Source organism: Pholcus phalangioides, unplaced genomic scaffold (genome assembly GCF_987345545.1).
Source record: "Pholcus phalangioides strain wild (caught in Gottingen) unplaced genomic scaffold, Ppha-v1.0 ptg000172l_1, whole genome shotgun sequence".
Classification (NCBI taxonomy): domain Eukaryota; kingdom Metazoa; phylum Arthropoda; class Arachnida; order Araneae; family Pholcidae; genus Pholcus; species Pholcus phalangioides.
The window spans coordinates 3235832-3307920 of NW_028301637.1; the positions used below are offsets into that span (position 1 = coordinate 3235832).

At 37.7% G+C, this 72089-nt stretch overlaps 2 protein-coding genes across 3 annotated transcripts; both read left to right on the plus strand.

The window, feature by feature from the left end:
• Positions 1–1113: 1113 nt before the first annotated feature.
• LOC149063389 (uncharacterized) lies at positions 1114–22822 on the plus strand. The gene is made up of 5 exons (XM_089255774.1): positions 1114–1318; positions 8670–8775; positions 11176–12444; positions 15424–15513; positions 17204–22822. The coding sequence occupies exons 3-5, from the start codon at positions 11179–11181 to the stop codon at positions 17546–17548; spliced, it is 1701 nt and encodes a 566-aa protein (XP_089111900.1). The 5' UTR covers positions 1114–1318; positions 8670–8775; positions 11176–11178; the 3' UTR covers positions 17549–22822.
• Positions 22823–24623: 1801 nt separating this feature from the next.
• LOC149063390 (uncharacterized) lies at positions 24624–60117 on the plus strand. 2 transcript variants are annotated; one of them, XM_089255862.1, is made up of 8 exons: positions 24624–24917; positions 27782–27887; positions 40152–40220; positions 43646–43710; positions 54562–54664; positions 55266–55393; positions 58078–58170; positions 59627–60117. In XM_089255862.1, the coding sequence occupies exons 3-8, from the start codon at positions 40166–40168 to the stop codon at positions 60050–60052; spliced, it is 870 nt and encodes a 289-aa protein (XP_089111988.1). In that variant the 5' UTR covers positions 24624–24917; positions 27782–27887; positions 40152–40165; the 3' UTR covers positions 60053–60117. The 2 variants fall into 2 exon arrangements, with proteins under 2 accessions (XP_089111988.1, XP_089111987.1); XM_089255861.1 differs by having other exon boundaries at positions 24636–25067.
• The last annotated feature ends 11972 nt before the right edge of the window (positions 60118–72089 follow it).

The window sequence follows — 72089 nt, forward strand, 5'->3', positions numbered from 1 at the left end:
TATTTCAGGGACCCGGGTTCGACTCCCGGTAGAGGCAGAGATGAGTTTTTTTCCTTCCTTAAAAAATTAACATCTGAAATAATAAATATCTTCACAACATCCAGTCTTCTGTATATCTTGTATTAACAAGTGGAGAGCGACATTCATGTCATAATTATCGTATTAAGTACGGTATTTCAAGAATACCATTGTTAGCCAGAATATTATTGAAAAACAGTAGTTCGGGAGGGTATTTTGGAAATGCCATTGTTAGTCAGGATATTATTAAAAACTATGGTTCTTGAAATACCATTGTTAGCCTAGACATTATTGAAAAACTATGGTTCTTGAAATACCATTGTTAGCCTAGACATTATTGAAAAACAATGGTTCTTGAAATATTATTATTAGCCAGGACAATTTTTGAAAAACAGTGTTCCTAGAAATACCACTGTCAGCCAGGAGGACCATTTTTGAAAAACAGTGGTTCTAGAAATACCATTCTCAGCCAGGATATTGTTGAAAAATAATGGTTCGGGAAAGTTTTCGTGAAATCACCATCGTTAGAATATATATATTTTTTTATCTTTTTCGACAAGGCATTCAGTAAATCCACTGTTACCTGAACAAATTCAGAACACCATTATCGAAAAAATCAATCACCAAAATCATTGTCAGGTGCAATCATTGTTGTTAAGAGAATTCAAAAAAAAAAAAAAAAACATTGTCGAAATCCCATTATTAAAAATGAAATCCAAGGGATAGGGCCGTAACTAGGCTGGGGCAATCGGAGCACTGCCCCAGGACCCCGAACCGAGTGGGGGGGGGGGGGGTCCCAGAAAAATTGCATATTTCACATAATAATAACCCTTTCGAGAAGGGCCTCCGAAAAGGCACACTACGGTCCTGATTCGAGGGGGGGTCTCCCTGAAAAAACAAATAAAATTACAAATTTAAATTTTTTATTATTACAACAAGACGGATCCGTCACACGTTGTTGCCATGCTGTCTTCCCAGCTCACAATAGGGGGGAAGGAAGCGAGTCACGACGATGGAGGAGAGAGAGAGAGAGAGAGAGAGACCCGCTCTCCCTCCAAACGCTTTTTAAAAGGCCGACCGCTCACAGGCTTGCTCGCCTCTCATTGGCTGGCCGAGCGTCGATTCGCTTGTTGTCAGGGCTCCGCGGCTTCCAAAGAAAAATAAAATCCCCAAAAAACAGCTGTGAGTCGCGCGTAACGTTTGAAACTGGTTGTAATGTTAACTCGCTTGTGTGTGAGTGGAACTGACAAGAAATCTCTCGTATACGAGGATTATTTTATTCCATTCAGCAAAAATAATTGTGAGTTATAATTATTCTATTATTATTATCGTTATCCGACGTTAAAGTCATGTTCTCTTTCCCCCTGCACCCGGATAATAATAATTCCATAATTTCCCCCCCATAGTAATTATTGGAATAATAGGGTTTTAAAATCCCATTCATCATTTTTATATTGGTTTTTTTTTTAATCAGTGGGTGCTGGAATTGAGATCTCTTTTGAAGATTGTTATTGTGTGTAATTATTATTTTTAATGTGTTAGACTTAAATTATGAGGGAGTCCCTTTAATAGAGGTGAAATTATAATTATGGGGAGGGAAAATTGGTTTTATAGGGAGGTAGGGTTTGTTAGAGGTTTTTTGAAGTCATTTTTAAAAGAATTATATTTATTATTTCTTCCTTTTATAGGATATTTGTTTTATTTAAATAGGGGTTTTTAATGGGTTTTTCAGTGTTAAAATGGGTAATTGAATGATTTTCCGTGCTCTGTGTGTTTTGAAAATTGTGTTTGTTATGTGTTTGAAATTATTTGTGTGTTGTTGAAAGAATGATGAGTATTTCATGATTATTTATTGATATGTGATCAGTGTTCATTTCTTCACTGTGGGTATCAGCAGGGCCGCAACTGGATGCTTGGTCACCCGGGGCAAGCGCGCATTTTGACTCCCCTTGTAACGTTGAAGGAGAGGTTTCAGCATAGGCGGGGATAAACTTGGAAGTCTGGGGGGCACGATGATATCAATTCATATATACATTAGATCAGTCGACTCTACCTTTGACGCTATGGGGGGGTGCAGCAGTGCCGTCTTAACGCATGGGCCCACCCGGGCACCTCACAAAAATGAGAACCAACTGAAATTTCCGAGAATTTTCCAGGTAGGGGCTCGGGAAAACCAATTGGCCCGGGGGCGCATGATGCTCTTAAGACGGCCCTGGGGGGGTAATGCCCCCCATACGCTTCGTATATCCGCCCATGGGTTTCAGAATGAAATTTGTGCCCCCTCGGGTCTAGCGCCCGGGCACGAGACCCGCCTGCTCCCCGTTAGTTGCGGCCCTGCATATCAGAACTAAATTTAGTATTATTATTGATCGTGCTGAATTTATTATGATATGATGTCTGTGTTACAACATGTGATAATACATATTTTATTATACAGAGTGGGGCACAAAAAAATTACATATTTAGAAATATGGGGAAAAAATGATAAATGAATTACGAATGTTTAAGATACAAATAGTAGGAAAATTATTTTTTGTGAGTTTGCTTTTGGTTTTTGGGATTTTTTAAAATAAATTTGCCCACCATTGGTATGGTTGGAGCAGGACCCTAGGCTGGGATCTTTTGTTGGCCCTCTCCCAGACAAGATTTTCACTGGCCCCTTTGTGATTAATTTATAGCATAAGAAAACAAAATGATGAGAATCATCCCGGGCCCTAGGGCTGCAGTCATGTTAGCCCCACCCTTGTGGGTGGTCAGCATTTGAGGGGTGATCCCTACTCTTGTGACCAAAGTACAATTTTGACTTGGAAAGACCATGGGTGAAAAAGCATTGGGGTGCATAACCCTCCCTCCCCCATAAGGGTTGGCCAACAGGGCCCAGACTGATTCCCGATTTTCGTCTCTTTTTGTTTTTCCACTCTATAAATTTATCATGGGGTGGGGGGGGGGGCATCTCCAGGATGTGGGGGGCATGTTAGAGGGTATCCCTACTTATTTTGCCAGAGCAAAACTTTTATTTCTTGTAGGGGCCAACAGCATGTGCCAGGAGACTAACTTTTCTTGACCACAAAATTGACCGCTTTTTGTATTTTAGGAATAGTGCCACATGCTGTCGTGCCTCTGCTTCACATAAGGGGGCTGGCTGGAGTTGGTTTTTTGGTTCACATTCGTAGTTAGGAACCACAATCTCCCCATTAAAAAGTTTTGCCACAGAGAGCAATGGGCCTACAACATTACAAACATCCAATCATCACACTTCACTCACAATTTGAAATATAGATGGCAGCATTGGAAAATCAGACACAACACTATATATATATGCACTCAGATTGTTAGGTGCACACACTTACACTTCCGGCACAACTCAGTCAGCAGTAAATTGCCCATGGTGATAGACCAGAGTTGTGCTTGGTTTGAAAGAAACAACAGAAAGCCTCAAAGAAGAGACTGTATATAAGGGGCATCTAAAATTTGTATTTGCTCATTGCCCAAACTCATGTGGAACATGACTTGCCTGTGAGTGAAAGAAGCATTAGAGGGAATCCCCATTCATATGAGCAAAGCACAATTTTGATGCAAAGGGGAACTGTTAATGAAAGAACGTTAGAGGGGATGCTGCCTACCCACTTGATTAAAGCACAACCTTGACTTAAGAGACCAAGGATAAAAAAGAAGCATAGGCGGAGATAAACTTGAAAGTCAGAGGGGCACAATGATTGCTGGGGGAGGGGCGGCATGGTGATGTCAGTTCATATATATGCACATACATTATATCAGGCAGCTCCACCTTTTTTTGATGCTGGGAATTATTGCCTTCTGCCATCGTCCCCCCACCCGTATCTCCATCCATGTAGAGAAAGCATAATAGGAGATCGTTACCCACTCTTGGCAAATCATAACTTTGACTCGAAGGGGCCTGTGCATGAAAGAGACATTGCAGAGAGAATCCCCGCTCACTTGACAAAGGCACAGCTTTGACTCAAGGAGATCTGTGGGTGAAAGAAACAAAGTGGATTCCTTCTTACTTGGCCAAAGCACAGCCTCTAGTTGAAGAGACCATGGGTGAAGAAAATATTATAGGGTACCCTTATCCGCTTGACCAAAGTACAGCTGGCTCAAATGGGTTGTGGATGAATGAAACAAAGAAAATCCTTACTCGAGCAAAGCACAACTATTTTTGGTAGGCTCCTAGGTCACTTGTGAAGTGAATTTATACTGTAAAAAAAATACAAAAATCGTCCTGTGCCAGTCGGACTTAAACTCTGTCAACCCACCCTTGTAGGGGTCCCATACATTTGACCAAAGCACAAATTTGACTCAAGAGGCAATGGGTGAACGAAGCATTAGAGGGAATCCTCATCCACTACTAGGGCTCTAAGACCAAAGATGTATGATTAGTTTGTGGATATATTCATTGAAATTTTGGGCTGAATTACAGAGTCCTGCAGGAGCATACATCTACCTTCAGTAGGGCCATCTTAAGAGCATCATGGGGCCCCAGGCCAAAAAAGTCTTTTGAAGTTCTACCTAGCAATAAATGCTTGCCTATAAATTTCCGTGCTTACTCTTGAACCTGATGGGGATAACCTGATCAATACTTGCCACAACTGCATCTCGTGCTTTATAACTCGAAAAGGTTGAAAAGAAATACACATCACAAAAACTGATAATTCATTGAGGACAGTGATGATTTCATTCTTTTTTTTATGCCACAAGCATGAAGTTAACAAGTACCTGGATGACAAGGCAAACTGGCTTGACGGGCAGTTCCATTGGAGGCAAGAGTGCTGTGGGTGCACAAGCACTCACTGTATTTGCTGCATGGGCTAAACAACCCCAGGATTAATTTGAAAATCAAAATTCCTACACAAAGCTTAAGCCGAGGAATCTCAAGTACGAAACATTTGACTTCCCTTGTTGACAGACTTGACTTCTAGTAACAGATTGATGTGGATGTGAGCCCATCTCCCTGTTAAAGTCTTGTCACAGAGATCAACAGATTTACAGTGGTGCAACTATTAAATTGTAACGTTTCACTCATAGTTTGAAAAATACATGGCAGCACTGAAATTCAGGCACTGTGGTGCATCGCTGAACCCCGACACCACAGTGGTGATTAGCTGAAGTTTGTTTTCTGCGACTCCCAACTTCAAGGCGCAAATGCGAGCCAATCTCTCTGTTAAAAAGTCTCTCCACAAAGAGCATCAGGCCCATAATGAACAAAATTCAATCATTACAATCTACTAGTGTAAATCAACAATACAATCACATAGTGTAAAAAATAGATGGCAGCACTATAACAAGCATCATGCATAAACAAACTTCACATTAGGTTCACAACACATGCCCATACATTCCAGCGTGTACCAGATTATTAGAAGTTCCGCTGAGGAATATGGACAAAGTTCATGTGTTAGCACTAGATACTCATTTAGACTGTTAGGTACACATGCACAACTTGTTTGGTAGTAAATTACTGACGGCAAATAGACCAGAGTTGTACTCAATCTGAAAGGAAGATCTCCAATACTTGGGAACATCTTGACAGCATCATGAGTCCTTGGGCCAAGCAATATACTGGGGTCCCTTTACAATTGATGTTAATTGCTTACCAAGATCATGAGAACCCTCTCCCATACACTCCTAGGCCATGGAAGCTCATGTGTTAAGACAACCCTGTCAGTGCTTATAGCCCGTGAATTGGGAGCTACATATAATGAATAGTTTTTAGGAAATTACTTGCTATAAATTTAATGAAGCTGGAACATTTAATCTCAAAACAGAGTGCCAATATTGATATGATCCAGGGTGTTGTCCAAGAACTGGATTTACACATTGATGTCTAACTTGAGGTTTGATTATTTTGATATTATTCAGGGCTCCCACTCATCCTACTTTTCCTACTTTTCGGTAAAATGTCCTCCTTTTGTCCTACTTTCTCGGTTTTGTCCTACTCTCTAGTTTTTGTCCTGCTTTTACTACTTTGTGACCAAATCCTATCGACAAAATTTGTGTAATTGATTTTAATTGAGCAGAAAATCATTGATATGTTGCCAAATATTACAAATGTTGAAGAATGCAATTAATAATTCTGCCAAAGCAGAAATTCTATCATTTTTAAGGTTATTTGGGGGGTGGGGGTGTATGTGGGCCATTTGGTTGATTAATTTGTCTTTTGCTTAGTTTGAGGGTTCAACAAATATAGTAGTCATTAAAAACTTCTGTCTGGATGGAAAAATAATTTTGTATTTATTACTTCAAGGTCTTGGACAGTAACTAACATTCATCATTCAAAATTACGGTGTAAATAGGTGAAACAACAGTTTGCATTTCAAAGCAGTTGGATACATAGGCCTATTCTAGGTTTGGTGATTCTGATGCTACCCAATAGCATTAAGTTGTCTTCTGTATTTTTAAGGCATGAAGAGGCATAAACAATATTTACAAAGCTCAGCAAAGAGCTAGAAATGGAAGTGCAATTTGCATTTGTCAAAAATGTTTACACTGGCATTGAACAGTAAAATGTGAACAAATCCCTTTAAGAAAGGATGGAGAATGCAGTAAAACTATCTGGTTCACCTTGCCTTATTTACGTCAGATCTTGTAATTTACACATTTTGCATTGTGCTTTTGAAAGTGCGCGCGAAGGAGCATCATTCTTAAAAAACGTATGTCTTCAAAATATGCTGTGCCTTGTCAATGAGAGTTGACAAGCTCTGCACGTTAGAAGACTCCAAAAAAAGAATGTAATATATATGGGGAGAGACAGAAAAAAATTATGTGTGGTTGCTAGTACACTGTTTTGGCCAAAAATTGGTTTTGTAACCAAGTCATTTGTTATTTTGCTTTGGCTTGAGTCAATCTTATAGGAAACTGAAATAGTGCTATGAAAAAAAAAAGTTAATTCAGGATTAATTTTTTTTGCAAAAAAAAAAAAAAAATTTAGGTATTTTTTTCCATTATGCTATGATTATGTTGTCTAAGGGGGTTACCCTCCCCATCCTACTTTTTAGTCCTGCGTTTTCCTACTTTTTTTCATTTCTTGAGTGGGAGCCCTATATTATTTGAACATTCATAATTTGTTTTTAAAAATTTCATGACATGTTCTTCAAATTTATGCAAGTTATTTTTATGGTATGAAGTATAAAATGTTCAGTGTCCATTATATAAACTATAGGCTATATACACCAGGGCCTTCTTAAGAGCATCATGGGCCCCCAGGCCATGCCCGGGTGGGCCCATGCGTTAAGATGGCACTGATATACGCTCATGTGCAAAATTGAGAGAAATAGCATATGTCAAATTTCTGAAAAACTAAAGGACAAATTTTAACGAAATTTAGCACAAATACATAGTTTTAAGAGAAATAGATGTGTAAAAAAAGAAAGTCATAGTATGCGCACATGATTGTCAGTAAAGCTCATCATTGGAATGTCCAAAATCCACATTGCGAGATCAAATGCAAAATGAGTCTAATATGGAGTACAGTCCCCTCTTACAGTCAGACAGGTTGCACAGTGTGACATTGAACATTGGAAGGCCGGACACATCCCGCTTAACACATCAGAGATATCAAAGCATTCCCAGCGGATGGCTTAGTGTGACAGCATGCTGGACTGTCCTCGGTAGTATAGTGGTGAATATCCCCGCCTGTCACGCGGGGGACCAGGGTTCGATTCCCCGCCAGGGAGTAATTTTTTCCAGCAATGCCCGAGTGGCATGGTGGTAAGATGCTCGTCTACCATCGTGAAGGTTGTTGTCAGAGTCCCGGGTTCGAACCCAGGGGAGGATATAGATAAGATATTTTCCCTAACGAACTCGAGGCGACCACCGATAGACAGCGCCTTCACTTCCAACCCATCTCACTACTCACTAATGGCAGTAAATTGCAATATAGCGATATGGCCAGAGTTGGTGTTTGGTGAAGTAGTAGCATGCTGGACTCAAGGCAGTTGAGGAATCCCTGAGGCAATCAATCCCACTCCTGCAGCAATGCAGTTTTCAGCTCTGGGATGGTTCTCAGAGTTGGTGGGGGGGGGGGGGTGATGAGATGCAATTGCCCTCCCAAGAGCATCCCAGACATGTTCTATAGGCTTTAGGTCAGGAGATCTGGCTGGCCAATCCATACGCCAAATATTCTTACTTTCCAGATAATCGTTGACCAGGTGAGCCCGATGTGGACAAGCATTGTCATCCATGAACAGGAACCGAGGGCCAACTGCACCCCTGAAAAGTTGAATATAGACAAGGCCGTAGCAAGGAGAAACTTAGGGGTCTGCTCGCCCCAAAAAAGGGAAAAAGATTGTCAAATCTATTGTTCCATTACTTTGGTTCCTCCTCCCTTAATGAAAGTGGTCCCCTCCGAACAAAATTTCTATCTATGGGCCTGAACATAGGACTCTAAGGTCTTCTCTCTATACCTCCTAGCAGTCAGGGACTCTATAAAACACATGACATGGAGGGATGTGCTGCCATCCAACATGATGCCTCAAATAGAAACAATGAGCAAATTCTTTTAATTTTGCACATGCGTGTAGGTTGATCAATATCGTTCTATTATCTGGTGACTGGTAACTAAATAAAAATTGTGTTTTGCTTACTGAATCATTACTTATAACTTTTACTGATATCTCAATTTATTTTTTTCTCAGTATCTGAACATGATTGATGTGGTGGCTGAAATAATTAGGAAGTTTTCATCAGGCCGATGATAAGTTGAACACTAGCGCCTTTGATTTTTAGAAATTTGTGTGAGCTGTAAGTATTTTGTTTTATACATTTGATAATGAATATCAATTCAATCAGATGCTCAAATAACATGGTCCTGGTCAGGAATACCATACTTTTATTTACATTTATGCATATAAGTAGAGCCCGGAAATTTAGGCACTAAAAAAAGTATTTATAATTTATGGAAAAAATAAAAAACTAAAACTAAGGTATTAAGGACCCAAAAACTAGCTGAAAATATTGGTTGTATTTAATCTCTCTACCGCTTTAATTATGGTTTATAGTAGGCACTAAAATAACTGCATTATAATGCAAGTTAAACTAATTTCAAGCCCAAAATAAAATGTGAGACGACCCTCATTATTAGGTTAATTCCAGGGTCACAATTACCATACGTGGAGCCAGTAGAGAAAATAACCTGTGGGTCCTTCAAGTTACGAATAATTCTCGCTCATTTATTGTGTTATTTGGAATGACCATTTTCATTTATATAGTTGAAACATATCTACCTTGTCCTAATGTAGTGAAAAATTAACTTTTTTTTACATTAGTGTCTGGCTGTCACACACCCCTGAGGGCGACTGGTAAATTTAATTGAATACATAACATAATTTATTTGTCCCCAGTCAATTACGACAATACTATACAAATTAGAGTTTACAATTAAATTACATGTTTTATAATATTTGAAAGAAAATGCAAAGAGCAAGAAAAAAAAAGGTTGAATAGACACGGTAGAACAGTTAATTCGTAATGTGATGAAGAAAGCTGGGACAGGGAAGAGAGGAGTAGCTAAAAGCTAGTGCTAGCTAATACTAAATATGTATGTGTGAAATAAATAGCAGTGATTGAATCAGCAGAACAACATGGGCCCCAGAGCTCTGTCTGCTCCTACACCACCATGAGGTCAATTGATGACCTCTTGGGACAGTCATCAGTCTGCTATACATATACAATGCAGTCCAATGCCTGAGCGAGACATGTTTGTGTGAAGCATGTGGAGAAAACCATTTCTAATTTTCCTCTGTTTTTCTAACATGGGCTGCATTCATCTGAAACTTTTTTGGTAACAAAATCATTCATGTCTAATACCATCCGGTCAAAGTAAATTTAATGCATGGCAACACAGATGTCTCAAATCACTTATTCATGTTTGAATGGGGCTGGAAGGGATGGGGTTGGGGCTTTCTGATGATAATGTTGGAAGGAGAGTTGGAAAATCTGAAAACAGCAATTATTTAGTCTTTTCCAATGCTCAAAATATTCAAGTTTTATAGATTATGGCCTCTGAAATTCACTAATAAACTGAAAAATATGTTAAAATAGGCATTTATGGCAGGAAAACTTCAAACAGACATTTTTACCAAAAAGTTTGACAATAGGCAAAAAAAGACATTTATGGCATTTTGCCTGAACTTCCAGGTTCTACATATAAGTGTGATTATAAAAAAAATCAAGCTTAAAATATCAATATCATAAGTCATTTAAAAAAAAATTTGACACTTTAACACACACAAATAAACATTTTTCCTCGCACAGCCTGTATCTTTCTTTTCTCAGGTACACCTCCAGGTACACTTTTCTCAGGTTTTCTCCTTTTTTTCAATATGAACCATCAGCTTGGCCAAATGGTTTTGTGTAGTCAATTCCCTCCTTGGGAGTACAAGAATTTTTCTTTTAAGTTGTATATATCCTTTTATTACCTGGTCATGAAAAATATATTTTAATTGCTTCATTAAATTTTTTTTTACTTTGTTTTGTTACATAATTATGCATTTATAGCATTTCACATAAATTTCTACTACATTGATGTTTTTTATTCATTGATTTAAATTAATAAGAATATATTTGTAAATTTTTTATTGAATACAAATGACTGTATACCAAGTAAAGATGAGTTTTAAAGAAAAAATTCACATTTCTCTGTGGGGGAATTGAACCACAAACCTCTTAAAGTCTTGGCCAGTAGGCCTACTCTAGCATTAAACCTTTGACTCCCATGAAATACACAGTTACATCCTCTCATTTAGATATTTAGCAACCAGACATCCTTTCTTTCCTAAAGGGTTGGCCAATCTTTTTCAAAGCCGTGCCACAATCAAGATTATTTTTTGATACTGAGCCTTCACTTAAGCATGTCACAACACAGTGCATGAATAAGGAAGGAATAGTCATTTTTCCTAAGGTGTATATGGATAGCATACTTATCCTGTTTGCAAGAGGACCTGGGTTTGATTCTCAGCCACAACCCATAGACTTTCCTTTGAGTTTACCATGGCATAATATCCAGAAAAATGTCATTCCTTCGTATACTGAGCTGAGAAAAAAATCACCTCATTTTTACCTAGTTTATCTTCCATTTTGTATAGCTTCATAAAATGACATGTTTTGTGTACAAATTTTAATTTTCCATACATTTTATTGCAGACTATGTGCAAGCACAAGTCTGGAGGTATGAACAAGCCTTCTGAAACACCAAAAGACCAGCCTGCTATTCATAGGAGCGCTGAAATCTCGTGCTCTAGTCATCCAGAAGCATATGCAACTGTGCCATCGGGACCATGTTCTGTGGTTCCAAGGCAGAAATTCTCATCATACAGAGACCAGGAAGCTCATGAGCTCGCACTGACTCCTTCAACCCTTCAGAACCTGGATGCTTGCAGTGGGACATTGAGCTCCTGGCCGGGACCTATTCAGAATGATAGTGCCAAAACATCAGAGAGGCTGCCTCGAGAGAATTATTACACCAGATATACAGAGAATGGGGTCAGAGAAGACGATGAAGATGATGATGACGATGATGAGATAACTGAGATGTCACCATTCCTTTTCAACAAGCCATTTGCAATATGTTATTCCTGGCAGAATTATTCTAATTCGCATAATGTGAGGAAATACGAAAGGACTCAAAATGTGCCGAATGATGGATGTAATAGCCCAAGGTTCCAAAGAAATCTCATTAGTGATTCTGATTCTGTTGCAGAGAAATATTTTGGGTGCAATGCTTCAAATAGTTTTTTTCGAGTTAGAACTGATAGGACTTACAAAACAGATTTATTCAAAGAACAAAATAGAACTAGTTCTAATTTTTCCTTAGAATGTGGTGCTAGTGCGATGAGTTCTCATCATTACACTTCTCAAGCAGATGATGAATGCGATGATGCACCATCTGTTGAGAGCAATAGCAGTGACAACAGTTGTTTCACTGCCACTTTCTCGTCAAGCACAATGAACACTGATCCGGTGCCAGGTCCATCTGGTGTGATACCTCGAAGAAATAGTATTCACGTCGAAGTGGATGTCGGTGATAGTGATAAAGAGGATGATGAGTTCAGGGGTCGGAGCTACAGTTTAACACCAACGGTCAATTTTGCTGTTTTTGAATCGGAATCTGCAAGTGAAACAGAAGACAACGACGTATTCCTGCCTCCTCCATATCCAGAGGAAGATACAAAGCCAAAAGAGGAAACCAGTGTGAAGGGTGCTGATGATCAAATACAAATTCCAGTCTCATCTTTCAACAAAATTTTCCACATATCGCCATCTGCAGCACAGTTGAGCATAGCGAGTAGCTATGGTGATGGTAGTGCTTCAATTTGTAAGATTTGCCACATGACTGCCAAAGAGAACGATCCACTGATTTCTCCATGTCGTTGTTCTGGTACCATGCAGTACATTCATTGTGGTTGTTTGATGGTAAAAATCTCTTCATAATTTATATTTAATATCCAATTCATATTGTTTTTAAATGTTTCTAGGGTTTTTAAAAACCATAACATCCCTTATCTTAAAAAACCTTTCCACAGACAGCAAGTTGCCCCACAAACACAAATTATTTCAAGCATTATATTTGATATGCCTGTTACTTTTACTTCCAATTCATAAAATAGATGGCAGTGGTTCAAAAACATAACACACACCTCAGACACTCATAAATACATTAAGGCAAAGTTTAACTGCTGGGGGGAGGGGGAAAGTAGGCGGGTCTGCTGCCCTGGGAGTCAGACCAGAAGAGAGGCAAATTTCATCCTTTAACCTCTCATTCAACATTACAGGGGGGGGGGGGCAAAATGTGTGCTTGCCCTGGCTGACCAAATATCTAGTTGCAGCCCTGCATTAAGAGTTTCCAAAGTGTGTATTGTGGTGAGCTGACGGATAATATGCATGTGTGCTTGTTCAGTTCTTTGAAGTGTTTTTCTTCTAGACTATTACAAGCCATACACAAACAATGACTAGGGCAAGAAAGCCCCAATCAAAAAAACAATATTTAGAGACTTTTTTTTCTTCCTGAAATATACTTATTATTAACGTGATCAGCACATATTCTCGAGATTGTTACGATCTGTCCAGGGAATTTGCTAGTGTTGGTAGACATCCATGCCCAACCCGGGATTCGAACCCAGATCTGCACAGTCAGAAGCTAGCTCCCTAATCCTTATAAATAGGATTTTCTGTGGATGTTATGCCAAAATGAATCTTTTGAAAAGAAAAGTAATTTGTCTCTTCCGGGAAGCGAACCTGCATCCTCTCGCATACCAAGCAATTGCACTAACCTGAGGTAGTCATTGCTTTAGGTAAGAGAGGCACTACTACTTCTACTAAACCACAAATGACCTCATTCACATTCCTCTAGAATTTCTAATGAATTGGTACGTGCTGGAATGTGTATTTACATGTTGTGAACTAGCGTGAAATTTGTTACTGTGTAATGCTGCCATCAATTTTTTAGCCTGTACGTGAAGTGTAATGATGACTGAAAATTTGTGCCATTGTAAGCCTGTTGCTCTCTATTATGAGACTTTTTAAAGGGCAGATCGGCTCATATTCGCATCTCAAAGTTGCAAAGCAGTTAATGGAGGCTGCAGTGTCTCCACTGAGTACTTCACGCTAATCTAATAATAGGTGCTATAAGGAAATGAAAAGTGTATATCGGTTAGCGCACTTGCCCGATGTACAGGAGGATGTGGGTTCGATTCCCTGTGAAGACAAGTCACTTTTCTTTCCAAAAGATTTGTTTTAGCATAACGTCTAAAAAAATACCATTTCTCAGCAAAAAAATTAGAACCATTGCGTTAGGACACTTATATGCGTGCAGCACTCTCTAGTATGCACCAATTCTTCAGAGGAATGCTTGCAAGGTGCACCTGCAGCCTAATAGTATTTTTAAATGAAATTGATAAGTGTAATAGTTTAGTAGATACTTTCACTTATAAAAAAGCCAATTCATAACATGAATAAGCATACAAATTAATATCTGCAGCTTGCTGCAACGCCCCTGACAAAAGTTGACAATTCCCTTAGAAGTCGCGCTTTATACTTTGAGGAAGCACTGGCCTACCAAGATCAGTTTTAGTGTTATATAAATTATTCTCTTACCCGAGGGACAAGTATGCATTTTGATGCTACCACCAGTAATTTTTCCAGAAAGGTCAGATAAAGGTAAAGTTCGGTTTCTCCCTCAGAAGCACATTTGCCAGGGAAGGGGACTCTCCCCAGCATGACTCAACCCACACGGGTAAAAGGCTCACATCCCAGAAGGGACAGAGCATCGGTCGTGTCTGGTCTGACAGGGAAGGGGGCTAAATGGGCTATGACCCAAGTCGTCATGTTCTGAGGTGCAGCCAATTTGAGAATGTTTGCTTTTGAAGCTCAAATTCAGTCGCAGTGCTATAGAAGCAACTCCAAAAATCTATTTAGGGTAGTTGGAAGTGCAGCTAATTGCAATACAGCAATCACGTGATCAAGATGTTTCACTTCAGTTACGAGAACTTCAATGATCAACTACTGTCACATAAGCTCAAAACTTAATTCTGAGAGCTGGAGGCATACATTAGGCCTGCATATCTGACATGCAACACTGAGATTATCAAGCAAGCTCCACATCTCTGTTTAATATGGTTCACCAACATTTGTGACTCGGAAAAACCTAATAGTGTAAAACAGGGTACACAGACTTTTCAGTCCACTGGCCAGATATGTGGTACTTCTATTATTCATGGGCCAGAAATATACATAAAGAGGAACCATACGACCTATACCTTCTGAGATATTCCTGTAATTTTGGCCATCCCGACTTTTTTTTATAAAATGTTCTATTTTTCCATTATTTTCAACAAGACTTAGTTAAATTTTTAAAATTAAGTGTTAAGATAACTTCCATAACTTCTAAAATTATATTATGATAATTATGACTATCATAGTGATAGTTGTATAAATGTAAAATAATTGTCAAACATACATGTTTTTGATGATATGTGCATTTTGACTAGCAGTACTTTTCATTTCTTGCGATTGGCGATTTTATTTGCCTTTGACAATTTTTTTGGTTGCAATTGGCAACTTCACTAGCTTTTGGCAATATTTTGGTAATATCACATATTTTTATGAAAGAAATATAGTCAGCTTTTATATATATATATATATATATATATATAAAAATATGTGATAATTCTCTATCAAAACAATTTTCGCAGACTGGATGTAACCCCTTTGAAGGTGGTGTGTGCCCCTGGTCTAAAATATTACAAAATTCTGTTCCTAATAAAACTAGATGAAATTCAGTCAGAGAGAGTAGTGGTCACTTTTAAAATTCATCACCATTTTTAATCGTATTAAAATGAATTTGAGTTTTTCTATGTTTTTAAATTCAACTAAAATTTTTTGTTTGATTTTTAGAGGTGGCTCGAGATCTCAAGTAAGCGTTCAAGGAAGCCAGCAAGCTGTGAGCTCTGTCAGTATCAATACCATTGGCACAAAAAGTTCAAAGTGAGCATAAAGCATTTAATTTTCCATGTGAATTCTATAATGATGGATTGATATTCTTCATATTGAGATCTCAAAACCTTTTCACATTCGGGGATACATTGAGAATCAGATTAGAATTTAAAATATCTTGTGGTACTCTTCTCTGATTTTAAAGCATTAATGACACCCTAATACACTACTTTACCGCACACCAATTCCAGTCATGTATCACCATACGGCAATTTCCAACTAGTGGAGATGGGGGGGAAATGAAGGTGACACACACACACACATCTATTATGGGCATCTTTTTCTCAGCCACATCGTTGGGCATTTTGCCATCGTTGTATTTGTATTAGAGGCCACCCCAGGTTCAGTAGGTAAAGAATTTGTTTCTGATGCTCTTAGGCTGGAATCAAACTGTGGACCTTCAGAGTGGAAGTAAAGTGGTAACCTTCAGAGTGGAAGATGAGCATCTTACCACTGTGCCACTCATATGCTATCCTAATACACCGCAACACAAGGGTTGGAACTCTGCTAGTACTACCACATTCAAAAGTTCTGAAACTTATTTTATTACCGAAGAATGAATACAGATAAAACCTGTTTATTTGGTGTTTCTGTCAAAATAACTATCCTGTGCAATTATGCCTTTTTGGCCATCGTTCATACACAGATGTAAATGTTGATTGCTAGCTTTTTTGTCACATCCTCCAGTGCCTTCATTGTTGTTTGCTGCACTTTTCTGACCAGAACCTGAGGCTCATTGCCCCATGAGCTAATTCTTTTCCAAGGGAAAAAGTCACATGGGACGAGAGCAGGGAAATAAGCTGGTTGTGAAAGTATTGGAATGTGATGTTTTGAACGGTAATCTAAAACCAGGAGGGAATGATTAGTTCTTAAATATCTGCATGATTTGGTGAGATGCGAGCAACCAGATCTTTGGAAGGCTAAATTATGGGTGCTCCATCATGATAATTAGCCAGCTCACAGGTCCCTCCTGGCCTCAGATTGTTTCACTCATTCTTATGAGAAGTATTGAAATCATTGATACTTCTACAATCAGCTTATATCCCTAATCATGCCCCAACGTTAGTAGGCTTCACTGTAATGTTACTGTTATGTGTTGAAAAAAATTTTACCTGTGGTAACATCTCTCAATTAGAGTATTGTTTTAGTTCAGGGATTCCAGGCATTGCACATCACATTTACTTGTTCTGAATGGAATTCTCTCCATTGTTCAAGAACATCACACTGAGATATGGCTGTAGTTTCTGCTGCTTTTCATGGGTAGTGTAGTATATTCATTTTATCTTTTTTAAATCAGAATTTTTCTGCGAGCCTTACATTATTAGAAATAACTTCTATGCAACATAATTTTCACCATTTACGTCTTAATTTTTAAAATTTAATCCCAAAATCTTGTGAGGTTCATGTTATCTGAGGTTTTGGTTACCCAAGGTATGTCTTGTAAGCATTACAGGTCTGCTCGGATAATCAAGGTCCTATTGCGACTACTTACAACATACCTTGCACTCGTAGTAGTTCACGATTCTGATTTTTTTTTTTCGTTATGAAAATAGTGTTATGAGCCAATATTGTGTTGGATGTGTAAGTGACAATTTTATGTTCACTTTCACTTCTCTCGAATCTCTTTTTTAAGAAACCTCTGACAAGCTTCATTCACATCTTTAATTTTATTTCTTTGCAGGTTGGTCATTGGCAATTCCCTCACTGCTCAAGGCGTGATAAGATTCTTCATTTCCTATTTTTTCTGTCCATGTTCGTGATGGTTGCCTGTGCCACGATAACCATCCTGTGTTTCAAGCATGACAAAGGGACCAAATCCAATCTTGATCGCACGGAGCTGACACAGTCTGAAATTGTAACGCTCGTCTGTGGTGTAACGTTCTTCCTTGCATTTTTCGTGGCCATGTATGTTGAAGTGAAGTCTCATAGTACTATATACAAACTGCTAGTCAAGTTCATATACTTGAATCAACAATGGTATATCGATGAGTACGAGAAAAAGGAATCTGCTCCTGTGCCTGTGTGACGAAAAATAAGCTTTTAATATCATTTTTTTTTATCACATTAATAGTGATAGTGCTCTCATTTCCGGATAATGGTCATCACAGAGGCAATTTTTCAATTGGAACTTTCTTTTTTTTCTCCCTATTTAGGCAATTATGAACTTTAGACATTTTCAAATTTTTCTCTATTGTGTCATGTATGTACTTGTTCGTCTTTGTATTGTGTATGTACGTCATCACTGTTGAAAATTGTGTCGTTTTCACTCATGAACTTTTTCTCACCATCGATCTTTCCACATTTTTTTCAAACCATCCACATACGCTAAATGGGGGAAAGCACTTGAAAGTATTAGTCATCTTCATATTAGAACAAGATTCGATTGGCAAAGATTACTGACAGAAGAAGATTCCAATATATTGAGTAGGGTTTTAGTATAGCTAGCTTTTTCCTGATGAAAGCCATTTTTGACTGAATGTGTGTTGTGTAAATTATCGGGTTCAAAATGTGTGGAATGAGCAAACAAATCCTACTTCAAATCTATTCTGACCAAATGAATTCGGTCGCAGATTTTCAAAGATATTATTTTTAGTTATATCACATTGCGTTCCAATGATCTCAGAATAATCTTTTCATGAATTTCTCTTTCAAAATGATTCCATTGAATGTGCCTCACTCAATACATAATTTTATTAAGTTTGAGCCATTGCCAATTTAAAAACAAAATTGTATTCTATGTAGGCTGTTTTGCGAGTCTATGTTCAGGCATGGATTTTTATACGTAACTTAGATATGATCAACTTAGGCTCGGCGAACACTGGTTAGACAAGATTAGCTATTGTTGTTCATGTTGATTTGTATAGCGCAATTCACACCCGTTAGCCATAGGAATTGAAATGCTGCACCATACAAATTAATATGAACAATGGTGACTAAGCTTGTCTAAAGCTGTCTTGTTTAACCAGTGTGCACCCAGCCTTAGATTATATTTAGCCTTTATTACATAAATACAGAACAATTCCAATACAGTCCATTTCTTCAGGCATCACCCTTACCAGACACAGGACCCAGTGCTTAAATAATTAGATTCGTTCTCAGTATGAATAATTTTTGTTAATTCCTTACATTATGTAGATTTGCATATTTGAAGTCCTACCACATTATTTGATTATCGCGCAGGGGATAAAACTTAATTTGGGAACAAAATTTTCAGTTTATATTCCCATGAATGTTGGACCCCAGTGCGGATACATGAGTTACACATCTTTATAATAGAGGCTCTGCACCTCTCTCTTCCCATGAACTCCACAAGGGTGGGACACAATGGTGTCAGCGCCAGTGACACAGCCCAGAGGCTTTTTTTTTCACACTATAAATTCACTATAGAAGGGGCCCATGAAAAATCTGGCTTGGAGTCCTCAAAAGATTCCAGCCTAGGGGCTCTGATGAAGGATGTGGGGGGGGGGGCATGCCTTTTTCCAGGTTAAATGGTTGTGGATTTTAGGTAAACATCTGTGGTGAATACAATCTGTTTTCTCTGTAATGGTCAGGATAAGTGCTCTTACTACTATCTCTATGTGCCTCAATAACAGCTATGCAAGATACTGGTGCTGAAGGAGAACCCTTGTCTCTAACATGAAGCTGAGATAGTGAAGATACTCGATTTTTATTCTCGCAAAAAAAAAGTTTGAAAGAGTTGGTAGCAATATGCTGTCAGTTTTCTGAAAGTGGCATGTTGTAAATTTTTCATGATTGCATTATGCTGAGATGATTTGACATGGGATCCGGAAATTTCGTGCCCGACATTTCACCCATGACACATTTCATCCCTGGAAATTTTGTCCCTTACTATATGAGTAAGTGAGTGTGAATGATTTTATGGTTGAATGTAGGGCGTGGCAAATCATAAAAAAATCTAGGAACCAGAAAAAATTTTTAGGAGTTAAAATTTTTTTCCCAAAGAGCAAGTTCAAAATAATATTTATTTAAACTTTTCCAGAACATAGCAGCCCCGCTTCCATGTTTACTGTATAGATACACTAATATAAATTTCAAAATTTTTGTGTTGTCCCGACTCTGATTTAGTAACCACATACAGAAAATTTTAGCCACCAATTCCAATTTTTTAGTTGCCATGTCAACCTGAGAATTTTACTTCCTGGTTGAGTGAATGGCATATGAATGATCGAGTGACTGACCATATAACTGCTCGAGGTCACTCACCCACTTGGTCAGTCTTATTGTCATTCACTCATATGGTCATTCATATGATCACTTGCCTACTCACTTCGTCACTAACACGGTCAGGGCAGACAAATTATTTGGCGAAATGTACTGGAGACAAAACGTTGAGGGTTGATAAACGTTCAAGTTGGTTTATTTGTAAAAAATATGCTTTACACTTCTCAATTCACTCGTACTTTCTGTGTGCTAAGGCACTCTACCCCTTTCTTTTATATAAGCCTCTAACAAATTTTAGTCCCTCACACACCTTCCAATCAGAAATCACTGTCTTTGCTCCCTCTGTAGCAAATGCTGATAGTGAAGTAGTCATGTTTTCATTGAATAAGAGCACGATGAATGGTGCTATCAAAGCCAAATTGTGATTGCATTATTACAGTGGTATTGACACTATGCATGCATGTGTGCATCTAGGAAAAACTGTAATAGTTAGTATACAGTGGATCCCATTTATAACGTTTCTCAAAAAACCATTATAAAAAACATGAATGAGAAAATGCTTTAAATGGGAAAAATCTATCAGTAAGAGCTGGGGCCACCAAAATAAATTGTACCTAGCGGGGAAACATAAGCAGGATCCACTATATGTGTTATAACAAAAGGGTGGATATAATTTTGACTTCATTATATGCATAAAAGTTGGTAAGTAATCAGCGCCCTAGTTTTTATTTTCATTCATCTGTGATCTTTAAGCTTGAGATTCTGAAAGTTATTTTTCTTTTTTTCAATTTATAAATTGGCATTTTTTTAGTATTCACATTCCTATGGAAAAAAATATATCTACTCGTCTATTGAATTTTTTCTATAAATTTACAGGACATTACCAGTATTCTATATGTAGTATATCTTGTATGTATAATTTGTTTAATTTTATGGAACCAATCAAGGTCCTGCAATTCTCCTATCAATATAAGGTCCCTCCATATTGATTACACAGGGTGATTCTAAGTGCATGGGACAAATTTTAAGAGGATATAAGACTAAGACACCTAAGCAAACATTTTTGATTACAGAATGTGCTGTTGAATTGCAAAAGGTAGTAGTGGGTGTTTTTAGAGTGTGTGTGTGCTCAAAGCACTTCACCAAAAATATATTTTTCTGATGAATTTGCTGTGATATCCGCTATCAACCATTTGGGGGGAGGGTGCATATGTTCCTTTGGATTGAATTCGAGTTTGAATTTTTTTGGTGCAAGGAGCATCAAGGTTATGCTGCATCAAACAATGGTCAAGCGGTATAATGGTTTGTGGTAAGACTTGTGTTATCCGGGTCACACCATGAAATAGATGGCCTACCACATTATAATACCATGCTTCCTCCAATGGTTGATTGCACTTATTGCAGCAAATCCATTGGAAATATGTATTTACTTTTGGTGAAGTGATGTTGTGCACCCTCTGAAAATGCTTTCTACCACCTTTGCTGTTGTGATTCGACTGCACATTCTCTGACTAAAAATGCTTATGTCACCTTATATGAGTCTTATATCGCCTCTTAAAGTTTGTTCCATGAATTTGGAATCACCCTCTAAAGTAAATTTATGGTGTGAAAATTTAATAAGGTGCTACCCAGAGCCTCTACCGGCAGGGTCTTGCCCGCCTTTACTTCATGGCCATTGAAACATTTGATAATTGTTAGCAGTGTTGAACAGCAAGGTTTCCCAGAGTCAAGTTTAAACAAAGTAAATTTACCTCATAATTTATTTCAATGATTTAGTTCAAAAAGGCAGCAACTCAGAAAATTACATTTTTGAGTTACACAAGCCATGAGAATGATGGAAAATGCCACTATGTATTCGCTGACATGACAACTCCCAACTCTGCTTATACACTCCCTACTGCAATTAAATTAATTTACTCCCATTTAGTTCCTTACAAAGTGAACCTTTAAAATGCAGATGTCTCAAAATGGGGAATTTTAAGTTGCCTTTTTAAACTGGACCATTGATTTGATTGTTGGAACTTGATCATGATAACACTTGGATAGTGTTCCACCCATAGCCGACACTGGGGGGGGGGGGGGGGTTATAGTCCTGAGGCTTGGGACAATTTTAATTTTTTGTTTTTTCACGCTATAAATTAACTAGAAAGGCCCGTGAAAAATCCCAGTTTAGGAGAACCTGATCTAGGATGTGGGGGGGGGGGGGGGGTGGACCATGGCTTAGAGCACATCTGTACAATTTATTTTACAGATATGCATACATCTATGTATTCACATCTCAGGTGTATGCATCTTTAGTTAGAATGACTGAGTTCTTGAGGATGAGGAAATGGTGTAATTATTATGATGAAGTGTCAAATCGTGAACCAATCTCAGTTCTGTTCATGGTCAGATCATTTCTTTGTAGGAACTTTAGTACTTTTTCAACAAAAGCTTTTCTTGCATTTAGTTTTAATTAAAAATTATGTATAACATGTAAGAATGTAGATTTGTATGTGTATATGAAATTATAAAGATTTATCAGTCTGGTGTCATAATCAAAGCTGTAATCTTGTGCGGATGTATTATGAAAATTTGCAAAGAAAGATTTATTGTGTGAACCATTATTGTGTCTTGATACAAACTGCATTAAGATACTAGTCTCAAAATGTTTTAAAAATGCTTATATTAGCAGAAATGAAATTATGCACCTTTGCAATACATATCTGACTCCTAAAAAACTCGTGGCCTTATGAGCAACAAGTTTCCTAGTTCATAGGAAATCTCTCTTATTGCCTATATTAAATGCAAAGTAAGAAAGGTTAAACGGGTCAGTTATATGTCCAGCTATTCTAATACCTGAGATGCCATGTCAAGTGATTTCAATTAAACTATTTTTTAATACATTGATTACGACATATATTGTTTCTTACTAGTTACACATAATTTCCGATGATACTGTGTCCTGAAAGTATTTGATGTGTGGGTGGTATTAAAAATGAAATGATTTTTTTTTAAATTGTAGCACATGAACTATTCAAAAAGTACTAGATAGTATTTTCTCTTTGTTTCTTATTTTCTATATTGTACGTGTCATTTATACATATGTATTTATACAAAATGTTGCATTAAATGTTGGAAAACAAAGTATGTCTCTGCTTTTGTAATTTTTTGCTCAATGGTAACTTGGTGTTTGAGAAATTTTCCTGAAACGAATTCTTTGAATAACCAGCCACTTTAGAGCTGTAGGCCCTGTACACAGGCTGTTTAAATGTATATATAGTGAGAGGTGACTCGGATGTTAGATGTAACCTTTTTAAATTAAATCTTACTGGAATTTTCAATTTGGAAATGTGCACTACTAATACATTAAGTGGAACCAATCTCTTGATGATACTGTGGTGTCCTTATAAGAAATGACTAAAAGAACTAAACGGATAAGAACATACAACGCCACCTAGTGTTGTGTAAGGGGAACTAGTGAGTTCCACCTCAGACATCAAGTAGATAAGATGTCTAAATGTTCTGCTCTTTCCGCTTTATAAATTCTTCCTATATATATATGAATGTAATCTATCTAAGTCTACAGTAATAATAAATACTCGTGTTATCCACTCGGCTAACAAAGTGTTAAAGAAAACACAACAGATACACACCCTTGGGACCAAATATTTTATCCGTTCACAGGGAGTGTTCGCTAAAAGCTACTAAAATACAGGGCTCCCATCAATTCATGAATAGTTTAGAAATTTATGAAAATTGGAGGATGTATAGTATGAGTGCAGTTTGCGAAGAAGTTATATAACGAAAAGGGGATATTTTTTTGGTATAGGAAAGTACTTTTGATTGTGAATTTTGTAGGGCGCTTCACGGTAACAAACCGTAGGAGTGATAGGACCTAAGCCTCCATTTTTTTGGAGTTTCTTCTGAGTCTGAAACGTTCGTAAAGCTTCAGCTGGTGATTTCTGGCTGAGGTAAAACATCACGATTCACCAGTGTCAATATGCAACGAAAACGTTGTTTGTGCCAGCAACAGGAAAATTAAGATATGAGCCGTAGATCGTACATCCTGAATTTTATAGAACACGGTACTGATTTGCATACCAACAAATTACTTGTTTTCTTGTCTTCTATCGACAAAAATTTGAACTAATTTTCTTTCGGTGCAAAAAAAAAAACCAAATTTATGTAATCTTAACTTTTTCGCAAACCGCATAGTATATTGATTCCTCAATTTTTATGAATTGGTAAAATACGAGTTTATGGGAACACTCTGTACATTCTAACCCGTGATGGGAGCTTTTTTTCCGAATTCAAATTTTTATCTGTGATTTGCAGTTGTTTCATTTCCATTCATTTGAGTATTTTCCAGTGATTTCAGCAATAAATGGCAGTTTTGCTCCACTTCAACATAATTTTGGCAGAAATTGGCAATCTCTTCTACCTTCTCGGATCTCACTTTTTAGAGCAGCGGTTCTCAACCTTTTTTTGACTCGCGGAGTCCTTTCTAGTAAAAAAATTGTATGGCGAGCCCCGTGGATGCCCATTTCTGAATTATTCATCAAAGTTACTGATTTATTTTTACTATTTGAAAATATAATTAATATTTTCTTAATTTTAATGTTTTTTTATTTTCCTCAAGCGGCCGCGGAGCCCCTGGAGAGTGCACAAGGAGTTCAAGGACTCCGCCAGTTGAGAACCGCTGTTTTAGTCATGGAGGAAAGAATAAATTTTTTTTAAAAATGTATTCTTTCCTCCATTATTAAAATTTTTCCATGCATTAAAAATACATGGTTATTCTTTCCTCCATTTGTTTTAGAGATTCCAATTTTTTTAGACAAAATATGGTCAGTCTAATCATAAAGCTCTCTTTATTGCGTCGCCTAGCAGAAATTTTATGCACTTTCGTCGTATTCACTTTTCCCCTATAATCTTATGCTCCTTTATTACATAACTGAGCTTCGTGTTCACCGGTTCAAACAACCGTTTTGGGTTCAAATAATAGTTTTCGATGGTTTGAAATTTAAAATTGAATTTTATGCGTCTCTTAAACGAGTTTTAAAATAAAATATTTCAAAAAATTAAATTCGATAAGATTTTCGTAAACAAATAAATCCAAAGTTATTTTCCATAAAAATTAAATTTGAAATGACTTCTGGCAGTTCAATGTTGAGCAACTGCAGACGACAGACAAGGAGAAAATGTGAACTCAGAGAGAAGAATCCACCGTTGACGTAATTGCTCTATGCATGTGCTTTCTATTTATTTATTATTGCCTTTTAATTTGATTTTTTACGTGAAATCATTTTGTATTAGTTCGAGCCATGAGTAAAGACAACGATGATTTGGATTATTTGATTAAAGAGTTTTATTCCCGGGAAATTGTAAGTTTTATGTTGTATATATTCTCATCATGGGGATCCCCTTAACGGGTGGGGGACTGAGGGCCCTTTAAAGTCAGTGGGTGCCGATCTTTATTGCTTCGATTGCCCCCTCCCCCTAAAAATCGTAAGAAGCTTGGGTACCCTTAGAAATGCTTAAAAAGCTGTGCTGGAGATGTATAGAAGAAATGCATACTTAGGGCCCAAAATCGACATGAATGGGTCCTTCCCCCAGCGACTAGGGTTAGCGATGTTCAATTGGTTATAATATGAAATTTTGATAGCCCTTGCTTGTAATCCGGAAAATTAGCCTCCAACATTTCGTCCCCAGCATGATATGCCCTAACACATTTCGCTTTGAAAATTTAGCCCTGCACAGAGTCAAGTGAGTGGGTATGTGAACCTGTCAGTGACTAAATGAGTGTGTGAATGAGCAAGTCTTTTATACGAGCCCTCAGTCAAGAACTCACTTACTCCCTTGGTAGTCAGTTGGTTACTCACACACACAGCCATTCGTACTCTCACTTACCCACTCACTACTTGGTGACTGATTCGCTCACTCTCTAAGTAACTCGTTTATTTATTCATTACTCACACACACAGCCATTCATACTCTCACTTACCCACTCACTACTTGGTCACTGATTCGCTCACTCTCTAAGTAATTTGTTTATTTATCCATTTACTGGTTCATAATATGGTCACCGATCTACTCGCATTCCCCGTCCAGAGCAAAATGTACTGCAGCCAAAATGTCTGGAGCTAAATTTCCATGAAGTCCCTACAACTAGGGTCACTGATGTTTGGTTAGTTGTAATTTAAAATTGTGGGTCTATCCAGAAAATTTGTCTGACATTTTTTCCCAGGATGTTTTCCCCAATGTTGTTTTGTCGTGAACATTTAGCCCTGGATGGGAGCCAAGTGAGTGGAAAGAGTGACCGTATCAGCAACTAAATGACTAAATGAGTGTTTGAGTTAGCAAGTGAGTCGTTTAAACTAAGCACTCACTCAGTCTATAACTTGCCTACTCACTTGGTGAGTCAATTGTTTACTCATTCAGTCATTCATACTGCTTTACCGCACACCAACTCTGGTCATATATCACGATACACGCAATTTCCGACAAGTGGAACTGGCTGGGAAATGAAGGCTCCTTCCATCGGTGGTTGCCCCAGGCTCAGTAGGTAAAGAACTTGCTTCTGATGTTCTATGCCTGAATTTAAACCTGTGGACCTTGACAGTAACCTTTATAGTAGAAGACGAGCATCTTACCACTGTGCCACTCAGGCGCAGTCATTAATACTGTCACTTATCCACTCGGTCACTGATTCGTGCAATTGCTCATTCATTTACTGGTTCACTCATATGATCCCTTGACCCTATCCAGAGCAAAATGTACTAGGGATGAAACATTGTATACAAACACAGTTCGAATGACACAGGTTTATGGAGTTAAAAAACAGCGCATTAAGCATAACACTGCATCCAATTCATTTTTTTAACATTTAAAGAAAAAAAAAGACAAAGGTTAATTAAAATGACCTTTTGTGTACATGCAGTTTCCATCATTTACAGGTTTATTTATTTGAAATCAAAATTTAGTGAAGTTCCTATGATCTGAGATAGCATTTCTCAACCTATGGTCTGCGACTATGGCGTAGGTGGTCTGCATGCAAGACTTGATAATTCAATTTTAACTGGATGGAAAATTATTCAATTGTTGTAATTTATAATATAATAATATCTATATGGATTCGCAAGTAAAAATTTCACTTCATACTTGGGTTCATTATGTTTCTTCAAGGAAATTGCGATCTTAAATATGGTATATCTCTAATTTTCAGCCCAAAAATGCAATTTACAACAAATTTGCTAATTACTGCAAAAAGGGATGAAGGGTGGAGAAATTAAAGGCAGCTACAAATCAAAGTAAAAAAAAATTTGCTGGGGAAAAAACATTCAAGTGACCCAATTACTGTAAAATACGGGACGTCTGCAATTGTCTTTAAAACCGTTGCAATAAGTCAGCAAAATCCCCAATTATAGTTAAAAATGCTGAAAAATTGTGGGAAAAAAGTTAGCTTGACAATGTTGGATGAATATTTGTATTTATACCCAAAATTATCATACGTTATAAATACTCTCTTTATTAACGATTTAGTGAATTTTATAAATTTAAAAAAAAATCATTAAAAAAATGGGACAAATGTATATAAAAGAAATTTAGAACCATGAAAAATACAGAAATGTCTCATAATGCAGGACGCAATTGGGCCGTCAAATTATTTCAGACATTTTTTTACTGGTCCTTGGGTTCAGAAAGGTTGAGAAACACTGATTGAGATATTGCTTGGTTCACATCAGCTTAGATACTCAGGGTTATTACCTGAAACTGTTGGGGTGCGTCTCTGAACACAGTCTATACAAATACAACGCCACAACAGGCAAATTGCCCAACGAGGTGGCTGATTTAAGAACATCATGGATCCCCGAGCCATTTTTTGGAGGCCCTACCTACTACTACTACACCACACATGCACCCCGCCCACAGGCCCCCCCCCCAATGGGCCTGGTTTTTTTTATAAATTGCCATTAATCAGTCGGTCCCAGTTTTATAATTGTACTTGATGATATATAATGACACTCAAAATGGGACACGTGTTCGTGTATAAAATTCTGAAGTCAAAAACTTTTTGAAATTTTGATATTCTTGGTAGATTTCAAAGAAGAAAGATGAAGACATAGAAAATCTCAAGAAGGAAGTCGAAAGGCTCTTACTACAAAGAAATGATTTAGAAAGAGTGGCTGGAGGTTTACAAAATGGTAAATTATTCAAATATGTTCAGATGGTTACATATATACTTTTTATTTGGGCCTAATGATAATTATTTTGTGTGTTAGCAAAACTTACAATTTGTTGCTCGCTTAGGTAAGCCTGCTACGACATTGCAGTATAATGCCCTTTTGATCCTTATTGTCTTATTATTTCTCTGTTCTGACGCCACCACTAACCCCTATTCCATGAGATTTTTAAAATTAAAAATAGTAAATTTATTGAACTCTGTTGTGATTTTTATGTGTCTAGAAGTAAATATTTAATATTCACAAATATACTGTGTTTCGCTAGTGGAAAGCAACTGCAGATTTTCGTTAGTGCCGATCTTTGTTTTCACTTTCTTGTAGACTTTGTTGATATATTGAAGTAGCCGGGCCAGCTCCCTCCATATTGTTAATTCTATTGCCGTTCTAAAGAGTCAATAGTTGATAGTGATAGGGGGTTTAATCATTGGCGAATCTATGGTTAGGGAATTAGGGAACAGAGTGTGTAGGGATTTTCTAGGTTTTGATTGCTGTTGTCTTCTTGGTGGGGAATTAGCAATGTTCGAGACATTTTTCATAGTCAAAAGTTTCCTGGGCGGTTAATCCTGTGGGTAGAAACAAATCAGGTAGGAGCGAATATTAGTGAGTCTCTGTCAGAGCACCAGGACTTACTATTATCTGCTCTGGGGGAAGAGGGTGTTCTTCAGATGTGGTAGTGATTCCAGTACTGCCAAGAGATAGTAGGGGTATAGGAATAGGATTCACAAATTCAATTTAGACCTAAAGGACATTTGCTTCTCACTTGGGGTTAGTTCTTGGAGCTCCCAGCATTTACTGATAGGTGGCTTTGTTGGGATGGGTTTCATCTGAATAGGAGGGGGTTTTGGGAGGTTTACGACTGGCTTAGGCCAGCTTTTTCACTCTCAGACCATGTAGATGGGAATGCGGGTTAGTTATTGTTAATAACAACAGTATAGATGGGGCATTACCCACTTCTGACTTGGATGGCTTCTTGATTGACACTAAATCACAAGGCAAATTAAAATGTGCCTTCTTTTTCTAATAAATGCCAGGAGCTTGGGTTATAAGGGGCTGTTCAAGTATTATGTAAGCAATTTTTTTGCCATTTTTGACCCCCCCCCCCTTGTCAACAAAAGTCTGCAAAACTCTGACCCCTACCCCCTTGTCAGCAAAATTTTGTCATCACTGCCCCCAACCTCCTAACGCATATTGGTGGGATCAGAAGCGTATGAGGGAGGGGGGGGGCATAGGGGCTCGTGTGCCTCCCCCAGACGGGAATTTTTTTTTTAATTCAAAAAATATTTCAAAAAAATTTTTAATTAAAATTTTAAAAGAAAATACCTTCATATGTTATTATAATCAATTTCTGTTAATTTCAATGCTATTTGAAGGATAAGAACTCAAAATTTCTCTTTAAAAAATTCATTGTGACCCACCCTTTAAGCCATATATGGTAAACCCTTGACCCGCAGACCAAATGTGGCCCTGAAGGTTATCTGATGTGGCTTGCCCTCCTCAAACCTAATTTTGTAAAAATGAACTAAGCAGCACATTTACAAATCGCTTAAATGACCCGTGGCACAATTCCATAGCATTTAGGTGGCCTGTGGCACATTTTTAGATCACTGATGTAGGCCTCAACAATCACTTTCACATTCAAAGATCACATAAGTAACCTGCAACACAGTTACAGAACACTTAAACAACCCCTGACACATTTAGAGATCCCTTGAGTGACATGTGGCATAGTTTTATAGAACTTAAGCGTCCCCCAGTGTGGTTCTACATTTCTCAAATTACCCGTGAAACATTCCCAGATTACTTAAGTGATCCGTGGTATAATTATTGATCACTTGAGTGATCAATAATTATACCACGGGCACAGCTCCAGAGCACTTCAGCAGCCCGGACACATTTCCAGAGCACTTAAGTGGCCCGGACACATTTCCAGAGCACTTAAGTGGCCCGGACACATTTCCAGAGCACTTGAAGGAACCGTGAAACATTTAAAGATCATTAAAGTGGCTCTGTATGGGACTTATCAATAGGTAGAATGTTAGTTCAGGTGCAACTATCAAAAGGTTTTTCTGGTTTTGGTGCACCGAATAAGATGTCATTAAGAATATTTCATATCTTCATAAAGGTTTGTTGATGACGTAAGCATCATCCAAACCCCCCCCCCCCCCCTTGTCATCAAAAGTCAGCAAATCGGAAACCCCATCAATGCTGACGTAATACTTGAATGACCCCTAAGAAAGTTTTTACAGAAACTATGATAGCTGTGGAGGGCTTGTATCTTATAGCCATTACAGAATCTTGGGCTTAACAATGGGGGATGAATCTTTCTTACACATCTCAGGATACGATACTTTTTTAAGAAATAGATTGGATAGAAAAGGGGGCGGAGTCTTGATATATGTGAAATCATGTTTGAAGGGTAACGTGCAAAGAAGTGATATTGGAACTATATGGGTTGAGCTTGAAAACAAAAGCCGTCATAAACTTATTGTTGGGGTTTGTTACAATCCTCTGAATAGGGATCTAAATTACATCGCCAAACTTCATAATGAAATTTCCTGCCAGTGTATCGATTGGGAGAAACTTTCAGCTAGAGATCAATATGAAAGAGACTTTCTTAAGTTGTGCTTGATAGTTTTTTGTATCTGCATTTATCAGAAGCCACTAGGGGTACTGCTATTTTAGATTTAGTTCTCATTAGTTCCAATGATCTTGCTTAACATGTTTTGGGGGGGACGAGTTTTCTTCCAGTGATCTAACTTTGATGTTTTGAGAGAACGGTCAACGGAAGTTTTCAAAGACTGGTTGGAATCAGTCGGGGTACTAAGTCAATGGGAAGACTCTAGTATAAAGATGTCCTCTGTTTTGCATGACGTCATACCCTTTGTTCGAAAAAAGCATGTTTGTACATCACGCGCCCTATGTTTCACAGATAGCGAGTGTAACCTTTATCTTGAAAAGAAAAGAGTATTCAGAGACGCATTCTCTCCTAAAGTGGACGAGATGGCCTGTCATTGTTTACTGACAAAAGAAGGATGTTGAAGAAAGCGATAAGAGATAGTAAAAAAGAAGTTCAATCTAGGTTGCCGGATAACATTGGCTCTAACCCAGAATCATTTTTTAGATATGCCAATAATGGATGTAAGGGGACTTTTTCGCATCAGTGTTTAATTGAAAAAAAATGATATTCAATGTATGGGTAGTGCATGAAATAAAATCCTCGACGATATTCAAGTGGAAGATTTGGAGGTCCTAAATCTTCTAAAAAATGTATGTGCTAGCAAAACACTAGGACCAGATGATATCTATCCTTTCTTCTATGATCACATGACTAAGGCTTTGGGTGAGGGCAAAAATTTAGATGATGTTTACCTTGATTTCCAGAAGGCGTTCGATCATGTCCAACATGGTAAACTCTTGAATCGTTTACGTGAGATTGGGGGCAATTTGCTGAATTGCGTAGAATAGTGGTTAAGAGATAGGTCACAATGGGTTATGGTGAATTCTCTGATTGGACAGGCATCACAAGTGGAGTTCCTCAAGGAAGTGTCCTTGACCTCATGCTTTTTTCACTTTTTATAGATAAACTCAATCAGGGTATCGATGGGATTGCTAGCAGATTTGCAGATGATGTGAAGCTGATGGAGGTAGTCAGAAAAATTAAGACCACTGCGGACAAGATTTACCATGAAAAAAGATGGATAAACATTATATTTACATCACATTGTACATTCCTCCATTTTGATGATGTATACATTTTTATATATATATCACGGTCTTCTTTATTCACCGTATTTAGTTGTTACCACATGCTATGGATAACGTATACTATTATGCTTCAGTAAATCTGAACTATCAAGGAAAAGCTATGGCACTATTAAAATTTCATACTACAAATTAACTTATGAAGAATATGCAACTTTAAAAAAATGCATCTTTGTCTTTCTTTTTCATCAGTATTATCTGATTCAGACTAGTCACTTCTGGAGTGTCCAGTGGTGTAATGATCAAGATGACAGCCACAAATACTGAGCCTAGTAAATAGTTGATAAGGTTTTCGCGGCCATCATTTGATAAAAATTGTTTTTTCGGGTTCGAAGACCGTCGTCCGTTTGAGTTTGTTCTCAACGTTTCCCCAACACTAGTGGTTGGCATCATCAGGAGAATTGATAAACTGGATCAAAGTCAAGTTTTCCGGAGTCTCAGGTTGTATTTATGCACATAAGTGGCTTGAACTACACTATTGTTTTGCGATTGGTCAGTTGATTCTACGGCTGGCAGCGTATTGTAAACAGTTGTTATGCTGGTAGAACCTGATTGGCCGAGAGATGTGGAGTTATCTGATTGGCTGTTGTCATCATTCTGTTGCTGGACCTTGAAGGGGAAGGTTCTTGTTCTTCTGAGGGCTGGTGTCCAGGATCTGCTCAATTTCAAAGTTTCTTCTCTTCTATTATAGCTGTTTTTGTGCTTGTATATTTCAATAGCCTCTCTGTAGATTCGTGGGAAGAAGTGGTCAACATTAGCTATTACCTGTGTTTTGCTGAACTGTACACTGTGGTTGTCGTAAAGCGCATGCTCTGCCACCGCCGACTTTTCTGTTTGGCCCATTCTGCAGCATCGTTCGTGCTCTTTTATTCTCGTGGCCACAGATCTTTTTGTGGTTCCAATATATACCTGACCACAGGTGCACGGTATTCGGTAGATCCCCGGTGTTGATAGAGGGTCACGGTAGTCTTTTGCTGATCGCAGCATTTCACATATTTTTCTGGTTGGTTTGAAAATGGTCTTTATACGATGTTTTTTCATGACCTTGCTGATTCTTGCCGTCACTCCGGGGATAAAAGGCAGCACAGCTTTTCCAATTGATTGTGACTGCTCATTTTTCGTTGGTGATTCCTTGATGGAGCGTAAGGCTTTCTTGATGTCGTCTTTCGTGTACCCATTAGAGCGGAAAACTGATTTCAAGTGCTCAATCTCTTTACTCAGATCTTTTCCTTCACATAGTCTTCTTGCCCTCTCGATCAAGGTTTTCAGTACGCCTCGAATACTGAGGGCCTGATACTTGAGGCTCAGTAGGCCTCAATACTGAGCCTAGTGTTTGCACTCGAGTGGTGCAGTGGTAAGATGCTCATCTTCCACTATGAAGGTTACCATCAAGATCCATGGGTTCGAATTTGGGCATAAAACATCAGAAGCAAGTTCTTTACGTACCGAGTCTGGGGCAACCACTGTTGGATGGAGTTTTCATTTCCCACTCAACTCCACTGGTTGAAAATTGCAGTATGGCAATATATGACCAGAGATGGTGTGCGGTAAAGTTGTCACTTCCGGATTCACTACTGTCTCTTGGGTAAATGCTCAAAAAATTGTGATCTTTGTTGTCAAAGTTTGTATCATGAGACTCCTCAGCCTCCGATTTATCGTCCACAATATCATTAAGCACTGATAAAATTAGACTATTTTGTTCTAATACATCCTATTTCTAAAAGCAATTTCTACACTGTGAATGAACTTCTATTTCCTAGGAAACTTCCAAAGTAGATGGTGGCATGAAGAGTTGTGTAATGTTAAACCAAAATAAAAACAGCTTGCCAGGTGAATCATCAGAGGAAGAAGAAAAAATTTCCTCAACTTTGATAAAAGAGGCTGTAGCTCAATAAGATATAGTGTTTTGATTGTGGATACACAGTCCCTGTCAGTAGACTCTCTAGATTGTCCAGTAACATGATGCAACGATTAGCATTATTTAATTTTTTCTTATATATTGGTATGTTACTCGTGAATATATGTTGTGTTATGTGTGCCGTCAGGGAATGGATAGGGAATAAACTTGAAAACAAAAGTATACATCAATACCAACCACAAGGAGAAAACATGTACAATTTACATTTCTCTGCCGTTCTAGGTATAAACGTCGATATCTCCCAAACAAAACCTTCAATATCTTCAAATTTTTGTACACAGAAATGAGTACAGAAATAATGAAAAGTTACCAAAAATAGAGTGTATGTTAAGTACTGCCAAGATTATAGGTTTTTCAAAATCAGAAACCATCAAAATGACTGCTCCGGCCATTCTAGTGTTAAAAGAGGTATGATAAACGTGTTGGGGTGAATCTCGGGATAAGATAAGACAACCATAAATGATTTTTATGTGGACATTGTATTATATATAGTTTTTATAATTCGTCACTGAAGTCGTTTGTCCATTTTACCTGTAGCCATTGGATATAGCAGTCCGTCGTATGTGCAAAATCTTTACCTTTTTTTTGCAGTATATTCAATGACTACAGGTGAAATGGTCGACTTCGGTGACGTCACCAGCCTCGTGCGGAGGCTTTCTGCTAGAGAAGAGGTGTCGGTATAACGCCCAGATTATATGCAAAGACACATTTAAAAAGAAATACGATAAACAGGTTAGAGTAAATCGAGAAGCTCTCTATCCATCCTTAGAATAAGAAAACCAAAAATATTTTTATGGGCATTGCATAATATTTTACCATGTATATAAATTGTTTCTAGTTTTTTTAATTGGGTTGCTGTATTTTATAAATATATGATATCCATATTTGTTATAGGCATCTTTTTCTCAGCAACCTCGTTCGGCATTTTGCCTGTTGTGGCCTTGTTTTTGTATTTATACTCGAATATTTAATGTATATTTTATACTTTTATGCAAATTGATTGTGATTATGTAATTCTTATTTGGTGCATGCCAAAGGTTTTCTGAAGTCTGACTAGACCAAGATTAAACTCGTTATGCTATGTATAAATAGTGATTGAGAATAGTGCATGATCGTATTTCGTTCTCAGCTCATTGTTTGTTCAGTACTAAGCTTGTTTGTTCTATATTTAGTACACTGTGCTTAACCTTCAATAGTCATGAGAATTCCTTCTAAAATGTGCCGAGACACTAGTACTAATCCAGCTAAATCGGAAATCAGTTTTTAATAATGAACCTTAATCAGTTTTAGTTTATTCTAGCCAGGGTTGTTTGGTTAAACCTTGGTCAGAGATGCCATTGACGCACTATAACGCATCAAATACCCGTAATTTCAGAAAAGGACGCATAAAAATTTTGTTCACACATCCTCCGGGACGCGTTCTTTCCTAGTTCTAAGAAGAAAAAAGTAGAGAGAATTAAATCACCCATTTTTCCCTTTCTTTTTACATGATTGCGCGACTTTGAAAAACTGGTTTTACTACTTTGTACACTGTACTGGATTGATATACACGCGGGTTGTTGAAGAATAAGATGAGGGTTATCTAGTTCAGTGTTTCTCAACCGCCGGGCCCTGATATCATTCATATCGGGCCACGAGTGATCAGCCATTTCATTTTTCCTTATTAATTTTCCGTTGGTCATCTGCTTGACCGGGCCCCTCGACTCACAAAAATCAATAAAACTGGGCCGTGGGTTTGAAAAGGTTGAGAACCACTGATCTAGTTGCTTCCCTGAATGAGGGGACGTGTACAGAAGTTTCAAATTTTGGATTTTTTTATTACCCTTCGGATTTTCTCCCTTCCGGTACTTTCGTGACTATTGGCCGGCATTCAAAGACCGTGTCTATATGGCGTAAATTCCTCTTCTTCCTACAATATTGTGAATGCAAGTTTTTTTTTAAAAAATGGTAAAGGATTGGAACGTCCGTTTAAATTGTAAAACTTTCCCGATATCGTGGAAAAAAAAACAGAATCTGCTGTAAAAACTCTACCTTGAATATCCAGTTTTGTCATCTAGCTGCTAAGCGGTAGTCACCGTTTCGCATCTCTAAAATCACAGGTGTGTAAGCAGAATCAGCTTTTGGAGGGGCACAAGGATCTAATTCTTCACAGATAATATAAATTATTTTATTCTAATATTTTACTTCTCTACACAAATATTTTTAATTTTTAATCTCTTGGGAGGGGTAAGGGAACTGGCCCCTTATAACCTCCCCCCCCCCCCCCCCCCCAAATTTTGCTTTTGGTTGAAAGCCGTGTTTGGAACTTGCGATTGCGCATTGGTAATCGGCTAAGAATGTGATTTCTAAAGATTTCAAACTCTGAGTTGGCTTATTCCTTTGAAAAAATCTTCTGGTTGCCATGGCGATCACACAGACCTACAACACAAATATGCATACATTAAACTTCAAATGCATGCATTACCAGTTTGGAGGATAGATGCAGGGCCTCAACTGGGAGGGGGAGGAGGAGGGACAGGCGGACCTAGCGTCCTGGGTTCTGCAACTAGAGGGGGTCACAAAATTCACCCTTTATAACTAACTGCTTCTTCCACATTACATGGGTGTGCCAAAATGTGTACTTGCCCCATTTGAGAAAGTATCTAGTTGCTGCACTAGATAGATGGCACCACCTACTGAACACAAAATATGCCAAATGCTGGGCACACACACATAAGCGCACTGTTAAGTTTCTCCAACACAAATCTGACATAGCTCCCACATTCAGGTGTGAAAATGTGTGTTAAATGGCAACAGAGTGTCATCAGATCAATGCCACAGTGGATGGATCAGAATGGTGGACCATCAGGGAGGGAAAATAAAATAATTTTACCAGGAAAACCAAAGTATGAATAGGGAATCAGAAGATAAGTGTCAGAGAGGAGAGAGAGAGAGAGAATCTAATTTGCTTTAAATTTGATCAGAAGATATTGAAAGTGCTAAAGATATTTTTAATGAATTGTAAAATCAATCAGAAGGGAATTTATACATTGATTATTAGTAAATATATAAATGTGTGCCTTTAACTGTTAATTAAAGTGGATCCTGCTCATAGCGTTTTTCAAAAAACCGTCATAAAAACATTGTAAATAGGAAAACACTTTAAGTAGGAGATGTTAATGAGAATTACTTATTGTTAGGACCATGAAAATGAGTTGTACTAAGTGGAAAAACGTTCTAAGTGGAATCAACTGTATATTTGTTTTAGATTTGTTACATGTGCGGAATTCCATACATTAAATTCTCAGTGCTAATGAGCTTCTTTGCAAGTTTTTCCTACCAGTAGACAATGAAAGTAAATGAACCTTTGGATAGAACATGTCTTTAGAAATGAATTATACTTGATTCACAGATACCTTCTTTTTCTACTCAGAACATGACCCACCGCTCAGTCTGAACGAAGAAATATAAGCAGGTGATCAAAGACCAGGGGCATGCTGGAATAAAATTCATAGGTATACCAGTGAATTATGGGGAGGGGCATAATTTTTTTCAAGGTAAATTTTTTTTGAGAGGGACCCACTTTCACTCAAAAAGGACCCAGATTTTTCAAATAACATGGGTCCCATAACCCAGGTGAATTAAGAGTCCAGTGGCATCTCTGCTTGGTTTTAACCAAGTGTTTTTTTTAAAAAACCAAATAAAAATGGCCTAAATATAATTCTTTTCCTTGAAAAATATATTGGTTCATTATTAGCAAAAATTTTTCATTCTTATCACATTTTATATTCTTGGGGACATTCTGATGGTATATCTTTAAATGGTATAAGGTGGTTATAAGTTTTTTTTCCAAAAAATCTCATAAAAGTGGCCTGAATGTAGATATTTTTTTTCATATAAAGTATCAGTTATTTAAAGTGATATACAGAAGCCAGAATTTATCATTCTTACCACATTTTCTAACCTTTGGCTGCATTTTGATGCTCTATCTTTAGCAAATTCATGAATAAGGATTGAATTACACATCTAAATGTAGTGGTGCATTATCTCACAGGGTTTGTTTTTGTTTTTTTTCCTTCACAAAAAAAGCAGCGGCAGTAGTGATACCCATCATGCTAGGGGCACACAGGTGGTCTTATAATCCAATAAAGACACCAGCTGTCCCCAAAAGACAAAGACCTGTGTACTAGTAGTTACATTATCCCACAGACATTTTCATTTTCTTTCCTATAAGAAGTACCACATCTCATACTGTAGGCCTTATATCACCCAGTCTTAATATTCAATAATTTTTTTATACTTTCACCATTAAGCCCAGTTAATCAAGGTTCTACTGGATAGTAGTAACAGATTTATGAAAAATTATCAGCCATATATAGGGTGATTATAATTTGAAGTTTTGATTCCAAAACTAAACAATAAGAACTACTGGTCAGAATGACTTGAAAATTTGCATGCATACTCCTGAAGCAATTAAAATTTCTTTGGCAAAAGAAAGAAAAAGTGCAAAATATGCAAGTAGATGATGCTGTACTTGGCCAGCAGGATAATACCATTTTGTTTAACCACATCATTTCGGCACTTCAACAACATCAATGTGTGGATAGTACAACTTTTATCAAGATGCACACTGCAATGCCAGCAAAGCAGCTACTGAAGAACCATTTTAACAATAACAGGATGACATGACACTTGGCTGTCAGTTCACCTGACCTTAAACCCTTGCAACTTTTGGCTTTGGGAATACCCCAAAATATTATTGCAGTAGTTGAATTGCAAACTCTGGGGAATTGCAAGCACATCCACATCATGACATACTCTGGTCTGTTGTTGAACAAGCATTTTTGTGCTTTCACCTCATAGCCAGAACACAGTGGACAACATATTTAACATTTCTTAAATAAATTGTAGTTTTATTTGTTCAATTACTTCATTTTTGTAATGTTTCCATGAATTATGAAATCGTGCATTGCTAATTAAGTTGTCATTTTGCCCTGGCTGGCTATCATTTCCATTCTGCGAGCAAACTTCCCATGTGTTGGATGACTACAGTGTCGTTAATTTTACATTTTTAAATATTTTTCCCCCTTCGCCATTTAAAATTCCATTGCTTCAGGAATATTCATGTAAATTTTGAAGTCATTCTAATGTTGGTTCTTTTTTTAAAAGTATTTTTAAATCAGAACTTTTTAGTTGTAATCACCTTGTATATCGTAATTCATCGTTAATTAATCTGCATTATTTGTGCTTCATTAAATACATTATATTCACCTAATTTTATCACAGTTTTTGCAAAATAGTTTCCTAATTAAGCGTACTGAAAGTAACTGGAGAAAAAACCTTTATGGTTAATAATATTAAGAATTTTCAAAAATTTTCAAAAAAAAAAAAAACTAAATTGCAAAATTTTTGTTAAAATGTAAGAAATATTTGTAGATTGATTAATTATTGAATTAACACTAGTTAATTGCATTAATAAACATTTTATTTTAATTAATTATTAGAAGTTTGAATGATTTTTCAGAAATGTTATTGTTTTTAATGTTAATGCTATTTAAATAAAAAATCCAGCGTTTTTAAAAAAAAAAGCGTTTTTTTACCAATTCTGATTCTAGCCAATGTGAGGATCTTGATGATCACAGAGAATTATTGATGAACCTTGAACTAGTTCGATGTTTACGAGAACAAGTTAGTGCCCAAGCCAGTTGGTCATCTGTGTCCCTCTTCCATGGCTGTCCATGGCTCAGCAAATATAATGGTGTAAAAACATCAACTGGTGTGATTCCTTGTGGTTTCTTGTGACCTACTACTCCAATTAGACTGGATCTCTCGCAATGACTGGAAAGACTCTCCCCAAAGCAGAATGTTTTGCATTGTCTGCAACGAGCCCTCAACTGACTGAAAAATGTTCTGCGGGGAAAATCTCCACAATAGTATTTTCTGAACTTTTTCTTAAAATTCTCCCAGATTGGTCTGCGATGATTTCAGCATATTCTGCTGTGGGAGACTTGTTTATTCCTGGGTGAAAGGATGTTCTAGGGCTATCTGAATTTGCTTGGATGTCAAGTGGAGAGGTGGTGTTGAAATGCACAGATCGCCTTCCATCATTGGGCAAGATCTTTCTTATCTGTTGCACGACACATTCAGAATGCAGTGTAATCGAGAAACGAAATTAGATGTTCAGTTTGGATCTTAATTCCAAAAAATAAGTGAACTGCAAGTTCATTTGCCCAGCTATAAGTGGCTGCATAACAAAAGTCCATTTTCCTTCCTCCTGAAAGTTTAAAAAATTCTCCAAGAAAAATATTTTTTTCTCTAAGGTAACTTCTCCCACATACTGTTGTGTCTCATGTGCTTTATGTGAATATGATACTCTGTTTTGAATGTATTTATCACCTAACAAAGTAGAAAACTTTCTAATGAACTAATGAAATACATTGAATGCTGCTGTTGTCTTATAAAATATTTGTTTTTGTGAAACTCCATTGGCATTTTTTGTGTATATATTTTCAGCATTGAAATAGTAACTTGATTGTTAAAACTTTATCAAATCTCTGATTTTACAGAAGCAACTGAACTTATGAAAGTAGTATCTGGATTTGAAGCAACCATTTCAAAACTAACTAAACACGAAGGTAAAATCATCTGATGTACATTTAAAAAATGTAGAATTGTTTTACATTGGCGTTTCCAGTATATGTTAAATTTTGCTTTAATTAATAGGCATATTTGCTAATAGGAGTTTTTGGAATTAATTTTTATAATGTCATAGTATACTGCAGGGCGAACTTGACAAATCCCAGGTGTCAGATTGCTGTGACAACTAAAAAATTGGTGTCTGTACCTAAAACTTTCTATATGTGACAACATGAAGTCATAGAACAATACAAATTTTTTGGAATTTATGTAAGCATTTCCACCAATGCCATACCATTTTAAATTTTTCAATCTGTTAGAACTGTTATTACATATATTTAGTTAGCCACACAAGCAATATTTGGAACTCTAGCAACTGAAAAGGGGAAAAGTAGGATTTAATTTAAAAAGACATGAAGTTTCAGAGGCCATTATACACTGCTCAAAACAATTAGGGGAGCACATGGTTTTAACAAAATTACGCAAAGATGTATACCGATAAGTAACATAAAATGAATCATCCATAATTTAAAGCCCAGCAGGAAACGGAAGAAGAAAACTTCATATGCAAATCAAAGTTCATGATGTCAAAAACCAGAAAAAGGAGATAAGGGCAGAAATCGGGATGTTGCAGAAACGTCTGTTTTACTGCTGTAACTGTGAAATTCGATTGCGCAGTATTTTTTTTTTTGAGACAAGGTGACTTGAGGATGTCTCAACAACGTGATTTACCGGAATCCATGGCATGGCGTGTTATAGGCAGACTGGAATCCGGGCAAACACAACGTAGTGTCGCGGACACTGTTGGAGTCGCCAGAAGTGTTGTTGCAAGGCTGTGGAATCGATTCCAAGAAACAGGAAATGTTAGACGTCGACCAGGGCAAGGTCGGCCACGCGCCACTACAGTAACTGATGACCGGTATGTACGGTTAACAGCCCGTCGAAACAGAACAGAGAATGCTACGCAGCTGCAAAGACGGTTGCCCTTGGCAACAGGACGAAGGGTGTCCAGCCAAACAGTGCGTAATCGGCTTCATGAGGGAGGGCTCTATGCACGTAGGCCAATGGTCTGCATTCCGTTGACCCCACGCCACCGTGCGGCCCGAAGAAGATGGGTTGCTGAACATCGAGATTGGGAGCAACATGATTGGAGCCAAGTGCTATTTACAGACGAGTCCCGATTCAGTCTGGAGTGTGACACCCGACGTGTTCTGGTATGGAGGGACAGGGTCACTCGAAATAACCCTGCATTCGTTCGTGAAAGGTCACAATACAGACGAGCTGGTTGGATGGTATGGGGTGGAATCAGCATAGGCGGACGTACGGACCTGCATATCATTCGGAATGGCACTTTGACGGCCCGAAGGTATGCAGACGAGATACTGCGACCTCATGTCATCCCTTACGCTGGAGCTATTGGAGATTCCTTTGTTTTCCAGGATGATAATGCCAGACCGCATAGAGCTCGTCTGGTGGAGAACATGCTTGAAGCTGAAACAATACAGCGTATGGAATGGCCAGCGTGCTCTCCTGACCTGGAGCTCTCCTGATCGATTCAGGTCAGGAGCATGTCCCAACTCTGATCGATAACCTCATCGCATCCATGGCAAACAGGTGTGCAGCAGTCTTAGCAATCCAAACATGCTCGATTGGATTCAGGTCAGGAGAGCACGCTGGCCATTCCATACGCTGTATTGTTTCAGCTTCAAGCATGTTCTCCACCAGACGAGCTCTATGAGGTCGGGCATTATCATCCTGGAAAACAAAGGTCATCCAAAAGTCATCCAGGTCATCCTGGTCAAACAAAAGGAATCTCCAATGGCTCCAGCGTAAGGGATGACATGAGGTCGCAGTATCTCGTCTGCATACCTTCGGGCCGTCAAAGTGCCATTCCGAATGATATGCAGGTCTGTACGTCCGCCTATGCTGATTCCACCCCATACCATCCAACCAGCTCGTCTGTATTGTGACCTTTCAGGAATGCAGGGTTATTTCGAGTGCCCCTGTCCCTCCATACCAGAACACGTCGGGTGTCACACTCCAGACTGAATCGGGACTCGTCTGTAAACAGCACTTGGCTCTAATCATGTTGCTCCCAATCTCGATGTTCAGCAGCCCATCTTCTTCGGGTTGCACGTTGGTGTGGGGTCAACGGAATGCAGACCATTGGCCTACGTGCATAGAGCCCTCCCTCATGAAGCCGATTACGTACTGTTTGGCTGGACACCCTTCGTCCTGTTGCCAAGGGCAACCGTCTTTGCAGCTGCGTAGCATTCTCTGTTCTGTTTCGACGGGCTGTTAACCGTACATACCGGTCATCAGTTGCTGTAGTGGCGCGTGGCTGACCTTGCCCTGGTCGACGTCTAACATTTCCTGTTTCTTGGAATCGATTCCACAGCCTTGCAACAATACTTCTGGCGACTCCAACAGCGTCCGCGACACTACATTGTGTTTGCCCGGATTCCAGTCTGCCTATAACACGCCATGCCATGGATTCCGGTAAATCACGTTGTTGAGACATCCTCAAGTCACCTTGTCTCAAAAAAAAAAATACTGCGCAATCGAATTTCACAGTTACAGCAGTAAAACAGACATTTCTGCAACATCCCGATTTCTGCCCTTATCTCCTTTTTCTGGTTTTTGACATCATGAACTTCGATTTGCATATGAAGTTTTCTTCTTCCGTTTCCTGCTAGGCTTTAAATTATGGATGATTCATTTTATGTTACTTATCGGTATATATCTTTGCTTAATTTTGTTGGACGACGCATTGCTGCGCGACCAAGGCCGCCTGTTACTGTCCGAGACTTGCAGATTGCACTTCTTGAGGAGTGGAACAGTATTCCCTAAAGTCTGATCGATAACCTCATCGCATCCATGGCAAACAGGTGTGCAGCAGTCTTAGCTGTTCGAGGAGACCACACGTCCTATTAAAACTCATGCATTATGTCTAAACAGTACTTTTATTTTATCGTTTACATGTAATCAAATTGTTGCCCTAAATCATCTTTTCATGTTTTTTCCATATTTTCAAAGAATTAAAGCTTAATTCCAAATTTTTTTACATCTTTTTTCTGTATTGCGCATTGATACACATGTACTATCCATTGTATGCCAATACGTGGCTGTCTCGCACGGTTTTTTTCACTTTTTTGCTTGCTTCCCTAATTGTTTTGAGCAGTGTATTTCATAATTGATATGAAATTGTCTAATTAAAATTATGAATATTAATTTCATTTATTTAATATACAAATAAATACATGCACTGATTTCTTTTTTTATTTTTTTTCCCCACTGAAGCAAGAAATAATACACCTGAGACAGTGTGGACTTGATTATTGTATAGAATTATAATAGGAAGATCTAAAAATTTTTGACTGTTAAATTATTTATTTTCACTTTTTTTTTTACCTCCTGAATTCAGTGGAAAATAAGAATCTATTGAAGGAAAGAGATAAAATGAAGAATCTCATGTTCAAAACAAATAAGGTAGTATATTTGTTAGTAATTAATTTGAATATGAATCAACTCTTTCATCATGATCATACTCATCATCACTTATCAGATGAATTTGTATCCATTTCTGCCCAATACAGTGATATCTTGGCTGATCAAGATCATTAGTTCCAGAATCATGTTCATTAATCAAAATCCATAGGTTTCTATAAAAAATTGTTTGATTTGTTCTAGACATGACCCAAAATTAATTTGAATATAATATACACTGGCGGAAAATAAAATCCCAACACCAAGAAGGAGTTGTGCTAGATAAACGAAATATGGAAGGCGTGTTTGCACATCTGAAAGATGACGCTCATTCAAATTTCGCACTAGACAAATAAGAGTGGCGCTAGTAGTGCCACTATGATCATGCAGCTCACGTTTGCTTTAAATCAGGGTTTACAGGTTTTTTATGGTTTAAACTGTCACGTCAAAAACCTCAAATATTGCTTTTCAATATAAAAATTTCCTTTGGAAATGTACACGTTAATTACATGTAATGTTTGAAGTGACTATGTTATACAAAGAATAAATATTTAATATGATTCTAAAATAATTTTCTACTCTCTACAGAATTATTTTGGATAAAATATATATGTTTTTACAAGATATACAGAAGACTGGATGTTGTGAAGATATTTCTTATTTGAGATGTTAATTATTTAAGGAAGGAAAAAACTCATCTCTGCCTCTATCGGGAGTCGAACCCGGGTCCATCGATTGCCGGACGAGTGCTCTGACCACTAAGCTACAGAGGAGATAGAGATTTTCCTTCGCTAGAGCGTATATATGCCGAACAGAAACCGTGCAATGGACGGTGAAACCGATCAGCTAATAGCTCATGGACGACGATATATATATATAGCCCTCTGGTGGCTCGTCGTCCATGAGCTATTAGCTGATCGGTTTCACCGTCCATTGCACGGTTTCTGTTCGGCATATATACGCTCTAGCGAAGGAAAATCTCTATCTCCTCTGTAGCTTAGTGGTCAGAGCACTCGTCTGGCAATCGAAGGACCCGGGTTCGACTCCAGGTAGAGGCAGAGATGAGTTTTTTCCTTCCTTAAAAAATTAACATCTCAAATAAGAAATATCTTCACAACATCCAGTCTTCTGTATATCTTGTATTAACAAGTGGAGAGCGACATTCACGTCATATATGTTTTTTTAAATAAAATATGCAATTTGAATAAAGTATAGCATAAACACTGAAGGGAAAACTATGGAATGATTTGACATTCTCTGATTCAAGATGATTCTTGACCTTCCAAAATTTCTTCAACTGCTTATACATATGCTTTGATATAAACCAACTGCTGTACTCTTTTTACAACCGATAAGTGTTTAAAAAAAAAAGTTGATTACATCATATATGTAATGGTCTCATTTTCAAAAAGGTCTCTTCGCGTTCCCGTAAAGTCATTCTTCCGCTTTTTTGAGGATTAGTTCGTCGTGGACTGGAGTATGCTGTAAGGTTTTGGAGACCATACCTACAGAGGGACATAGAATTGGTTGAAGGGGTGCAGAGAAGAGCTACGCGTGTCCTTATTGGCACACAGGGCTTGAGTTATGAAGAGAGACTTCATTTTTTGAATATGTTTACATTGGATGAACGCAGGTGTCGAGGAGATATGATCGAAGTGTTTAAAATTTTCAATGGGATGGATAGGATGGACCATGAACTTTTAGTACACCGCCAATCGACTGCTTTTACAAGGGGACACCAGTATCGATTGGCGAGGGACAATGCAAGGTTATGGTGTCGCAGGGAATTTTTCTCTAATAGGGTTGTTAATAAATGGAATAGCTTACCCCCGGAGGTAGTAAATTTTAACACAATTGACACGTTTAAAAAGAAATACGATAAACATGTTGGGGTAAATCGAGAAGCTATCCATTCTTAGAATAAGACAACCATAAGTATTCTTTATGGGCATTGCATAATATTTTATCATGTGTATATATTGTTTATAATTTGTATTAATTGCATTTTTAATTGGGTTGCTGTTTTTTTTTTTTTTAATATATGTCATCCATATTTTTATGGGCATCTTTTTATCAGCCACCTCGTTGGGCATTTTGCCTGTTGTGGCATTGCATTTGTATAATGTTGATTTTTGTTGTTATTAAATTATCTAGATAATCACTGTGATACTCTTATTGTGCATAACATTGAAATATAACTAGCGATAAAAATACTTAATTGTAGAACTAAAATGTCATTTAATTTGGCAATGCTTGCTTGTACATGAAGCTTAAGAAACTCCTGTAACTTATCCTTAGTCAAACTTAGTTATTCTTACTTCTGCACTATGATATGGTATATTTACTAGCATTTATGATGCAATTGTAGTGACCGATCATAAACGATACTCTGTGACGTCACGATGTCACGTTTTCTCGTTGTAGCGCTTTTCGCCTTGTGATGGATGGTAACCTAGCAACGGATGGCCAAAGAGTTTTTCGAACGTTTTAAGGAGTTGATTGTATTTCGTCATAGAGTATGGATGTCGCGTATAACTTGTCCGTGTGTGTGTAAATAAATGTTCATGTCTTTAAAAACGAAATTTACATCTTCTCATTGCCGTCGCCTTTACTGGTGACCCGGACGTGATCCCGAACCTGCCAAGAACTTATCGCCATGGCTGAACAGCAAGAGAGCAATCTTCGAGTTCAAGCTGTCCACGCGAAACTGCCGACATTCTCGAAGGACAATATCAAACTTTTTTTCGTCCAGCTCGACGCTGCCTTCAAGATCAACCATGTTACTGCCGAAGGAACCAAGTATAACTACCTAGTCAACTGCCTAGATGTGGAGATCTTGTCAACGGTAAGTGACATTGTTTTCGATCCTCCCGCATCGGATCCGTTCTCGAAACTCAAGGAGAGACTTCTCGCTGTGTATAAACATTCAGCCGCGAAAGAAGTCAAGATATTGTTAGAAGACCTATCCCTAGGTGATCAGAAGCCTAGTACATTGCTACGTAAAATGCGTGAGCTTTCGACAGGGCGAATTAGCGATGAGACTTTCCTCAAAAATTTGTGGCTTCAACGGCTACCAAAGAGTATACAAACGGTGTTAGCAGCTAGCAGTGAAGAACTGGACAAGCTAGCCGAGTTAGCTGATCGAGTAGCTGAGCTCACCGAATCCAATTACGGTCATGTAGCAGAAGCCTCGTCTTGCTCGGAAATAAGAGACCTTAAACTGCAAATCTCGGAGCTGACTAAAAGAGTTGAGCAGTTGAGCAAATATCCGAGGAATAGCCGGAACCGCTATCGAAACTCCAGTCGAGACCGACGTTATTCTGGTTCTAGGAATCGCTCGCGATATCGAGACTCTGATGAAAACCCTAAAGTGTGTTATTATCATAGCAGGTTCGGAAATAAAGCTTTCAGATGCAAGTCCCCCTGCGCTTACAACGCTCAGAATATCCAGGGAAACGGTCCAAGCCCCCCGCAGTAACGGCATGCGATGGCGGCGATAGCAGTCTTCACCATAGCCGTTTGTTCATTATGGAAAGGAAAAGCGGCATGAAGTTTTTAATTGACTCTGGAGCTGATATATCAATTTTACCTTACAAAGGCAACGGCAAACCAACAACTTTTGAGCTTTTCGCTGCAAATAGTTCCCGTATATCTACCTACGGTTTGAAACTCCTGGAATTGGACTTGAACTTACGGCGGAATTACAAATGGCATTTCACCCTCGCTGACGTTGAGAGACCAATTATCGGATCGGATTTCCTTGCTCACTACGGACTCATCATCGATATCAAAAACAAGCGACTTATAGATCCACTCACTTCTCTCACATGTAAAGGTTTTACTTACAATGGACCTTCGACAACGATTAAAACAATCTCAGGAAACAGTGCTATAACTGAAATTTTGAAGGAATTTCCCGAATTAACGAGACCTCGTCCGTTTTCGAGGAAAGCTTCCCATAATACCTTGCACTACATAGAAACTAAAGGTCCTCCTGTTTTCGCAAAGCCACGCAGATTGCATCCAGCTCAACTCAAGATTGCCAAGACCGAATTCCAGATGATGTTGGATCAAGGTATATGTCGTCCATCGAAATCAAACTGGGCTTCCCCGTTGCACATGGTTTCAAAAGGACCGAATGAGTGGAGACCAACTGGTGATTATCGAAGTCTGAATCGAATTACTGTGCCGGATAACTACCCAGTGCCACATATACAGGACTTTGCGCAGAATCTGCTTGGATGTAAAATTTTCTCTAAAATAGATCTGGTCAAAGCATTTCATCATATTCCTGTAAATCCCGACGACATTCCCAAGACAGCAATCATAACTCCCTTTGGTTTGTTTGAATTCGTAGTCATGCCGTTCGGACTCTCAAACGCTGCACAAACGTTCCAACGCTTCATCCACGAGGTGCTACGCAATCTCGACTTCTGTTTCTCGTATCTTGATGACGTGCTCATCGCCAGCCATGACGCAGAGCAACATCACAAGCACCTTAGAGAAGTGTTTGAAAGACTCGATAAGTACGGACTGACAATCAACACATCTAAATGCGTGTTCAATGTACCAGAAATTTCCTTCCTGGGCTATTTGGTCAATGAACACGGCTCGAAGCCTCTCCCGGACAGAGTTCGTGCAATCCAAGAATTTCCTCTTCCAGAAAACATCAAGCAGCTGCGAAGATTTCTGGGAACTTTGAACTTTTACAGGCGATTTCTACCATCTACAGCAGCTGTGCAAGCACCACTTCATTCCTTCTTGTCCAGCACCAAGAAGAATGACAAGACATCAGTTCCTTGGACTCTTGAGACCAGACAAGCATTCGAAAAATGCAAAACGCAGCTCGCTAATGCCACTCTTTTGCACCATCCTTCAGCATCATCACCATTAGTTTTACATGTGGACGCCAGTGATTTTGCTATAGGTGCCGCCTTGCATCAAGTATCTAACGATAATCAGCTACAACCACTTGCATTCTTCTCAAAGAAGCTTTCAAGCGCACAAAGAAGTTATTCTGCATACGATAGAGAATTACTTGCAGCTTATTCTGCTGTCAAGCACTTCAGGTATATGCTAGAAGCAAGACAATTCTGTATTTGTAGTGACCATAAGCCGTTGGTTTATGCGTTCAGGCAGAAACCAGAAAAGTGCTCACCACGCCAGCTACGACAGTTGAACTTTATCAGCCAATTCACAACAGAAATTCTTCATATAAAAGGTGTCGAAAATATTCCAGCTGATACTCTTTCTAGAATATCGGCCATTTCTGTACCCACACCTTTAGATTATGTGCAACTCGCAGCTGACCAAGAGAATGACAACGATCTCAAAACCATCTTAAATTCTAGTGTATCATCTTTACAACTGAAAAAACTCAGCCTTCCTGACGCAACAGCCGAAATTTGGTGTGATGTGTCAAACGGCAAAATAAGGCCTTTTGTACCAATTTCTCAACGACGACGAGCGTTTGAATCATTGCATTGCTTATCACATCCTGGCATCCGAGCAACATCAAAACTGCTGAGCGACAGATTTGTTTGGCCTTCAATTAGATCTGACTGTCATGAGTGGACTAGAGCATGTATTCCATGCCAACGCTCTAAAGTTCACCGACACACTCGATGCGCGCTGGCTGAATTCAAGGTACCTAACAACCGATTTCAGCATATCAATCTTGACATAGTTGGTCCATTACCATTATGCCAAGGTTCTCGGTACCTCCTAACGATGATAGACAGATTCTCCAGGTGGATCGAAGCCTCTCCAATGCCAGACCAAACTGCCGAAACAGTCGCCAAAACATTAATTGCCACTTGGTTTTCAAGATTCGGCATACCGCACAGGATCACCACCGACCAGGGCAGACAGTTCGAGAGCCAGCTTTTCCAAAGCTTGAGCAGATATCTAGGATTCCAACATCATAAAACGACTGCTTATCATCCACAAGCAAATGGGCTAATCGAGAGACAACACCGATCGCTGAAAACTGCCCTGAGATGCCGTATTCAATCGAATCCTGCTTGGGTTGATGCTCTTCCATTCGCCCTACTGGGTCTAAGAGCAGCAGTGAAAGAAGACCTGAAATGCTCTTCCGCAGAAATCCTGTACGGAACACCATTGCAGTTGCCCGGCGAGTATTTTTCGAAAACACCAGACATTATACAATCCGATTTCGTCCATCAAATCCAAAAGCTAATGCGTTCAATGAAGCCGGTGCCTACAACAACTCACGGATACATGCCGACGTATATACCTAGTGATCTGCAATCCGCGTCGCATGTCTTCGTACGCACCGACGCACCACATCCTGCCTTACAACCAACATATCAAGGCCCGTTTCCTGTCAAAGATCGCAGAGAAAAATTTTTCGACATTGGCATCAATGGGGCAAGCAAGAGGATCTCCATTGATCGTTTGATTCCAGCTTTCCTTGGAGATAGCTTTAAGGTACCTTCAGAAGTGCCCATACAGCCATCCAGTACAGCGTTGCCAGCACAAGCAGTACCAGCAACTGTGACTCGCTCCGGTCGTCACGTCCACTTCCCCGACAGATATTCGACCACAAATTTCGTTGACACTAGGGGGGGAGTGTGTAGCGACCGATCATAAACGATACTCTGTGACGTCACGATGTCACGTTTTCTCGTTGTAGCGCTTTTCGCCTTGTGATGGATGGTAACCTAGCAACGGATGGCCAAAGAGTTTTTCGAACGTTTTAAGGAGTTGATTGTATTTCGTCATAGAGTATGGATGTCGCGTATAACTTGTCCGTGTGTGTGTAAATAAATGTTCATGTCTTTAGAAACGAAATTTACATCTTCTCATTGCCGTCGCCTTTACAATGGTTTCCCAATTGAAGTTATGTGTAATTTTAAATGTGCAAAACAAATGCTTTGGGTATCAAGTCCTGTCAGCTCTGCTTTGGTTGAAAATACTCTTTAAAACTGTGAATGTATGCACCCTGAGCTCTAAGAAATATTTAGATGAAAATAAATGAGTTTAGTTAGTGTATTAACAGATTCTGTGTGAGAATTTTTACATGGAATAAAATTTTGGGTAGGTCAGAAAATTTTAAATATCAAAATAGATTCTCAGTAATTATAATTCCAAATATAAAACCTTTTAAATAATTAACCTAAAAATAATTTTAATCTACATAAAAGTATTTTTTTATTTAGCATATCTATCAGGTTAAAAAAACTATTTGACAACATTGACAATAATCTTTTTACTGTTTTAATACTGATTTATGATTTCTGAAGTCTAAAACCTAGCTCTGTGATGCCCCTATCATACATATCTTGAATAAGTTGCTCTATTCCACTTAAATTCCATTCCATAAATTGAACACAGGTAATCAGTAGCTTAGATAAAATGAACCACAAAACTATATTTTATATGTTCTAGACTCTTATGTTGAAAAATTCAAAATTGCAAATTATAATTATTTTGTTTTAATTATTGTAATAAACTAATGTTTAAAAATAAAACATGGTAATAAAAAAAAAAATAAGTTTTTCATCATGTTATATACCTATTGTGTGCAAAACATTATCAAAAAGCATTCATTTAGGTTTTTGACAGTTTAAACCTGTTTTTGACACTTGTCATGTCAAAAACCCAACCTTGCTTTAAATACGCGATGTGAATTTTGTGAGAGCTTTATTTATCGTCCAGATTGGACATTGTGAGCTACGTTTGAGTCAAGAATGCCTGTAAGGAGACAAAGAAAGCAGTATCATCAGCTTAATGAGTTTGAACGAGGCCGTGTAATAGGGCTATGAGAAGATGGATTTTCTTTCTGCGATATTGCGCAGACTTGGCAGGGATGTATCCACTGTGCATAATTGTTGGCAGCAGTGGTCACAGGAGGCACTATCTCAAGAAGACTGGGGTTCTTCCACACACGGGCCACTACTGAGAGGGAAGACCGCCGTATTCGCCGCAGGGCTGTGGCGCATCCTACTGCATCTGCAGCAGAAATTAGAGCTTCTGTTGCCCCCAGAGTTGAAAAATTTGTAAGCCGAGGTGTTTGTTAGCTGAGGTATCACTGTACTACATTATATTAATTTTTTTCATAAGGTGTTTGTTATAAGTTTGTTCATAAGGTGTGTGGAAGTCCATAAGTTGGAAGTGCTTGTATGTAACTGCAGTAGATCCTGCTTATAATGTTTTTAAAAAACAAGTCATGAAAAAACTTGGTGAGTGGGAAAACACTTTAAAAAATAAATCTCAATGAGTATTAGTAAAAGCTGGGAATGCGAAAATAAGTCAAACTAAGCAATAAAATGTTCTAAAAAGGAAATTTATAAGTGGGATCTCCTTTATGCAATTGAAAAGTTATTGTTCTTGTTGCTAGTACTTTTCTTTTCAACCGGTGGCATTCTTGTTTTCAATTAGCTCCAGCGTATGTTATGGTCGACTGAAGTTGGTTTTCTGTGGTTTCCAACTTTGAGGCATGAATGAGAGCCTATCTTCCCTGTAAAATGTCTCGCCACAGGGAGCAACTTGCCTACAGTGGTACAATTATTCAATCATTGCACTTCACTCAGAGTTAGAAAAATTGATGGCTGATGGCAGCACTACACATTACAAGCATTATAAATAATAAACCTCATGTTAGGTTCAAAACACATGTACCAATTCGTTAGAAATTCCTTAGAGGAATGTGGACAAAGTGCATGTGTGGTTTAGTAGTGTATGTGGTGATATGCAGGACCGTAACTAGGATCCCCCCCCCCCCAACTTTAAACTTCAGCAATTTTATAACAGTATTCTTTGTTCACACCTAAAACTGCCACCGTGTGCAGTTGCCCCCCTAGTTCCGGTGATATCTGTACATGATGTCAATAATCAGCTTCTTTTCTGGGCTTATTACAACTGTAATAGCTTTGGAATGTTTTAGTGAAGGGATAGAGAGAATTTTCAAAGCCCCACCAAAGACATTAAAGTCTCAAACCTTCTGGTGTGGTATCACAATCTTTTTAAAAAAAGTTTTAGCAACCGAACACATTCTTTTTGAACTTGAAGTCACATTGATTAGTGAAAAAAAAAGAGAATGGAAATTATTCTGCTAGAAATGTTTAGGCACCATGCAATGAAGCTTGAGCAGATGAGTCAAAAGTTTGAAAAAATTTGTGTTCATGCGTGTGTGTGTGTGTGCGCGCACACACTATTATTTGTGTTTGTGCACCCAACAGTATTTAATATCACAGGGAAAGAACCCTCAGAAATTAATTAAAAAATGGATATATCCTACAGAAAGCTTGAGCTGACCACCCACATGCCTAACACACTTCAGACATCCTTTGGAAATTGTCCTCCAGTAACGAATGTTGGAACTATTTTTGCTCTCTTAATTCCTTCCTTATTCTCTTCATTAATGTATTTCCAGTTTCAATTTTTGAGATGGGTTGTTATACTGCATGAAGCTCTAATAAAGAAGACCTATTTAAAGCCCCTCCACATAAATTTAGTGATCTAATTTGAAATCCTTAATAACCTCCTCAGTCCTGCACAAAACTTTGAATTTTACTTATTTTACATCCTTTTTTTAATTGTGAAACTGCATAAAATTAGTTTCTGTCCACAAATGAGCATAAATAATCTACTAACAAATTTTTACGTCATCTTGAACTAATTTTAAGGTCTCTGAGCATTTTATATAGCTTGGTGGAATTTTTTTGAAGTGCAGTCTAGTGTCTCCTACACTTTATGGAGCTAAAGGTTCACTTCTCCATTATGTAACAGTGTTCAAGAACACAACCTTAACATTTTGGCCCAGTAGAGCTTTCCAGAGCCTTCCTATGGAAACAATGTTTGTTAAGAAGCCAAATAAATGCAAAAAAGTTGAAAGATATTATCAATAATCTAAAGAAATATCTCCATACGCTTCACAACAAGAAAAGCTGTTGTACAAATGACCATGATCCCAACTCATATGCATATCCAGACTTCTTGCTATCACATACATGATCCCAAGCATTTGCCCTCCACCTGGAAGATGAATTGCGCATTCCTGCCTGGACACAGTCAATATCTGGAATACTAAGGACACAAATTGAACTGTGAATAGGAAAAACTAGTAGCATTACAAATCGAGGCAAAGAAATGTAGATCTTAATAATCAATACCAACACCTGTTTATCCAGACTGCTATGATACATGGAAAATTTGCATCTTAATGATGATTTCTGACAGATTTTGACTATGAAATAATCTCTCGACAATTCATATAGATGATTTCAAATTAAATTAAAGAAAAAAAATTAGCAAATTATAGCAATTCAATCAGCATGACAGCACGCTCTGCTATTATGGATGTTCAGTAGGCCTACACCATTAGATAATTAATGCTTTCAATGATTCTTTATACAAGTGTTAATGCTGTTATTGGATCACCATCTAACATAATTTGATGATTTGCTTGTTATAATTTAATATTTCTTGAATAAAAGGTGTTCCAAATGTACTCCAAATGTAGTCCACAAGGTCTGCACAATTTTTTTTTTCGATCTTCAGGGTTGTTGATTTATGTGCCCAATAAAAAAATTTAAAGCTTTATAACATCATGATGGAACACACCATTGTTCATAAGGACAATGGCTTATATCTCCATTAAGGCAGTGTAGTGGGGTTGCCTCCTGGCTACAAAGTGTCTCCTACAGATGATGCCAGGACTGAGGAGTATAAAAGGATTTAGATCTAGAAAATACAAAGCATGAGAATTAAGTTTTTATTTCCTTTATGCTTCTTGAAAAACAAAAAAAATGTTGTATTTCTAAAATCTTTTATTAATCTGTGTAAAATTATTTGAAGATGCTTATATTGTATATTGATACAATATTTTAGGAAAATGAGAACAAAGTTAATGATTTGATGAACAAAATTGTATCTCTTGAGAAATGTCATCAAAAGGAGCTGGAAAAAGTCGCTGAAGAGTTTGAAGAAAAAAGTATGTTATTATACTTAACGTTTAAGTTTTTTCATGGTCTATCTTTATTTTATTACCTTACTTATATTTAAAAATTATATCATTAAATTAGCTTCAAAATGCACAAAAAAAAAAAAAAATCAACAAAAAAAAAGATAATGTAAACCAAAATCTTGATGGAATATTTTTTCTTATTTTTCCCCTCGTTACGATATTGGTAAATTCTGTAATTTGCAAATCTGTTATCACAAAATTTTCTGTGATTACAATAACCAAATTATAGCATTATTTGTGATTCTGCTAAGCAGCATCTACTGTATGTGCAAAGTTTAAGGTTTGAATGGATAGCCCAAGACAAGTCCGCAAGGTCTGCACAATTTTTTTTTTCGATCTTCAGGGTTGTTGATTTATGTGCCCAATAAAAAAATTTAAAGCTTTATAACGTCATGATGGAACACATAAACTTGAATGAAATTGATGTGATGAATTTTTAAAAAATATATATATTTAAATGCCTAGATTTTTTCAGATTTAAATTTCATGATACTAGTAATAAATTTGGTTATTTGTATTATTTCATATGATATAATAAATTTGGTTTTTATTGATTATATTTATATAGAACAAGAAGAAATATCAGTGCTTCTTGATAAACTGAAAGAGAAAGACCACAAGATATGTGAACTAGAAGACTTTGTGAATAAATTTGATGCAACTGTTGAAGAGGAAAAATTGAAATTGAAAATCGAGGTATCTTTTGCATATACTTGAGCTATAATGAAAAATATGCATTTTTTCTTTTCAATTAAAATTAATAATACTGCTAGATCCCTTTTTCAATTCTAAATTTAATAAGTATAACCTTTCTGTTAATTTTTTTTTTTTTTTTGTGAATACACATCTTCTGTTTATGGATCCCTCTCAGAAAGCATGGTGAATGACAACTATGGTGTGAAATCATGGTAAGACCTTGTATAATGTCAATCACTTTCAACATCATTCCACCCATGACATCAGCCATAAGTCCCTGCAAAGCATAATTAATTAATTAGGATTATACAAATACAAGGCCACAACAGGCAAAACTCCCAACGAAGTGGCTGAGAAAAAGATGCCCATAACTGCCTTTAAGCATTTTTTTTAATTTCCCTGATCCACAGTAGAAATTGCTAAACCTTCTAGAAATTGCAGTCTATTTTCAAGAAAAGCAAAAACTTTTTTTTTCGATTGCGTGCTGATAAATATGCACCCCCCCCCCCTAACGAAAAATAATAATAAAAATGAGGAAGGAAAAAAGGTAGTTTTCTATTATTTATGTTGTGAGCATAATCGTATACAACCTCGAAGGTAAAGGAAAAATACCCTTTCTCTCTCCCTTCTGTTAACTTTGAACCGAAGCTGACCTTTGCCTAGCTTTGGGCAGTTAATTGACAGGATGGGGGAATCAGATGAAGAAAACTTACTAAATGTGTGCTCTGGGTTCCCATTTTGAGAGTACCAAAGATATCTCTGGATTGTCACTGTAAGGTTTAAGTTACCATTTATGAAGTCTTTTTATTTGGTACCTTGGGGGGGGGGGATGTTATACTGAGGTCTCACTGTAATTTAAATTTCACATATTCTGACTGAACAAAATCTGGTGACTTGTGCTGCATGAAATCAGAACAAGGGGAAAAATTAGAACATCCCAATCAAGAGAAAGAAATGTGCATGCTGCTTAATGTGATCACATCGGGATTCAGTGTGTTTCTGATAACGATAACCATTTGATAACTATATCCTAAAGAAATTCAGAAGGAAGTATGATGATCATATGCTCCACTTCTGATGGAAATGATAACTTTTTTTTCGCATAAAAATAGGCTGCAAAATGTTCAGTTGTACCGCTGTATTGCACTGACATATTTTTTTCCATAATACTTCTCTAAAATTGAAATTTTTTTCTCTTTTAACCCTTTAAAGTGACATTTTTTCTCTTTCCAATATCTGAATTTTTCTTTTTTTGTGATCTATTATTATTTGAGAATATCATTGAAGGAAATAACTTTTATTTTAATGAATATGTTTCCACCCTCAAGTTTTTTAGGGGGAAAGTGTTTATCCCCCCTAAAAATTCACAATCTTGTGGTAGCAATCAATGATCCCAATCATATAATTGCAATGCAAAACTATCACAGGGAGAAAAGCACTTCTCAAAAGAGTATTTAACGCTTTAAACAGCAATTAGAAATCACGAACCCCTTCCTCCTTCAAAATACCATATCTTCTTTAATGAAATTGGGTTTTTTTGCCTTTCAGCAGGTGCAAACTAAGGGGTATAGGAGGGAAAAGTTTTCCATTGAGCAAAAAACTTTAAAGTGTATGTTCTAAACATGTCAATGTTGAAATAAGAGACTTTTATGGAGGCAAGAGATATCTTGTAGGCTGCAAAGGATAAATAAGTAGTAGGCAAGGGAAATATACTTCCCACAGACAGACAGACATGACCGCTGACCGCCCAGAGAGACCATCTTGGGATGGTTTGCGCTCTTTCCCAAAGGGATGGACGGTCTCTGAGAGCTGTGCGCCTAACAGTCTGAATGTATATGTAGTGTTGTGTTATGATTGAATTACATTTGTACTGTTCGTAGGTCTGTTGCTCTCTGTGGCAAGACTTTTTAAAGGGGAGATCGGCTCGTATTCGCGCCTTGAGCCGATACTTCCCACAGACTTCGAAAAGGTCAAGCCAAGATAAGATTTTTTTCTTTTAATTCAGCCATTGAATAGATTTGTCCAATGTAGATTACTATATTTTTTTGATGTACTGTACATTCTATGTATCCCTTGAGAAATGGTATTTCAGTCCATGACTGAAAACACCATCGGCTTTTTTTTCTTGCATTTTCCTTCACCACCATCTGAATCCATTGTGATAGCAGTGCTACACTTACATGGATCACAGTGGTTACTCTAGCCAGATTAGGGACATTTTGAACTGGGTACAGAAATGATTAACAAGAAAGGTAGATGGGGGTACACCTTCTGATTTCCTACGTAGTCATCTTTTCTAGGCTGAAAACAGTAAACTTGATTCAATGGCTCAATAGAGGCATTTGATTTTTTATTGTTCTCTCAGTTATTATCTTTTCTTACAACAAGGTGACAAGGTCTATTATTTTAGATGTAGAGCAGGTGAAAGGTTTTTTTTTTCTGTGCTTTTAACTTTTGCTTTATAAATATACTATTATCTTGTCTTACAATCTTACAGGATATCACCCTTACAATTTTGTGTTTGATGTATTGAGGAAATGGCTAATTCCAAAAAAAAATTGAATTTTATGTGAATGTGTAACAGTATTTACATTGATATTTTTATATTCATATAAAAAAAGCTAAAATATTCATCCTATGTTTAGTGACCCCCATCATTTATGTAATCCATTTATATTGTTTAGTATGAAGAAAAAATTGAGATATTGAAGCTGGAGATATCCAACAACAAACAATATCAGCCTACCACAACAAAGTGTGATGATATATTCAGAAAGGTATGATTGGAACTATTACATGCTTATCATTCTTCGTGTGTTATAGTGTTCTAAATTTTTAACATGAAATCCTTGAAATTGAAAGTTTTTGTGCAATAACAATGTACCACATTTTACTAGGAAACCGCTGATCCCACAGGCATACTTCTAATTAGATGTAATCGGCAGTATTCCTGTAGTTCCAATTATAACAAGGCAGGGGTTCTCAAACTGTGCATCTCAGTGCCAATATTTGTCAAGGGTGCCGTGGGACAGCGACCCTGACAAAGGTTTTTCAAAGAAATTATTTTTTAAACTACTCTGGGGAGCTGTGGATAAATGTTGATTAGGAAAAGGGGTACTGCAGTTGCAAAGAGTTTGAGAACCCTATTGCAAGGGGTTGTGTAGTAATTGAAGTATGAAAATTAATTTTTTTATATGAACACCCTGTTACAAAAACCTAATTAGAAAGTTGTTGCTGTGTCTCTTGTGAGGCCAACAACAACAAAAAAAAATTCCCTGTTTCTGAGTGTTGGCAGAGATTTGAACTCTAAAAATTAGAGGAAAGTTGGGAAAGAACAGCATAAATCAGGGAAAGGAGATAATTAGATCCTTAGTTTATGCTGTTTTTTTCCGAAATTTCCCCCAATTTTGAATTCAAACATCTCTATGAATATTGCACTTAGAAATGTGAATTTTTTCTGTTGGCCTTAAGAGAGACAAGGCAACAATTTTCTAATTAGGTTTTTAAGCAGGGTGTCCATATGAGGCATAATTTTTTCTAATTTGAAGTATGCCTCTAGGATCAATGCAACGTGAGTAAAATGTTTGAAGGGGAATTTGTTTCTACTATGGACACTCCCCTCGACAATCAAGCTAGAAATTGCCTGGTGCGAGGGCAAAATGTCGCCAGATGCACACTGACACACAAGGTGGTCATATTGTCTGTCTGGTGGGATCACTGTGGAATAATCTTCTATGACTTTCTTCCAAAAAGATATTTCTTGCTTTTTTTTCTATATCCTTTTTTCCTTGAAGATCTTTCTTCCAACTTTAACTACCACATTATGAAAAGTAAAATAAGAAGAATGTGTTAATAAAAAGGGTTGCAGCCAGAAATTTATTGAGGGCCAAAGTGATAAAACAATAAACTTAGGCACATTATTCCATGCATATCAGTATTTTTTTCACTTTTCGGGAGACAGGAGACGAATCCCCTGGTCGCACCTCTTGCTATGGCCTTGATAATAAATATAATGATAATATTTTATTATGAAAATTATTAAGTTATTGAAAGTTATTTTGGCTCAAATTAAAGACAAAAAAAAAAAAAATACTTTTTTTAAAACACAGCATAATAAATTATCTAATCTGTTACTTTAAAGTACTGTCAGTAGTCAGATGGTTTAGAGACTGCATCTTGGAATTTTATCAGTACAATGTAAATATTTCAAACATGTTTTTTTTCCTTTGTCAGAAATATCAGAAGCTGGAAATGCAGTATAAAACTGATATTGAAACTCTACAGAATGAACTGAAAAATCTAAAGTCCGTACATGCATCCAGAACTGTAGTTCCACAACTGACAAATCCATTATGTTTTGATAATTGCTTCTCAAAGAACAAAACTATCAATGAAGCGGCAAGTGTAAAAAAGACCTTTCCGCTGCAGCCATATAAGCGTCTTGGGAGTGTTCGTCCTAGTCTCGGAAAGGGTTCGGTTAATAGAGAGCCAACACCTAAGAAAAATAAACACAATCGACCACCGTCAAAATTGCCTATTCAAACAGGGAAAAAAGTCAATGACAACATGATGGTGGATGAAAATGATATTCCAAAGATGGTGTTAAAGAGAAGGAAGTTATTCAACAGTGAACTGGATGTTTCTTTTAACCACAACTAGTTTTTCAGAGTTTTATGGGCCTATATTACAGCCAGAATAAAACATGCTCATTATTTGAAATTTCATTCTTAAATGTGATGATTTTGTTTTGCACAATTTATTACCTTATCATATAAGAACAATTATGTTATATAACATGGTGAAATGTCAAAAGTTAGCGGCAAAAAAAAAACTTGCAAGAGTAAAAAAGGCATGTTAATATAATAGAAATATCTAAAGTTGAATATGCAGTCAATGCTCATTTTTATAAATTTGAACAGAAAAAATGAGAAACATTCTTTTTGTTTTAGTGGCAAAATATACTTGAATGATGACTTACATATATTTATGCCATAGAAAATGATACATTAACTCTATCCTGTATTATTTTCTATGAAACTTCATGTTTAAAGTTAGAAAAAAAAAAAATCTTAATTTTTTTTTTATTCAGTTTGATGGGAAAAATCTTTGAATTTTTAGATTTATTTCTTGAATGGCATCAAGAACATACTTTAGTGGCACTCATAGTATGTTTAGCTAATGGACACCCTTGAAAAAATAATTTTCAAATTCCAAAAATGTAGTGTTTTAGAAAAGAACTTTATATCAAATAATATTAAATGGATTTTTTCTAATACTTTCATTCACTTTTTGGAAATTCAGTTTTATTAAGAATCTAGTTCTCTATTCAGATTTTTAGGTGAATATTTAAATATTTTTTTCTAGATCACTTTTGATTCTACCCGGCAGAATTTGGTCAACCATTATTGATGTTTAATCGCCTGACCGTTATTGGTCAACTCATGTGTTTGAGTTACTAATGTGCCTGCCATTTTGGATATAGTTTGCTAAACATATTTGTGCTGCTCAATTTCAACTGGAACTTTTGTCAAGAAAATTTAAATTTTCAATCACAAAAGGACAAATACATCAGTAACTCAAATACATGAGTTGACTGATAATGTCTCTTGTGGGGCAGAATCAAAAACTGTTTAAAAATATTCACTAGAATATCTGCTAGATAATTTGGAATCTTTTTTTCAGCATTGGTGCAGTCACCCCTGTAGGTGCAAAAAAATCCACAGATTACGGTACCACCATATTTGAGTAATGCACATATTGTACGGGAAAAGTAAATAATTCTTTGCTGGATACAATCACAAAGAAGACCAACGAAAAGGTAAATACACTGAAAAAATACAAAGTTTCTTATGCATTTCAACACATTATGGATGTCATCTTCATAGGATAAATATAATATACAACCACTATCACACACACACTGACCGAGTATCTCACTTGGATTGAATACTAAATCTCAACTCCTGGTTGCTCAGTGGGAAAAGAAGAATTCTGACCATATGGGGTGGTTGACTTGTCCAGTCTTATATATTTTTTCCGCCAAGCAACCACAACCGAGAGTTAAGATTTGGTATCCAATCCAAGTACAGTCCCTGGTCAGCATGATAGTGGTTATATTATATTTATCCTCTGAAAACGACACACCATAGTGCCATAGTGTCAAAATGCTTTGGGACTTTTGGTTTTTTTTAGTGTATTTGCCTTTTCATTCATTTTCTTTTGGGGTTGCAAACTGTAAATATTTTATTTGTTTAATTTTAACATTTAGACAGTTTCAGTTCTGTCTAGGTCAGAGGTGTTTGACCTTTTGGGTTTCTGAGTGTGAATGGAAGAAAAATCATTTCAAGCCATGTTGAGAGAAAAAAAAACAGTTTTGGGCTTCACTCAAAATGCAAATGATAGCCGATACATTTCAAAATGAGCAAAGCTATTTATTATTTTTTTAGCAGCAAAATATACTTGAAACCTACCTGAAGTAGTGTTAATATATTAGAGTAATATTTGTATATTATTGTGAAGTGTTTGTTAGGCTACGTGCAGACACCCCCCACCCTGCTTTAGACTAGTTTTAATTTTAGTAAATGCTGTGTGTACAGCTTCTGTACAGGTCAGTCGAGTATGCAAGTTCACGTCTTGGTATTTCAATACTCATCTCGATTAAGGAGCAAATTTAAGAGGACTTTGAAAGCAAATATTTCATTGGTTTTAAATGAGGATGCACTCAAAGTAAGGTAGAAGGTTATTGTTTAACCCTTTATATGTAACAAATTTTAACATGCTTCACAGTGTAAAAGCTAATGTTTGTTTTTCTTTAGAATGTATTTGGTGTTTCAGTTGTCAAATGATTAAACAAGTTATTTAAAAGTCATAAATAGTAAGCCATTTTGTAAAATTATGCTTTTCTGCATTTCCAGTTCTTGTTTAAAATATCTTGAGCTATGTGCTGGTTATAAATACAGTGGGGTCTTAATGAAAGGGCCAACGGCAGCCCATGTATCAAACAGGAGCCCTAAATCAGTGGAGGCTTTCATTAATTCTAAAACTTCCTAGTTATTTTTTTTATTCCAAATTTTAAGTCATTCTGAAATCATTTCTTTCATTAAATATGAATTTTCATTAATTTTTGTTTACTGAGTGGATATTTTAATACCTAAATAATAAAAAATTATTTTTCAGCATATCTGTTTGCTCTGTAATTAAGAAAAAAATTTGTGGCCACAGGATTCCAAACTCGTTTATTCAGCCCTCTCAACTAATGATTACCAATTAATATTCATTCATACGCTTGCATAATTCATGCATAATTGCCAAGATTTTTCACTCTTTCTTTATACAGGGTTCATATGGGTCTAGAAAAATCTGAAGTAGTAAAGAATTTGATAACCGTAAGAAAAATTGCAGATATATGCATTAACCCTTTAAGCTGTTTTTAAAATTTTTGTGATCCACATAACTGCAACATTTGAAATTTTGAAACTTTCACAAAATGACACGTATTTTCAAAAATTATTTTTTACCCCCTTCCCCCCCAACAAGAAAATTTACTCCACCCATCGTTTTTATTTCCCTCTCTATGATACGAAACACCTGCCATGACGTGTGCAGCTTTCTAGAAATAGAAATACTTTTTTTTTTTTATTATTTATGCTGAGTGTATATTTTTTTCCTCTATTTTTTCACATCTAACCTTGAACAAGAGCTACTACTAAATCAGACATGAACCTTGTCCATATTCCTCTGTGGAACTTCTAACAAATTGGTACAGGTTGGAATGTGTGTGTATAGTGAACCTTCTGTGAAGTTTGTTTTTGTGTAATGCTTGTTATATGTATGTGTAGTGCTGCAATCATTTTTTTTAAACTATGAGTTTTCTTTCAACTCAGTGAGTGAAGTGTAATGAATGAATGAATGATTATACCGTTGTAGGCCTGTTGCTCTTTGCAGCGAGACTTTTTAACGCGGAAATCGACTCGCATTCATGCCTCGAAGTTGGGAACTGCAGACAACTAACTTCAGCCAACCACTACTGTGGCGAAGGTGGGGTTTGAACCCAGATCCTCGCGATGCAACTTCATCGCCTGACCACTCAGCCACCACAGCGCGGATTGAACAAGACCTCCCTCTACTCACTGGAAGTTGTTTGTTTGAGGGGGTAATGGAAAACATGTTTTGCGGTAAAAACAATTTCAACATGTTGTAGTGGCTCATGCTCTACCTCGGGCTTCGGCTATAAAAATGAAGATCATCACGATTCTAGATAGTCTTCTACACCTAACCTTTCCACTGGTCAGATGTTGCTTTCTCTCTAGCAAGTTTTTATAACTACAATCTAAAATCTAAAATGTTTTTAACTTTGTTAATTGTTGACAAATTATGTTAGTTGTTATTAATAAATAGTTGAGTTTCATCGCCTTGGGGTTTTTTTGTCTCAATCATGTAAAATAACCTTCTGAGAATATGGAGTCTTGCCAGATTGGGTGTTTGCAGTATTCCATTCTCTCTGCCGCATCATTTTTAGAAGATATAAAGCAGATTAAGTTGGATGAGATATCTCAGGTTAAAAACCTAAAAACTTGAGGCAATGAACTTGGGAAATTGTCTAAAAATTGTTACACTGTTAATTGTAAAATTTTAAATAGGCGTGTCTAATTGAATCTCACCAAAACTGTGATGATTTCGATATTGTCATTGCTGACCAAAAATACGTGAAAAATGTGATCATGAAACAAAACTCAAATGTATGAAATTTTTTTGAACATTATAAAAGATTATGGTATATTTTTGTATTATAAAAACCAGTTTCATGTTTATATATCCAATTATATTCAAATCCAGTGATTGATAATAGTTTAGTATTCTTTCATGATTGCTATGTAATTTCAGTATTGCCATCAGATTCTGCAAAAAACCTGTTTCAGTTTATCAAAAAGCTAAAATAGAATAAAGTATTTTTAATCTAAATTTTTTAAGCAAGAAAGACAAGTTTGATGCATTTTTTGCAGCTTATCTTGGCAAAGCAGAATTTAGAGATCTGTGGCCAATCATCAGAAAAGTTACGATAATGTGTCTCTTGAATTCGCTTTTATTTTTTAAATAAATTGGATTAAACTTTGGACAGGGTTGGGTTTTTGACGTGACAAGTGTCAAAAACTGGTTTAAACCGTCAAAAACCTAAATGAATGCTTTGGGATGTTTTGAATAGAATAGGTATACGTATTACTTAATGATGAGGCACTTTGATATTACAATGTTTCATTTTCAAACACTAATTTATTAAAATTGAAACAAAATATTAATTATAATTTGCGATTTTGAATTTGAGGTACAAAATGTCTAGAATAGATATATAATTAATAGTATGGTTCATTTTTACCACGTAGCATCCGATAACATGTAACTAATTTTGCGCATTTTTCTACACCTAAACGATTTCTAAGTTTTGAATGGACAAATCCAAAGTTAGAAAATACTCTTTGAATGGAGGCTGAGCTGGCGGGACTGGACAGCAAAAGCATTGCTAGTTTTATGAGTTCAGATGCAGGCTCAGTTGAAAAAGCAATACATTTAGAAAGTCCTTTCCACCAAATCACAGGGTTTGTCATTCTTCCTGCTGCACTGAAATAAGGTGGAAAAGGAGTTTCTTCTGCTTCATATGAAATTAGCAATGGCAGACAACCGTTAATTTTCTCTGTTGCCCATGTGCGAGCCAAATCACTTTGCACATCAGTCAGTCCTTCACCTTTATATTTTGGGTGCAAATTATATGCCAAATAATAAAATGGTCTCAGAATCTGGTTCATCCTGTTTTGTATCTTTTCAATGTGAGGCTGAAGAGCACTTTCTTTGAGAAGGCTTAGCCAAACACGGCATGAGTCAGCTATTGTTGCTGTATCTGTTTGCAGAATATCCAATGCAACCTTCAGAATGTATACATGCAGCTATGACTGGATCGTTATGAATATTGCTCCATCCATCTTCAATTAAAGTTACAGCTTTTCCACTGAGATTGTCTTTTGCAGTTTTCTCAACCTCTCTTGTAACGTCATCAAGCAATGACTGAGCCAAAGCTTTTCTACTTGGGGTATTATAACCAGGTCGCAAAGCAGAAACTAGATCTTTAAAACTTGAATGTTCAACAACACTGAATGGGATATTATTGGCATAAAAAAACTTTGCCACTAATAAATCAATTTTTTTAGTTGTAGCAGAATTTCATTTCACAATGAAGTCATCAATTTTTTGTTTCTTTTTTTGAGTGAAAATTTCAGGTTCTGTTGATTCCAACAAAATAATAGGCTGTGAAGCAGTGGACTCTGTAGATGTTGATATAGTTGCTTTTTGTACATCAGGTATTCAACATCATTGCCCCTTCCAATACACTGAGCTATATGGCTCTTCATCCTGTCCACATGATTACATCGCATAACTCCACAATTAATGCATTTTGCATATACAAATACAAATACAACGCCACAACAGGCAAAATGCCCAACGAGGTGGCTGATAAAAAGATGCCCATAAAAATATGGTTGTCATATGTTTCAAAAATACAGCAACCCAATTAAAAATGCAATTAACACAAATTACAAACAATATATACACATGATAAAATATTATACAATGCCCATAAATAATACTTATGGTTGTCTTATTCTAAGAATGGATAGCTTCTCGATTTACCCCAACATGTTTATCGTATTTCTTTTTAAACGTGTCAATTGTGTTACAATTTACTACCTCCGGGGGTAAGCTATTCCATTTATTAACAACCCTATTGGAGAAAAATTCCCTGCGACACCATAACCTTGCATTGTCCCTCACCAATCGATACTGGTGTCCCCTTGTAAAAGCAGTCGATTGGCGGTGTACTAAAAGTTCATGGTCCATCCTATCCATCCCATTGAAAATTTTGAACACTTCGATCATATCTCCTCGACACCTGCGTTCATCCAATGTAAACATATTCAAAAAATGAAGTCTCTCTTCATAACTCAAGCCCTGTGTGCCAATAAGGACACGCGTAGCTCTTCTCTGCACCCCTTCAACCAAGTCTATGTCCCTCTGTAGGTATGGTCTCCAAAACCTTACAGCATACTCCAGTCCAGGACGAACTAAGCCTCGAAAAAGAGAAAGAATGACTTTAGGAGAACGCAAAGAGACCTTTTTGAAAATGAGACCAAGCATTCTATTCGATTTTTTGACAACCGCTGAACAATGTTCAGAAAACCTAAGTCGCTCGTCAATGAGAATTCCCAAATCGGTGACTCTAGTTGCATCCGGGATAGTGACACCATTCAACTCGTAAGAGAACCGTGGGTTGTTCGAACCAAAATGAGCGACCATGCACTTATCTACGCTAAACGTCATGCTCCATTCATTTGCCCATGCTGCAATCTTGTTTAAGTTGGTCTGGAGCAACTCCCTATCGCTTTCATTCCCGATTACCCCCATTAGCTTCACATCATCTGCGAATTTGCTAGTAATTCCATCGATACCCTGATCGAGTTTATCGATAAAAAGTGAAAAAAGTATGGGGCCAAGGACACTTCCCTGAGGAACTCCACTTGTGACGTCTGTCCAACCAGAGAATTCCCCGTTCACCATAACTCGTTGCGACCTATCTCTTAACCACGATTCTATCCAATTCAGCAAGTTGCCCCCTATTCCAATCTCGTGTAAACGCTTCAAGAGTTTGCCATGTTGGACCCGATCGAATGCCTTCTGGAAATCAAGGTAAACAACGTCGACATTTTTGCTCTTACCCAAAGCCTTAGTCACGTAATCATAGAAGCAAAGGAGGTTAGTTACACATGACTTCCCCTTCCTGAACCCATGCTGATTATCCGACAATACATTATTCTCGTCTATCCACTTCACAAGCTGCCTTTTGATGATAATTTCCAAAATTTTCGAGAGGGAGCTCGTCAAACTCACTGGACGATAATTAGACACCACTTCTCTACTACCCTTCTTAAATATCGGAACAACGTTAGCCAGTTTCCAATCTCTCGGGACGATACCCTCAGCAACACTACTCCTGTATATCTGTGCGACTGGCCCCAACAATTCATTAGCACCTTCCCTGAGAACCCTGGGATAGATATCATCTGGTCCTGGTGCTTTGCTTGCACATACATTTCTTAGAAGATTTAGGACCTCCACGTCTTCCACTCGAATATCGTTGAGCATTTTATTACCCCATGCAACACCCGTATATCGAATATCATTATCTCCATTAAAAACCGACGCGAAAAAGTCATTGAAAGCACTACACATGCCTACATTGCTCTCTACTTTTGAGCCTCCTATCGAGAGGGGGCCAACTGTCCCCTTACATCCATTATTGACGTATCGAAAAAATGATTTTGGGTCAGAGCCAATGTTATCTGCCAACCTAGATTCAACTTGCTTTTTCTATCCCTTATCGCTTTCTTCAACAGTCTTCTTTTATCAGTAAACAATGATAGGTCACCTCGTCCACTTTTATACTCTCTGAATGCTCTTTTCTTTTCAAGATAAAGGTTCCGCACGCTATCCGTGAACCATAGAGGGTGTGATGTACAAACACGCTTTTTTCGAACAAAGGGTATGACTAAATAGTCTATAAGGTTTTCGCGGCCATCATTTGATAAAAATTGTTTTTTCGGGTTCGAAGACCGTCGTCCGTTTGAGTTTGTTCTCAACGTTTCCCCAACACTAGTGGTTGGCATCATCAGGAGAATTGATAAACTGGATCAAAGTCAAGTTTTCCGGAGTCTCCAGACCAGCCAGACCAGAATTAAACTTTTACCTCCCGGGCCTGGTTCAAGGGAACCATCTGCGGGCTTACAAACTGTAGCCACGGGGACTACGTATGAAGAGAAAGACAAGGGAGTATGTGTAAATTAAAAGTGCATGTGTAATGGAAAGTTGTCAAAATTGGGAAAAATGATAAGGTCATGGTCCTGTTTAAATTAATATTAAATTTAAACGAATTTTGCAGGTAAAATGCCGGCAGCAACTTTCTTGTGTTAGTACTATTACGATTATGCTTCGCTGTGAAGAAGTTCGGAAGCGACAAGGTAACTTCGCCTCTGCTCGCACGGGATTGGCTGGTGCGATCTCGATCCCTGGTTGGCTGGACCTGTAATCGATATAGATTAGTAACAAGAAGAGAAAATTCAGAGACAGAATTAGTATGTTATTTTTCAAAGTTCAGAAAATGGTAGAAGTCAAAATAAAATAAAAAAGCACAATTTTTTTTTTTTTTTTTCCACAATTTTTTAAGTTTTTTTGAAGAAGGGTTTTTTGATTTTTTGACAGAAAAAGATGGTGAAAGGAAATGAAGAATTAGAAGATTTTCCGATAAATAATTTTTAAGTTGAGATGAAGTCGCTTATTTTATGAGTATGTTCCCTGCTTCAGTCAGGAACTTATCCAGGATTGATCTTTTATCCTTTTTTGAAGCGCACTTCATAATGTCCTCCATGCAAGACTTAGCGAATTCAAACATGTCGTAAGTCGAATTTGAACTGGCCGCCGAGTCATCCGAGAAGGATATCATTGTGGAGCCGTCTTGGTCAGCTTCCTTGGCCGGCATCTGGGTTGCCGGTTTGGCGGAGGTCAGTTCTGCATCGGAGGGAATTTTTTCTAAGTTTTTCCTGGAGTCCGTAGATTGATTTTTCACCATGTCCGTAGAGCGGGACTCTGTTTTTTCTTTGGGCGAATTTTGTCGGCCCTTTTTTCCGGGTTTGTCCTGCTTTTTTGGCGTAGGATTTGCGTCGGATTTCGCGGACTTAGATGACGTCTCGCTGATTTCTTTATCATTTTGCAATTTCCTGTGACTTCGGAAATTTTCCCACACGCTACGAGGAAGAAATGTCGTGTTGGTGTAGACTCTACCAGACTTTTCGTAGGTGGCGGTCCGCACTTCAACGCTCGATTTCTTGTGTCTTGGTTGAGCAATATTTCTGTCGTGGACATCCAGAGGTTTCCCGTATATTTCCGCGCGTATTTTTCCAAGAGCTTTCTTGTAGGCGGCACATCCACGGTAGTTACTGGGGTGACCAACCGTCCCGCAATTACAGCATTCTGGTTGATCAATCCCTCGCACCTTCTTACACGTCCGAACTGCATGAAAGTCCTTACATTTGAGGCAGCGCTGAGGTCTGTCACATGGGTTCCCCTCACATTCCCATGACTGGCACCGATAGCACTGTCTCGGCGTAAGTCTATTGGGGTTCCTTTTGAACCTAGAGATGGTGACAGCTACGAAGGCTAGCTGTTTAAGATCGAGGATGGCCTTTGACTCTTCGTTATCTGGCAGTTCAATTTTCCAAAGCGGGAGGTTTCGCATCCGGGCACGTCTCCTTCTAGAACGGAGTTGTTCGATGGATTTTGCGTAGAAACCCGCTTCCGCTAAGTCGTCGCGTAAGTCCTCTGCTGGTGTCTCCGGATCCATTCCTCGAAGCAGAATGTAGAAGGAGTCGGCACCAATTGCAGATTGTCTGCTCACCTCAATGTTGTTTTCCCGGAAAAATTTTAGAGCAAGATGACGGTCACCATCATTTTGAAACCATATTTTGTGTTGACCGCCACTAAATTTGACGCGGAAGTCACTTTCACAAATGCCACTGATTTTTTTCCCGATTTTTGACCACTGGCCATGGCATCGGATCTCAAGAAAAGATGTCCCGTATGCTTTTTGTGATGTCCCGTATGCTTTTTCGTGTTTACTCTCCGGATCGGGTGAAGGGGGTATCTCGTCCTCGCAGATCCATTGCGATTGGGTGATCAGGACGTCAGTCTCCGTCGGGGCGGGGCTTTCGCGGGCAGTCCCGTTTCGGCACCGCTCTTCTGGATTCTCCTTCCCGTCCCCTGATCGCTCAGGAGCGGCAGACGTGGGTACCACTTTCTCCGTCGAGGAAGGTGGGTCCTCTTTGGTGCTCTCGACGCGTGATTGGTCGGTTGGAGCTTTGGCTTCAGCATGGGCGGAGCCTTTGGGAGACTTTTCCTGGCTGTCTCTTGGGCTTGGCGTGGGTCCCTTTTTTCTTTTTTTTCCGGGAGTCTTGTCCGGGTTTTTCGCAAGAGAGTTCACAAATCTTTGGCACAACAGGATGTCAAGTCTGTGGAAGAGTGATGCCGTTTCAGTGAGTTTGCATTTATCGTGGACCGAAAGATCCTTGACAGTTTTCCATATCTTGTGGTTGTGCTGATCCCTTTTTTCTATGACGGGGATTTCTTTAGTCAACCAGATTAACTTGTCGAGGATGTTGTCACTGGAGCAAGGCTTGAACTTGTTCTTGCTGGTTTGTAGCAATCTATAGAAGGCTTGGAAGTCGTGTTCAGCTATATGTGTCAGCTGTTCTGCTGCTGCGGCTATGTCGTCAGCTTTGGCTTCCTTGTCCCAGCATAGCTTTTCCAAGTCGATCCATCTCCAGTTTTGGGGGTCCAGAAAAATGTCGTGAAAGTAACAATTAAAGTGGGTTCTATTACAAGTCATTTCTTATATTAAGTTATCCGACTGAGTACGGATTGTGTTTCAAGCTTAGACTGAAAATTATTTTAATTTAAGGATGGTTATTGAAAATTTTTTAAGTCCGATATGCTTGGCATCGGAGCGATTTTTTGCATGACCGTCCCGTTCAATGGCTGGGACCTTTTTTTTGTGCGGAATGCGAGAATTTTGTGCCGAGTCCTGCCCTCAGGGCTATTACAGCGGCTTACAAAAGGCCTGGCAGCTAAAAGTCAATGGGCCAGGAAATAAATTTCCTGACCCAAGGGCCATGGTCGAAATTGGGTAGAATCCGCTAATGAAGTTTAAATTTCGTAATTTTTTGCAGTGAAGCACAATAGTGCTGGGGGAGAAAATTAAGAAGACAATGCGACAGGAATATGCGTCGTGGTGAATTTTGAAGAGTGGATCTGTATCTCGGAATTAAAAGAGATTAATTCCGGAGCTGAGTAATGCCGTCACAACCCCATGTTGTTAGTCGTTTTAGTGAAGAGATAACAGCTGGTGAAGAAAGCCGGAGAGACTGGTCTTCTGTGATTGGACCGCTGGATGGAGCCCTTGGATTGGCTGGTCCTCTCTGCAATCTAGGATCTGAAAAAAAGAGATAGGAAAAAACAAAGTTCCTAGACGGTGGGAAAGATATGTTAGAAAAATAATGTAAATGTTAGTTAAATGAAAAGGAGATATTTTTTTTTTTTTTTTTAAGTTATGAGATTTTTTTGAAGTAGATTTTTAAGTATTTTTTAAAGGGGATACCGTGAAAGGGAAATAGCAGGAAGGACCTGAAACGAAATAGACTAAGTTTCGGCGATCTTCCCACAGAGTTTCTCGGCCAGGTTCGAGAAGTCTCTATATAAAGAGAGAGAGACACCATCGGCTATGTTTTCTTCGGCCATGATCGAGATTAGTGATCTGATCTCGTTGATGGATTTCTTAGCCAGGTTTTCAAAATTTCTCGGTCGGCTAGGAGACGTCACGGGAGAGGCGACGGTAGCTGGTTCCTTCAGGACCGATAGCTTGGCCGAGGGCTGTTCCGCTGCTGCTTGCGCGGGTGTGACCATCGGTACTGCTGCTTGAGTCGTGTTTTGCTTTCGGAGAAAAGCGTTGAATTTTAACAGCACTGGCCGTGGTAAGAAAGCACTTGCAGTTTTGGTCTTGCTTCGGGAGAAAGTCTGGGATGAGATGGTAATGTCCTTAGCAAGC

Excerpts from the sequence above, each read along its gene's own strand:
- LOC149063389 (XM_089255774.1), top strand. The coding sequence starts at position 11,179 with ATGTGCAAGCACAAGTCTGGAGGTATGAACAAGCCTTCTGAAACACCA. Across the intron at positions 12,445-15,423 it reads TTCATTGTGGTTGTTTGATG|AGGTGGCTCGAGATCTCAAG; the intron begins GTAAAAATCTCT and ends TTTGATTTTTAG. Across the intron at positions 15,514-17,203 it reads ATTGGCACAAAAAGTTCAAA|GTTGGTCATTGGCAATTCCC; the intron begins GTGAGCATAAAG and ends ATTTCTTTGCAG.
- LOC149063390 (XM_089255861.1), top strand. The coding sequence starts at position 25,008 with ATGAGTAAAGACAACGATGATTTGGATTATTTGATTAAAGAGTTTTAT. Across the intron at positions 27,888-40,151 it reads GGCTGGAGGTTTACAAAATG|AAGCAACTGAACTTATGAAA; the intron begins GTAAATTATTCA and ends CTGATTTTACAG. Across the intron at positions 58,171-59,626 it reads GTGATGATATATTCAGAAAG|AAATATCAGAAGCTGGAAAT; the intron begins GTATGATTGGAA and ends TTCCTTTGTCAG.